This window comes from Watersipora subatra, chromosome 4 (genome assembly GCF_963576615.1).
Source record: "Watersipora subatra chromosome 4, tzWatSuba1.1, whole genome shotgun sequence".
Lineage (NCBI taxonomy): Eukaryota > Metazoa > Bryozoa > Gymnolaemata > Cheilostomatida > Watersiporidae > Watersipora > Watersipora subatra.
The window spans coordinates 42,043,064-42,115,152 of NC_088711.1; the positions used below are offsets into that span (position 1 = coordinate 42,043,064).

Here is a 72,089-nt window from a genome sequence, read left to right on the forward strand (position 1 = left end):
AAATGTGATGTAAGTATTTCTTCTCACCTTTTAATGACAAGTAATCACTGCTTGACTACAATATTTCATAGGCATAGTAAATAAGGTATGATGTATTTTATTCTATCTATTAAATTAAAGACTCGTTAAACTCCATTGTCATGCCTCCTTAGCAAAAATGACACAGAGATGCCCTGTGGTCCCAGACTAAGAGCGCAGGATGCAATAGACCGAGTCTTTGTTAACACTACCCGACGGATCCGTGTACCAAAACCCGAACTTGAGAGTCAAAACCCGAACCCGAAGGACCGGAATACCCGAAATCTCTATTACCCGATACTCGAGAGAAGATAAACCCGCGAGTTCAACGAGTATTACTACCCGTGCCCAGCACTAAATTAAGCACAGCGTAGCGCTCCCATCTACCGCAGGAGAAATTGAATTCATACAACTTCGTACACAGCATCGTGAATTGATCTTTTCTCTATACATAGGAAGTATGGATAGCTCAGTCCTTGCAAAGCATTAATGTTTTAGTTGCGTTTCCTCTTGATGAGGAGGATAGCAGGTGATGGGAAAATAGCCAGATAGAACTCACTGACAGTGGCTAAGGCTAAATGCTTGTCTCTCAATCTATAATAGAGTTTCCTTAGTAATAATGCGTAACACTAAAATGTTATCTGACAGCATTTTGAAACTATTCCGAGATTTTAAAACTGAGGACAAACTCACAAACTTCCAGGAAAAGCTATGATACACTAGGAAAATTTCTAAGCTAGTCTCTCTCTCTATGCAATCCCTCTCTTTAGAGTAAGATGTCTGCTTGCTAGTAACAGTACAATAACTCATTGGCTCATCGGAATTTTCAATGCAGTTGAAAGTTATGACAAAATTAAATATTTTTTTGTATACCAACTTTATAGAATCTCTTCAAACAAAAAATATTTAGTTGAGTCAAAGCTGGCAAATACAATGAAACATTGCATTACAGAAGTCACAAAAAACAGTCAAGTTCTGTGAACTATTAAAAGGTTAAATTGAGTCAAAGTGCTATACAAAGAGCTATCCAAAGAGCTATCCAAAGAGCTATCCAAAGACAGATCCAATGATGACAACAAAATAGACAACAATGACAATGACTGACAGCCAGGTGATGATGGGTCCAAGGATATTCATGACTCTGGCAACATTGTAGTGAGAGCGGCCATGATCATTGTCTCCTAAAATCATACAGATTGGTATAAAATTCATAATTTGTAAAGGTATGACAGGCAGAACTAAGACAGGTAAGTTTTTTGTGTATAGTAAACCATAATCAACATGGTGGAAAATATTCTTTCAATGTGGCTAGATGATTAGAGCATTTGAAGCTGGTTGCAAGTCTGTGGCTAGGTGCAAGTCTGACTTGCAGATTTAACATGTTACAAAGAGTTAGGAAACTTGGAGATGCATAGAATTTGTTGAACCACTTTCTGTTAAAGTTAAATATTTTATACTCTTCAGTAAATAGCTTGTTGAAAATAACAAAATGTCTAAGCCAACGCATGCGGCAATGACAACTGAATAATAACAATTGGGACACAGTTTTAAGCAGCACCCTGAAGTCTCGCAGTAATGGTTTCGGATTTAGTAAACCTTTGAGGGAATGGCTGTCGACGCTATTGCTAAGTGATCTTAGATCAAGCTTTGCTGCATTCGACCACAAAAACAATGAACAAGGATTTGCATTACACGCTTGACGAAGAGGGCAACATGTAAGCCTATTTGAAGTGCATGGTTTTTTAGCAGGTTGTACCATGTCGTAGACATAGCTCTCTTGGGGGTTGGGGGGAGAGAGAGAGCCCCCACCCCCCAATGCCCAGGCTAAGGTTATACCATGTTGTAAGCATCTGTTATTAGGGAACTAAGGCTAATACTCCAAGACATTTTCAAAAAAACCATGGAAGGGGCTTTTAAACGTCTACTCACTCCTGTTGTACAATTGTGGAACTCTAGCTGTTTAGTTGAGCTTCTAAAGAATCTCTGCAGTCTTTTCTTGGCTACCGCCCGACAAAAAACTTAGATTTCAAAAACTTATGCTGATGCTTCAAATAAAAATAGACTAATTTCTAATTGATTAGAATGGGATGCATGCATAAACGTGCAAAAAAACCTGCTGGTCTTGACGCTCCGTCACCAACTGCTCTTCTGATACTATTTGTAATTCTGAAGAGTTCTTATTTCATAATGGCAGCAGAGCCTATAATATCTCTAAACTGATTACATAAAAACAAAAACAGGGAAAAAAGTAGAATGGAGTTTAGCTAGATACAACCATTAATTTTCTCTGCTAAATCTTCTATAAAACTTTCCACGTAACTTGTATTATCTATATTTATAAATATCAATGTTTGTTTGTCTGTCCACCTGTACTTCCTTTTGTCCAGCTATAGCGGTAGAGTTTAAAGAATGAGAAATCCACTGTAAACTGGATTTGAACTCGCAACGTCCAGTTCTGCAGACATCTATTTATCCAATACACTACACTGTCTAACTTGCTATACCAAGGAATATATTTGGCACATACTTGGAATACATGCCAATCTGTCATGACTTCGCATCTAGGTTTATACATAAAGTCATGTCAGAAGAAAAATTTGTGAAGCCTTGCCAGAAGAAAATTTACGTCCATAAGTAAAAAAAACAATGCTTAAACTCATCTAGCCAACATGACTACTGCAGTCAGTATAGATCTGTAGTAGGCTTTGCCGGTACGGTATGAATTACGCAAAAATAGACACAGTAAACAGAAATAGCACAGTACACAGAAATAAACAAACACCTTGATTTAAAAGTTAGAATGTTTAATGCTGAATATGTTAATTGAAAGCAAATTTTTTGTACAAAAACGTTTTTTATTATTGTGCAACGCCGGGTATCCAGCTAGTTGCACCATGTAGCTCAAAGCATGCAGCCTAAAAGCGCTTTGTCAGGCTGGCAATTTTCTTAGAGCCAAGACTTACCTCTGTTATAAGCATCTTTAGCCATGCAGGAAAAGATGACTGCTACGAGCCCAAATACTGGGTTACAACAGAGCATGTTGAATATAGAGCAACCAAGACAGTCACTGCCCCTCACATTCTGCACTGAAAGATACAAAGAGCAGACGACTAAGTAAGCGCTGCTAAAGTACACATAATGCCCTCATATCTCACATGTACTATTGATTTGTACAGCAGTCGATTCACCTGATAATCTCTCACAGTATATGAAGCTGCCAGGATACTAGTATAATACAATAAAATATTAAAATATAATTTAATATATCGTAATATAATATAGTAAAATATAATACAATCTATATATAAATCTCAGTGTTTGTCTGTTTGTCTGTTTGTCATTTGTTGTTCGTGTGTCCAGTTATAGCAACAGTTTTAAGAAGGAAAAATCTGCTTCACACAGAATTTGGACTCAAAACCTCCACGACGGCAGACAGATGTTCTATCCACTAAGTCAAGCAACTACATTGCTATGCAATAAAATAATTGTGCACATATTCAATACACCGGTTAAAATATGCATCTTTGAAGCGCTTGGAAAAATACTATTGGTTACTACAAGCAGGCTTGAAGATCATAAGCATTGCAAGATCCCAAGCTTTCTTCACAGCTCTTATTATAGTAAACATTTAGGCAAGCTTAAGTTGCTAGCTTAAGTTACTAGAATTAGCCATTAGCTAAATTTGCCATTGGTCATTAAAGTGTAAGTGTGTGTATTTGTCTCAGTAAGCGAAATAAAATGTTCCCACGACCAAACACGAGCGAAGCGATTGTTTGGGAGCTTCATAATAAATGCATATGCGCACACAACTTCCGAAAAAATTATCCGTCAACAGCCGTTACCAAACCCTTGTACCGAAATCTCATCAAAATATTTAGCCAATTTTGTATAGAGTTGTTTAAGTATAATAATGATACAAAACACATATAAAACTATTTAAATATGTTACGAAGTCTTTGAAAAGTTGACGCAATATCCTAAAACTAAGACTGGCCAACGAAACGCCGATAAGGCAGTGCGACAGAGAGTAGAACCATTAAGTCGTACGCATTTCACAAAAAAACGTGCACATTTCACCAGTCTATGGCATTGTCCAATTGCTGAAGGTTTCTGTAATTAACGTAGAAGTACTGAAAAGTAATCGTTTCTTTTTTGCCGATTCTACAGGACTATGACATTTTGGACACTTATAATGAGTTCTTTGGTATTCTAACTGATGTCCAAAGCAGTGAAAGTAAAGGAAACGACGATGATATTTTTCTAACGATTCTTATAAGATTATTACAATATTTAATTGTAAGAATAATTATTCGATTTTATAAGATTATTATTATATGATTTAGTTATAAGAATAATCATTCGAATTTACAAGATCAAAGTGTATAGTGACCGACGGTGTGCAATATGTTACTGCTATTATTTTTCTAAAGATTTTGATGATGATACTGCGGCTGTGCCCAATATCGCGGTACTGCCAAGCCATTTTTAATATCTGCAAAATTAAGTAATAGGCCTACATTTTCTTATAGATATACATTTATTTCTATGACAACCAACTAAAATCTGTTTAGATTTTTAAATTCAGCATAATTTTTTAGATATAAATACAGAAATCTAGATAAATATCACAACTTCTTGATATTGGTGTCTATGACCAATGATATACAGCCCCCAGCCTGTGTATATTACACAACAGCTTACCATTTTACTTCTAATATTGCATTTCTCCTATCGCAGGGGAGAGATATAAACATATAATCTTTTCGTTTCATTATTGCTGTTTGTTGTACATAATAGCACCCAGTACATTACAGCTGCCATTGCAGCTACCATTGCAGTTCTCCTATTGCACTGCAGTGCCATTTGACTGCTAATATTGCATTTCTCAACCGGCAGTACCCTTTCTTTTTCCATTATCACTTTGGTCATGAGCTGTATGACAGGGAAATTTCTAGTTGTATATATGCTCATAAAAAACTGATGCTGACTAAAAAATACATAAATAAAATAAAAATGTAAAACCATAAAAACCACATTACTTTGCCATTGTCTTAATTAATCAGCTTAGTCAATGAAAACTACATAACCTTACATTACATTACTACATCATTGCTTATAAGCTGTTATTAATTACCCATGCAACTCTGGACATTTCTCTAATATATTGTAATATTATAATGTAATAATGCAGACGCATTAGATACTGTCAGCAAAAATATAACCAGTCTTAGATAAATACTCTAGAACTGCTGATGCAACACATAGATGAGCTCCTTGTACAAATGCGGTCATACCGCAGTCTATTAGAAGATTGATACCAGGCATAAAGCAAATATTCTCTGTCTATTTGAAAAGAGAAACAGGCAATAATAGGCATATTTCAATGTCTAAGTGAATAGATGCACACAGATAGCAGAACTTTTACTATCTATGTCTATGCGAGTAGAGAGTACATGTATGTGTACTAAGTATGTTTATAGGCCAAAATAAATCTCTATGGAAAAGAAAAAGGTTTGTGAACTTTGCAATTTGTCCACCAGGATGAACAATCATTCTCAGCTGGCCAGCAATTTTTAGCTAACTGCCAGCTAAATAACATTTAGCTTTCAGCCTCCCAAACAGTAAGAATTAAGGCTACGCAAAAACAAGTTTTATAGGCCATAAGGTTCTTCTATATCATATGAAAACACTGATAACCATGCTAAGGTAGTTTACTTTGAATGTACTGTGTAATTATATTCTCAGCATTGAACTCTCAGAGGTGTATTCATTATATATTTCCACTTGGTTACCTGATGACAAAGATTCCAATGACAAAAGTATTATGAAGCACTCACATCAGGTGACCATTCATATATTTAAACACCAACTATATTGTTTTAGGTTTTATCTTTATAACAATGAATCTCACTTTGACATTGTGTGTGTCTGTCTGTTAGTCCGCTGGGTGCGCGGTGTACGATGTGCGATATGCGGCGTGTGTGTGTGGTGTGTGGCGTGTGTGGTGTGTGTTACTGTGTGTGTTTGTTAGTTTGCATAAACTATGCGTGTCCACAGTTTTTGGCCAACTTTATTCAAACATCACACGCACAATAGCCTTGCTATTGCGCACAGGGACCTCATCATCACCTTCCATGGAGTGACATTTTTTTTTTGTCTATTTCTCTTGTCTTTTTATACTGTTAGAAACATTCTTCATGTTATTTTTTGTGGTTATGTTATAGATGAAAATAAACAAACAAACAAACAAACATGCTACATGCTTTCCACAAGCTCGCTAACAATATTTGGTTTTAAAACTCCGTCTGTTCCTGAGAACCGCCCTAAACACTTACCCTTAGGCTATCTGATTGATAATGAGCGAGATTTCCACATTGCAGGGCTTACTGCTCGCTATTGACATAACGACATAGATCAATAGATCAATAGATCAATAGCTAATTATATTACTATGACACTATAGATAAATAAAATATCTAGTAACTATTTGTATTTTATTCATTCTTCTGTCAGCTGCCCGACATCCAAAACAAACAAACTAATAATGGATTTGTTATTGATTGTAAGCGAGAGCAATCTTGTTCGGTGATTGGAGCAAACACTTGAGTTGAAACTGTTTAAGCAGGTGTTATAGCACCGGCATCAGCAGACTGAAATAAGATGATTTTGCTCTGGAAGGCTACAGAAACTTTACATAGACTGCATTATAAAAGCCTTTATTGATTTAACTGCTTCGTCGGCTGTTCCGTTTTCCGACAAGCTATAGTGAGTTGCGTCCAAAGTTATTGATCACAGCTTTTTTACTTCAAAATCAATTGATCCGCTTTTCTTTAAATGTAAAATCATCAGTTAAAAATAAACATACACTAAATGTTAGTAAATTTCATCAAAAGGTTTCGTTATGTTTTTAGCATTTCAGATTGTTTTTTATGTTTGAGATGAACTTATTGCCAGAATGTTTCAAGATTAAAATCGATAGAACTTGATTACAATTAAAACGCTCAGATCAATTGAATGTGTGTTTATGTTTATAATTGCAAAGAAACCAACAGAATAGTGATGGGTAACACTTCAACTTCAGCACAATACCTGATATCAGCTACTGCAACAATAACAACTAATGTGCCATTAATTTTTGCACCTAGTTTATTTTGAGCGTTTTAATCGCTGAACATTATAGTTATAACTATAATTATAAAGTTTTTATCTTAGTTGTAGTTACTCTGGTGTTAAGACTAGCGTCTTAACACCAATGTCTAAGTGTTGGTGTTACTTGCAGTTACTTTGGTGTTGCAGCGTTGCAGTGTTGCAGTGTTGGTGTTGCAGTTACTTTGGTGTTAAGACTAGCGTCTTAACACCAAAGTAACTGCAACTAAAATAAAAACATAGATCACCAACATAGTCAGAATTTTCAAGGCACAAATCCAAATCAGACTTGTATTGTGAGTGAAAGTTTTTGTGTGCATTTGAAGAAGTTTCTTTGGGATTTGTGAAGTTCGGAAACATTTTTTAAACTGTATCAATTATATTGTTTTATATTATATTGTACTAGTGTTTATTGTATTATGTTATAATAAATTATATATAAAATTTATTGCTAAAAAATATACACTAGTATAATATAGTAAAATATAATATCATCTAATGTCATATAATATAATTCAATCTTTACTATAATAAGAGCCATATATGTCTGTCCGTTTCACTGAAGCCATGCTAGGAGTCTTAGGAACAAAGATTACGCCACACGGGAAGCAAACCCAGATATTCAGATAAGGCAATCATCAAACTCATCTAAATGTGTTTCACTCAACCACCTTCCCACGTCTGAGAATAATTATGCATGTAGTTATTACACATGACAATCTCTCACAGTGCACAGCATCTAAGCATAATTGTATACATAGTTATTACACATGACAATCTCTCACAGTGCACAGCATCTAAACATAATTGTATACATAGTTATTACACATGACAATCTCTCACAGTGCACAGCATCTAAGCATAATTGTGTACATAGTTATTACACATGACAATCTCTCATGGCACACATCATCTAAGCATAATTGTATACATAGTTATCACACATGACAATCTCTCACAGTGCACAGCATCTAAGCATAATTATGTACATAGTTATTACACATGACAATCTTTTACAGTGCACATCATCTAAGCATAATTGTGTACATAGTTATTACACATGACAATCTCTCATGGTGCACAGGACTACCGGCATACTAGTATTATATGGTATTACAGAATGTCATACAATAAAGTGCTATACAGTATATTAATGCAAATTTCAAGTGTCTCAAACACCTTCTGTTGTTTGCTGATACTGAAGTCAATATTGAAATAGAATCTGATGGATGCCGATACATTTTATGGATGCTTTTTATAAAATCAGAAGTTAACAAATTTTAACAAAGATAATTTTGTTTTGTTCGTAAAGCATGCGCTTTTATTATCTAGTAAAATGAAATCCGATCTTTGAGGCGCAATATAGTGGTTAGTACCCCATTTTTTTATCATTCGAAACCTAGGGGCTTCAAACTCCACAAACTGAAAGTATTATTTTGAATGCTGCAATCTGGATGTCAAGGACCTCATGCTAAAATTGTTAGCTACGATTATCTAAGTCTACATGAAGGAAATTTAGAGTTTACAAAGCAGTAGCTCTTTAAAACATTAGCTGATGAAATGGAGGGACACGCTAACCTCCCGTGAACTTTAACAATGTATGGCTTTAGATTCAGAAAAGAGAATGTTTGTGTAGTTATTAGGGTTCAGAAAAATGAATACATAAACTAACGAATACTTGATACTAGTTGTCATATCTCCACACATAAATTGTTGGACAAGTAATTTCATTTGCTTGTGGCAGCATGATCATCAGGAATGTGACAAGTGTAATGTACAATTGTACAATTATACAAATGTATGATTGGTCAAATGTACAATTGTAAAAATGTACAATTTGTAAAAATGTACAATTTGTAAAAATGTACAATTGTACAAATGTATATTGTACAATTGTACAAATGTACAATTGTACAATTGTAAAGATGTACAATTGTACAAATGTGCAATTATACAAATGTACAAATGTACAAATGCATGAAACGTCTCCATGTTAATAATTACTATAACAATACCAATGGTTGGGTATGTTTAGTAGCTACCAAACTTGATGTGTTCTCCAACAAACGGAGATTCTATGTAATTAAAAATCTATAAAAAAATGTTTTTTCTACAATCATTTATACTGTCATATTCTATTTCTTTATACTATGTTAAAAATATTGTCACAGAATAGCTAGAAAAGCTTCTGAAATAAAAATAGAAAGGTATCTCTAGAACTGTTCAGACACGTGTAAAAGTCCCGTACTTACCAATTACGACTGGTGCTGCAGGTTGACCAACAATCACCGTGTTATTCACCACCTGCTGCTGAGGTTGCCAGGCAGGCTGCGCAGGCTGCTGATATCCATGGTACACCTGTTGTACCTGGCTTGGTTGCCCATAGCCGTGTTGCATTGGCTGTGCTGCAGTTGGATGCTGTGGAGCAGGTGCAGGGTGAGGATTGGTTGATTGTTGGTATAGCCCTGTCTTGTCTTGCTGTCCATCATACGCTGGAGGGGGCGGGTTCATCTCATGATTTTCGGCTATAAGCACAAGTAGGAGAAAGACTGCATATTAGACAGCATATATGTTTATAGTAGAAACTAAGATACATCTTCGGTGACTATCATGCGTATAATACACAATAGGCAGTTCATACATGTATGTATTTGTCTAGTGCTTCCTAGTGTGTATTACCGTAAAGGCTCTATATGAGCTTCATGAAACTGTGTTTCCAGCCCTTTCCTTCTAGTGGTGTTCCATTAGAGGTGGCGTTCAAATAAAGGGTGGCGCTTTATTTTTCACCTAGCTCGTCAGAATTTTAGCTTTTTAAGGGTGAAGAGAGGCTAAATATGCTGCCTATATTTTGTGCTTGCCTTCAGGAAGAGCGACATTAATGATGCTGTCTTCAGTATTTTTGTTAAACATTTTTCATATCCATGTGCGCCAAAATAGCAGACCGAGTTAACCAAGGATCTACTTTGAGTGAAACATATTAGACGGATACAGTTGTTTAATTATTTTGATGTATGATTATATAGATATATATTTACAGTATATATATAATATCATATACATATATATGAATATATAATATATTTATAAGGATATATAAATATATACTTCTATATACATACATACATACGTACGTACGTATGTACATACGTACGTACGTACGTACATACGTACGTACATACGTACGTACGTATGTACATACGTACGTACATACGTACGTACGTACGTACATACGTACGTACATACGTACGTACATACGTACGTACATACATACATACGTACGTACATACATACATACGTACATACATACATACGTATGTACATACATACATACGTACGTACATACATACGTACGTACATACATACGTACGTACATACATACGTACGTACATACATACGTACATACATACGTACATACATCTGTACATACATACATACGTACGTACATACGTACATACATACATACATACATACGTACATACATACATACCTACGTACATACATACAGACGTACATACGTACGTACGTACATACATACATACGTACGTACATACATATGTACACACATACATACGTACATACATACATACGTACATACATACATACATACATACGTACGTACATACATACATACGTACGTACATACATACGTACATACATACATACATACGTACGTACATACGTACGTACATGCGTACGTACGTACATACATACATACGTACATACATACATACGTACATACATACGTACATACATACATACGTACATACATACATATGTACATACATACATACGTACATACGTACATACATACATGCGTACATACGTACATACGTATGTACGTACATACGTACATACGTACATACATATATATACATACATATATATATATATATACATATATATATATATATTTATATATATATATATATATAATATATTCATACACATATATATACACATATATGTGTGTATATATTTCTATATGCATGTATATATAAATACTGGCTTAATACCAATCTCATTCAGAATGATGGTCGCTTAGTGCACAAATTAGTGCATTATCTCAGTGGTTGATACTGCCGGGACAGATTTAGCGCAGTCGTTGCACTGCACTAGTGTAGTACCCTAGGACACTTATATTTCGCTAGTATTTAGTTTCGTGAGTAGCACACAGAGTAAAATTTCGCTGCAACTTAATTTCGCAGCTCTGATGAGTGCGAAAATATAGTGATGTGAAAATAAATACAGTGGAACAAACAAATTAGATTCCTCAGGTCCGGTCCTCTAGTAAAAAAAGTTGTTATATTTGCGACTAGTTTGTATTTGTAACCCGCAGGTATAAATGTATGGCAGAAATCGATAATTCAACGTGATCGCTTGCTGCCATTTGTTTCTTGGACTATCAATGACGTCTCGGTCCTTTCCGTCGTGACCGATATGGTACCAATATTAGATCTCAAGTATTTATAGCAAGCGATGGCCATGGCACGTTTTGAGTTCACAATATTTCAAATTTTAAAAAAATCAAATACAGTACATGTCTCATAAAAAAGAAAATAGATAACAACCAACATCACAACCAGAACTGTATAACATGGTTGGACCTGGTGAGGGTTGTCATCGTTTTTGGTTGGCAGTAAAATTTGTTGTATATGCGTGTGTCTGCCTCGTGCCCATTCGTATTGCAGGACCTTAGGTTACGTATGCCAGCCCGGCATTGAGAGGTCACGCTACAAGTTCGTGGACCTATAGGAGTCGGCCATGTAGACGACTACAGCGATATATATATATAGGACAAAGAGCAGACGAGGCTTTTCCCTTGTGGATTTCTTGGTGAGTGCACGTATTTAACATGGCGCAGTCGGCAGGATCGCCGATGCGTGGTTGTTAAAAGTGATTTGTGTTGTGATCATTGTGTTCAGTGTTTTACAGGTTCTATACCTCGTGGTAAGTGTTTCGTGTGTGGTTTCTGTGTTTACCGTGTTGTGGTGTTTAGTGAAATATTGTGTTTACGGTGCAGTGGTGCTTAGTTAGTGGTGATAAACTTGGTGGTGCTTTTAACACTGGTGTAGTGTTCGTGTCGTGTTACGCGTCAATTATGGCGTTTAATTTTAATGAGTTTCCTTCGTTAAAATTGGATAGTGGTGACGCTCACGGTTCTTGGAAAAGATGGTTTGACAGTTTTAAAATTGTCGGAGAAATGGTTAGCATGAGATTGGGTAAAGATCAAGACGGCAACTATAAATATAGTGGCCGTACGAAACTTCTTGCGTTATTACACGCAATAGGTAGTGATGGTAGAGATGCTCTAAGCTCTGTTGGTTTTGATATGTTTGGTGAAAACTCTACCTACGATGAGGCAATGGCTCATTTAGTTACTATTTATGGTACTGATGAAACGGTTTACGTTAAAACGATGAAATTTGTTACTATTTCACAAACGGCTTGTGAAAAAGAAAGCGATTATTTACTACGAGTTGAAAAACTCAGTAGAAATGTTAATTTTGGTGGTAATGATGATGTAAGGAAAGAATTTGCTCTTGCAATAGCTGTTAATGGCTTGCGAGAAGGTTCTTTACGTAGGCAACTAATGCAACAAACGGAGTTGAATTGGAAAATTCTAACGGATACTTTGAGGGCCAGAAAACTCGCGCGAGAATCTGACGCCATATTGGAAGACGCTAGATGTAAAACTAGCGAACTTAGTGTTTCGGAAATTTCGACAAAGGCTCCTAGAAATAAATATAAAGTAAGAGGAGCCAGTCGTTATTCAAGTTCTGACTCAAGTGCTTGCGAAAATGGTGAAATTAATAGAATTTCACAAAGGCAACGTAAAAGCCATTACGATGAAAGGTCTAAGAATAAATACTCTAGAAAATGGAGTAGAAATTCCGGTTACGAATCTCCTAGATATAATCGTAGGAGCAGGTATAGAGACTCTAGCAGGTCTTCAAGAGACTCTAGCGTTGATAGGTATAACCGCAACTGGCGTGTTAAGTCTAAAGATGGACAGTCACCTAAGAGTGATGATGAATGTTACAATTGCGGAAGTGGAGATCATAGGCTACGTAGTTGCCCTGCAGCTAGATGTTTTGTATGCAATAGGAAAGGTCATACTAGTATTGACTGTAAGAAAGATGGCGCCGATATTACTCGGAAAAGTGAATATAGACACCGCTACAACAGAAGTAGTAGCAGAGAAAGTGATCGGAGTAGGGGCAAAAGCCCTAATAATAGGGATAGAGATAGTACACGTTCTTACTCCCCAAGTAGAAGTGTAAGGTTTTCATCTGCAGGTCCTAAATGACTAGATAATAAAATAGTTAGGACCTTGAAGGTAAACGGTAGTGAAGTTGATTTCACATTTGATACAGGTGCTGATGTTTCTACTTTAACTGTTAAGACATCAAGTAAACTCGGTTTGAATTTGAAAGAGCCAGATCGACACCTTAGTGGTGCTGATGGCTCAAGCCTAAAAGTTCTTGGATTCAGTAGAGTAAATATAGAAAGCTCGTATCGTACTACTGATGCTCCTGTATATGTGTTGAAAGGTTCTAGTTGCAACCTTTTAGGAATGACAGAACTTAAAAATCTTAATTTACTCGCTGTCATTAATGGTATGTGTACGGATAATTTTGATCCTATTCAGAAATTTCCTAAAGTGTTTGAAGGCTTGGGTACTATGCCTGGTATGTTTTCCATCACCTTGAGAGGTGAGGCGGAACCCGTCAGGTTGTATTCCCCAAGATCAATTGCAGCCGGGTTAAGATCTCAGGCTAAGAAAGAGCTTGATAAAATGCTCACTGATAAGGTTATAGAAAAAGTAGAAATACCTACGGATTGGTGTTCGGGTCTAACAATAGCTCCGAAATCTGGCGGTAAAATAAGAATGTGTGTGGATTTAACCAATTTAAATAAAGGAGTTAAAAGGGAAATTTACCCTTTACCTAAGATCTCAGATATGTTATGCAAACTGTCTAAAGGCACTATGTTTTCTAAACTTGATGCCAACTCTGGTTTTTGGCAGGTGAAATTGGACCCTAAAAGTAAATTACTGACCACGTTTGTAACACCGTGGGGACGATTTTGCTTTAGGCGAATGCCTTTTGGAATTTCCTCAGCTCCAGAATACTTTCAAAGAGCAATGGAAAAAATATTGGATGGTTTGAAAGGCGTTATCTGTTTAATGGATGACATTTTAGTGTATGGTTCAGACCCATCACAACATTGGGCGAGACTTCACAAAGTTTTAGAAAGAATAGAAAGCTCAGGGATGACCTTGAGAAAGGAAAAATGTGAATTTGGTTTAACGGAAGTAAAATTTCTCGGACATGTAGTTAGTGGCAGTACTATCAAGCCAGATCCTGGTAAGATAGAAGCTATAGTTAACATGTTACCTCCTTCAAACAAAACCGAAGCGAGGCGTTTTACCGGTATGGTTAATTACCTAATGAAGTTTAGCAGAAAACTAGCTGAACTTTGTACTCCTATTTATAAAGTTTCAGGCTCTAAGTCTGAATGGTATTGGGGGCCTGACCAACAACAGGCTTTTGAAGACGTAAAAAAAGAAATGTCTAAAAAACCAGTTTTATGTACGTTTGATCTAAGAGCTAAACATCGGGTATCTGCGGATGCCAGTAAAAATGCTCTTGGAGCCGTTTTACTGCAACTAGCTGGCGAAAATAAATGGCAACCAGTTGAGTATGCATCACGGAAAATGTCAGAAACGGAAACTCGATATGCTATGGTTGAAAAAGAAGCCTTAGCAATTACATGGGCTTGTGAAAAGTTTGACTACTACTTAGTAGGACGGAAATTTGAAATAGAGTCAAATCACAAACCTTTGATCTCGATTCTAGGTGAAAAAGATCTCTCCTGCTTGCCAGCGAGAGTACAACGTTTTAAGTTAAGGTTAATGCGGTATGATTACAATATTTTTCATACAGCAGGTAAGGATATGTATTTAGCTGATTCTTTGAGTCGTCCTAACAGCAATACATATAGTGAGACGAAGTCCAAGAGTGACTCGATAGAAGCTTATGTGCACAACATAGTCTCTTCTAGCACACATACAGATGTGAGGGAGGAGGCCGTGGTCAGCGCTATGGCTAATGACGAGTGTGGTAGTCTGTGTATGGAATATTTGATAAACGGATGGCCAGATAAACATGACTGTTTACAAGGTGAAATGTCTAAGCTATATACAGCCAGAAATAGCTTATGCGTATACGGAGGCATGTTGTTGTATAATTCTAGGATATATATACCTAAATCTTTAAGACCTCAATACCTAGAATTATGCCATGAGGGACACCAAGGCGTCACTAAATGTCGTAGGAGAGCCCAACGCCATTTTTGGTGGCCGGGTTGTTCTGGTGATATTGAAGACTTCATAAGTAAATGTAATGTTTGTATTATGCATTCGCAAATAAAACATCAGCCTATGCATGAGTCAACGTTGCCTTCTAGACCATGGGAGGTTATCGGTTCAGATTTGTTTGTTCTAGAGAACAGTGTGTTTATGGTGGCAGTTGACTATTACTCCAAGTGGATAGAGGCGTTACCCGTGGCCTCACAAACACCCGGAGCAATAATTACTGTTATGAGAGAATTATTTTCTCGGTTTGGCATACCTAACATAGTTAGATCAGATAACGGAAGGTGCTTTGATAGCAAGGAATTTAGGGGGTTCGCTGAGGATCAAGGGTTTAGTTTAATTACTAGCAGTCCTAGATACCCTTGTTCTAATGGTATGGCAGAAAGCGCTGTAAAAATTGTTAAGTCTTTATGGAAAAAAACTACTGACAAATATGCAGCATTAATGGCTTATCGTACTACCCCATTACCATCGGGGTTCACACCTAGTGAACTTATGTTTGGCAGGGCAGTAAGGTCTAAATTGGGCATACCGTATGAAAGTGACATTGATTATAGTCAGTTCGAGGAATTGGAGAATTCTCGCATGAAGAATTTAAAACGTAAATGGGACAAGAAATATAGAGTTTCTTTGTTAAGTAAACTGAGCCCAGGTCAGACAGTTTTCGTTAGGGCACCTACAGACTCAGGGTCGAGAGGTGTTGTACTGAGAGAGGATAACTCTCCAGATAGTTATTGGGTGCGGGTCGGACAAAGTGAGATCCGTAGAAATAGGAAACACCTCTTTGTACTCCACCCTGAAGGGGAGAGTATGGAAAGTGATGATTTGGAAGACCTACCAACTCTAGTTAAGGAGTCAGTAGGACAAAGTATGAATGTGACATCCCCCCCTGATATGTGGGAGGATGACACTACAGCTGGCTCAACCAGCCAGAATGTGAGTGATGGTGTTGTGGTTACGAGAAGTGGTAGACGAGTGAGATGCAGTCGTAATCCCGACTACGTTTATTAACACTCAACCTGTACATTATGGTTTCAGATACTTTGCCCAATTACATACATAGACTGATGTCTGTTGCCTCTGGTGGAGGAGGACCCGGAGACGGGGATCGGCCTGGCGACAGGAAAGGAGCGGACAGACACCCCGCTAAGACTACCGGCCAAGCTGGTAAGGAGGCCACACAAAAGCCTAAAGGGAAGGCCAGACAGATCTGCGGCAAAGAGGGCAAGCTGTTCTGTTGGTTCTGCGGATGTAAGAGGGACCACTATGCAATAGATTGCCCTAGCAACTATTGCAGGAAGTGTGGAGAGAAGGGCCATTGGGCAAAGGAGTGCACGGAGTCAGTGTGCAGCTACTGTGGGGAAGTCGGGCACCTAATGACTAAGTGCACGGCTGGAGGAGCCTCTTTCACCAGGAAAGGAAGGAAGCTTCCGGAGGAGAGTAGAGCTAGTACCAGCTCTGAGGATATGGCTCCCAAGCCTAAGATGCCCACCCGCAGCATTAGCTACGCGGCCGCAGCAGGTGGTAAGGTAGTTAGGCGACCGGTGGTCGATAAGGTCCAGTCATTTTTGGCTGATATTCAGTTTGACTTTTTGTCACAGGACGAGGTTGTTGCCAGGAAAGCTGACATCACCAGAAGGAGGAAGGAGGCCCTAGCTGCCTACCAAAGGACTCTTGCCCAGCTTCAAGAGGAGGAGGACGACCTGGTTCGCCAGCTTGATGCTGATCGCCAGATGTCCGAGGCTCTGGATAGCTTGAAAAAGCTTACCCAGAAGGTTTCAGGTACCGCTGCCAGGGTTGGTAAGAGTGGTGGAGGTGCTAAGGGCAACGAGGCATTTGCAAGTGGCAACACGGGCAAAAGCCAAGATGCACCGGGTAGCACAGTGGTTGACAAGGTTGGCGCTGGTGACAAGGTCGGTGGGGCCAATGAGACCGATGAACCGAGTATCAGATCGCAGAGATCCTGGGCCGGTGAGGTTGAGGCTGCAGAGGACACTGAGCAGAAGAAACAGGAGATGCCTGTGACTGCCAGTGAGGGTGAACTGGTCGAAACGCCAGTTCACAGGGACTCTCACATTAGTGAGAGTACGGAGGCTTTGCCTACAGAGGCACTGTCTATGGAGCCAAGCTTCGGCGAGGCTGAGTTTGTAGGTAATCGAGACTCCAGTGAGAAAGAGTCTGACATGGATGGCGATGGCGATGGTGAAGGGACGGTGTCCATGGATGTCGCTGAGACCGGAGGATAACTCCTGAACTGTGAGTACCGGGTTTTAGGTAATGATGAGTTTCTGTGAGGTCACCAATGAAGACCCTATAGGCGCCGATAACCTCGGTGAAGATTCCTGAACCAGGAAAACCGGTGTATGTGTAAGGAAGGGTTCCGATACCTCTCAATGGAACATGCGCAAATCAAAGGTACGTTCCTTTTATCTGCAACGCATCTTTCTTAAATGTGTTCAGGTTTTTGTGCTGGTTGGTTGTGTACGGCATTGCGCCTGTCTAACCAACTTGAAAAGAAAGGGCATGTTGTATATGCGTGTGTCTGCCTCGTGCCCATTCGTATTGCAGGACCTTAGGTTACGTATGCCAGCCCGGCATTGAGAGGTCACGCTACAAGTTCGTGGACCTATAGGAGTCGGCCATGTAGACGACTACAGCGATATATATATATAGGACAAAGAGCAGACGAGGCTTTTCCCTTGTGGATTTCTTGGTGAGTGCACGTATTTAACAAAATTCATCACTACAATAAGTATTATTTAATTGTATGACTTCACCTACCAGACTTTCATCCTCATCAGTTACAAATTCGGTGACTAAACTGATATCATCATCTTCTTCGTTTGTCTTGGCTTTTCCAAAAAAACTTGTTATCTTAATTTGCTTTGTCATGCTGCTCATTCGGTGTATTAACGAATTTACTAGAAATTTCCCAATGAGCTCCATCACACACAAAATTATCTGCATTTCTAATATGACGATTTTGTTGTGGATATCAATGAACTACAGGTCCGGATTCCCTTGGACAGCTGGCCGGCTAAGACGCCCCAACATTTTAGGAATTTCATAGTCCAACGGCTATAGAAAGGTTTTTATCGCTGTAGAATATCACTTTATTCGAAGCCATAGATACAAACGTCAACTTTTAGTAGTTCTTAGGCGTCATTATTATCTTCATCAGCGGCAAAATATTCTTGTTAACGACTTTTATAAAGGTTTGCAAAATATCAAGTTTTAGCAAACATCTGCTTGCCCATATCCTACTTAATGAACTTGAAATAAAATCGGCAAAAATGATCTTTGTTAAAACGCTTAAAAAAAGATGTCTTCTTTCTGAGCTTTTTAACTGCATACAAGTTTTGCCTGTTTTAATTTTAAAACGTTTTGTCAGTCACATCAGCTAAAACAAAGCAAATCTCAAAAAATAGAAAAATGTTGATACTTGCCAATAAAATTTTTTAAAACTTCACGTGAGAGGCCCGGCTGAGGCCCTGCATAAGAAAAACCTGTTGGGAGCTTACAGCACCCCCCCCCTTCTCCACACCCCAGATGTTCATAACTAGTCGTCTAACATTAGCCCTCCCAACTTGCAACCAGTGAATACAGGCCTGCGTAGAACATAGCTATTTAATTTCGAATTTCCGCTAGTTCGTTATGATAGTTTAGTTTCGCGCATGAATTTTTCGCGTGATGATGACTCCGCGAAAACGCGAAAGTTAGATGCCGCGAATACTTAAGTGTCCTAGGGTAGTTGGCATGTTGGCAGATAGGGACAGATATCGACAGGCGTCTGACTGGTGACCTCATGGTCACCATTCAGACTCTCTAGCAACTGTGCTATCGGTCCTAAATGTTTACATCAAGATACATTTTAGTGACTGCCATCTTGTATGCTCTCCATACTGTGTTTAAGTCTGTTCCCTTTCTCTCTCAGCAGGTCGATAGAACGCAATGGAAAGCATCAGCCATTTTGTCTTCTATTCAGCAGGGCTTTAATGAGCTGTCAGACAGTCACGCAATGTTGGAGAGTGGCGTGTCAGTCTACTTGTATTAGCTCAAGGTCAGTAGCATTGTATTAAAGACTTTCTGATTTTTCTGTTGTGAATTTAGTATTAATACTAAAGAAAAGACAACGTTCTCTCAAAGCAAGCTTTTGAATGAATGACTGTCAGTTGACCATCTGCAAAACTTTACAGACTCACTGTTTGATTGATGCTGGTTGCTAGGTAACAATAACTGACTATGTTTATCTAATTACTTTTGCTGGCTGTAGTTTAGGTTGTCTTGTCATAAAGACAATAATAATGAAGAAGACGATACACGCAATTTATGCAAAATTAAGACTTGAATTTCACCCAGTTTTTCTCAGATGACAACATTTCAGAGACTTTACCATTGGTTGGTGTTGACAATGTAATGACTTTCCATACAAAATACTGGTTTAAGGAAAGTCAAGGAGCATTTTATAAGCAGATTACTCCCATTTGTACCAATGTTCAAAAGACTGGCATCTATGAACAAAAAACTGCATTAGCCATTAATGATAAAAAGCACACTTCTATTGATCTGACCCTGATCTGACCCTGACCCTGACTCTGACCCTGACAGCATATATAAAATACTAGATGAATGCCTGACATTGCCCAGGTAATAAAAAAGTCTTTGCGCAGAAAACTTATTTTTATTTAACATATAAAACATTTACCATTCTAACTTTTAAATTTCACATCATGAAAAAAATGTTTTTTGTGCAGTTCAAATGAATTAAGAGACAAAATAAACAATAAGTACATGGAAGTGTGTGTATATAAAAAGTTGCTGCTGCAGCAAAAGCTCAATGTATTTAAAGTTTCGATGTGCAATATTGGTACCTCTCGATACTGGTACAAACGTAAAAATGAGATATCGGATTTTCTTTATCTGATACTTTGTCTGACTGAGCGTAGAGAGAATGTAGAGGCAACTCCTACATAAAATAATACGATTGCCTCACTCAATTGCATACTCCAATAATACATTTAGCTGTTAAAGATTTTCTAAAATCGGAAATATGAGTGTAACGGCACATTCAAAATTGAAATGGCACATTTGAAAATTACGCATTAAAAAAAGGGTAATGACAAAAAAGTTGAGATAAGTTGTTATGAACTTCAGCTGGACTTTAGTACATTCTTAAATTTACTAATAAATCTTTAAATCTACTGACACATTTCTGAACTTACTGACAAATTTTTAAATTCACTAAAGCATTTCTAAATCCACTAATAACGCATGTCTAAATCTGCTTACACATTTCTAAATCAGCTAACTTTTCTAAATAAAGATAGTTTTCATTATTCATAGAAACAAAATAATTATAGAGATAACTTAATCCGTCTATGCATTCAAAATGTTTTTGTCTGATCTCAGTCTCAAGCAAGCGTGTTTGAGCAATCCCTCAGAGATCAAGTATGATGTCTGCTTAGCTTATTGCAAACAAGGTATGGGGGTGATATTAGGCACATTGTTGTCTAGCCAATGCTTTGTGATATTGGCTGAGCATGTCTCAGTCCAGTGGCAAAAGAACCTCAACAACTGGAAACACACCCAGTTGCGGAGAGCAAATTAAGGTTGGATGTCATTTTTGTCACCGCTAGAGGCCTTTTGTGGGGATTGAACCCCTAAACTGCTGTGTACAGGTCAACGCACTAGACCAGTATGCCAGGTGCAACCATAAAAAAAACGTTAAACATATGTTTTTCTTCCATACAACTTGATTGGGGTAGCAGCCAGTTAAAGCAGCAGATGTATAAATTTGTGTCCTGTTATTGTAATTTCTTGAACAACCAGCCATAGCTCGGTGTTTTAAAGCTATTAACTATAGCACAAAAGGTTGAAGTTTGATTTTAAGTAAGGTCGCTAGTGGTAAAAGGAAAGTTACTAGCAACAATCTTGAAATTTTTGGTATCCTGAACAAACAATATCAAGATGTGCAGAGGCCGAACTATGTTGCTGATACTGAACTACATGTATGTTGATGGTACTGAATTACATGTATGTTGTTGGTACTGAACTATATGCATGTTGCTGATACTGAACTACATGTATGTTGCTGGTACTGAACTATATGTATGTTGCTGATACTGAACTAAATGTATGTTGCTGATACTGAACTACATGTATGTTGCTGGTACAGAGTTACATGTATGTTGCTGATGCTGAACTACATGTATGTTGCTGATACTGAACTACATGTATGTTGCTGATACTGAACTACATGCATGCTGCTGATACTGAACTACATGTATGTTGCTGATACTGAACTACATGCATGCTGCTGATACTGAACTACATTTATGTTGCTGGTACAGAGTTACATGTATGTTGCTGATGCTGAACTACATGTATGTTGCTGATACTGAACTACATGTATGTTGCTGATACTGAACTACATGTATGTTACTGATACTGAACTCGATATTGGAATAGATTCTGGTAGATTTTCATACATTTTATAGATGTTTTTCTTGAAATGAGAAATTACCAAATTTTAACAAAGATAATGTTGTTTTGTTGGTAAAGCATAGTGTTTCTCATATATTTAAATGAAGTCAGGTCTTTGAAGTGCAAAATAGTAGTAGGTACCCCATTTTTTTATCATTTGAAGCTTAGGGGCTTTGAATTCCACAAACCGAAAGTATTATTTCAAATGCTGCAATCTGGATGTCAAAGATATCATACTAAAATTATTAGCTATAATTATCTAAATCTACATCGAAGTTTTACAAAGCAGCAGTTCATTAAAACATTAGTTGATATATGGGCGGGACAGCTAACCTCCCGCGAACTCTAACAATGAACGTGAATTTTGCTGCTAAACAAGATTGTCAGTCTCAAAAAGCCCAGATTGGCTACCATGCATCATATACTCCTAGAGGTAATAAATCCAGATCAACTTTAGCGGCCAACTAGAAAAACCTTAAACAGACTTGCGTGTCTTAATCACCCCTTTAAAACCAACCATTGAGAGGCTAACATACTTTCTAGCTTACCAATTCAGTGACAAATCTTTCAAAACTAAAATCTTATATATGCATTCAAAAACTAGTTTGAAAACCTCAACATACCGCATTTGTCTCAACATTACAAAAACTTTAGCTGAGAGAAATAGCTTTTGGTCCTAACTTTTTCTCTCTACGGCACTGTTGATAAACATGCTAGAAGTAGGAATGACTAACTCTCTGCCAGTACTCACCCATGCTGCCCTTAAGGAAGGGAGTCAATAGTATTCGAAACAGGAGCAAAGCAAGAACTAGGCTTCTATTCATATGCTGTATGAGCTAACACTTAATAATCATGTCTTCATGTGTAAACTTTAGATTTCATAGTTTGTTTTAATATCTGTCTTGGCTCATATATCAAATGATGAGATAAAGAACAGACGCACTTGTCATAAGAGTTTCCATGCTGTTTATTGATTGAAATACTAACTTTATTGAGCGATCTGCGAATGTAATTATAAGGACAGACTCAGCCAAGCCTTCTAAGATTGTTAAAAACCACAGCTAAGTTCATGTATTGAGCTTTATTCAAAAACTACAAAAACTAGATGGTTGAGAAATCACATTTTCAAACATATTTAAAACCTGAACGTTTTAAAACTGTCAAACTACACTAACATCTTCATTTTAGTGTAGGCAACAACAGGTAGAAGCCTAGATATATTTGTGGGACCTCTCATTCCACTAGAGCTTGTGAAATTTGACCTTAAAAAACTTGTATAAAATGTATTCCAGCTCACCACACTGCACCGACCATGTCGGAAAATCTTTGAACATTTTCCCTTATCCCTGACTTGCTCATTTTTGCATTTGTGTTACAGGTTTCAAAATCTTGTGTAAACTATGCCCAGAATATTTGGATTTATCCTTTCACACAGATAAGACAAATATCATTTATTATTCTATGACACCAACATACTACATCCACCATTATATGTTTTAGTTTATGAACTTTCTGTTACTACAACCTAAAATTCTCTATCGCAACTTTCAACAATACTATTAGATTACCAACTTTAAAACTCCTTTGTTCAATTCACTCAATATTTCCTGATATCTGTCCTTCCATTTTTTTGGCACCTAACAAAAAGCGTCATTTTGTTGATGACTACTAACACCAATATAAAGTTTTACACACATTAAATGCATCTTACAAATAGTTAACTTTATGTGTAATAATTACAAAATAAAGGCTCTACAAATTTATATAAAAAATAAGCTGTCCTCTGCTGTTTTAAATACTTAGTATTGTACAAAAATCAGTTTGAAATGCAAAACTGTTGTTATGTTTGAGGATTGGCTAGTTGCATCTGAATAAATAATTAAATCCTATAATGTTCCTTGGCATGTACTGTTATCACATGTAATCTTCGTGTAACAGAAGTCAGCTGTTTAAAGATTTCTCCACCTTCGCTATGATTCTATGGCTGAAATCTCTGGTCTGATACTGAACTGAAGGGTTGATGTCAAAGCTAGTGCTGACAGCTTCATTAAGTGTGAAATATTAATACTTAGTCAACAATATGATTAGAAAATTCCGTAAAATGATAGCTTAGTTATTCTCTTTTGATCAATAGAGACTCCTCTTTTTCTGTTTACTCTGGTCTACTTCACAACCTTCTAACAATATTACCTTTCACCTGAAGTACATTAGAAACTCCTTTGAAAGGTGACTTTCACAACACTATTTCTAAAAGAGCTTATAATGGCTGATCACCTTTGAGCTTATGGAAAACATTCTGTGATTTCCATTTGACCATTTTATTTGTAGACTGTGTTCCATGCGGAAGATAACCTAAGACTACAAGTTCCTTTTTGCTGGATCGGTATAGCTATACACTCTTTTGAAGAGAAGGTGCAACTCCTGTTGAGAAGAGGCAATAAAGGAAAATCCGTGACTCGAATCAAGGAAGGCTGGTACTATTCTGCTTGTTTACCAGCTTATATATTGAGACAAACATTTGTTCATCACAGTGTACAGTATATAACCATCTATATATATATCAACCAAAGTGTTTGTTGGTATGCTGTATGTCCAGTTATTGGGATAAAATACACACGCTTGCAGCGCTTACTAGCGTTAGGAACAGAAAAAAAGTTTCTTACTGGAATTGATCTTTCAAACACTGGTTTTACACCCGGCCATACTATAAAATAATTGTGGGCATAACTATTACACCTGCCAATTGTTCATATCGCACTAGACTGCCAGTTTACTAAAAAAAGTACATGTCCAAACTTCTCCAAAATGCTATAAATATATGTATATATAGCATAAACTTAATTAAACTTATAGTACATACAGAAATAAACAAATCATTTCATTTTAAAGCTAGAATGGTAAATGTTGTATTTGTTGATTAAAATTGAATTTCTGTGCAAAAAACTTTTTTATTATTTGTTCAACATGGTGCATTCACCTAGTTTTGTTACAAGCATTAAAATTGTGTCAGTGCTGACTTAATGCAGACCCACCTGGGAGTGGGTAGGTACACGCATGTCCTTGACAATTGTAGCGACAAATTTTTACTTTAGTCCTGCAATCCTCTTTAGCTACTCTGTTGCAACTTTTTAGCCGTATTTAGGGCCATAGAATAAGTCAGTAGAAACTGAAAATTAAAAACAGCCTTTTTTAGGTTTGGATTCCTGCTTGTCAAAGAAGACAACCCATTTGACAGCTTTAAAACACTTGACACACAATCAGATCATATTATTCACTAGTACCCTGAACAGTCTAGTGTGCTGTGAATGATCATCAAAAGTGCCAATAAAGCTCAGAAAAGAACTATGCGCACAATTATTCCATTGGTTGATTGGCTGCAGGTGTCTGAATGTCGGTCTGCAAAGCTGAATGTTGTGAGTTCGAATCCCGTACAATTCAATCTTTTTCCCAACCTCCAACAGTAGCTTCAGACGGAGGGACACAACTCTTGTTATAGTAAAGACTAGTCACCTAGCAATCCGTATGCTCCAAGAGATCCCCAAAATTACTTATAAAGCACATAGAGTAAATATATGCACAATAACTCCAAACTTTGTAGAAGGTGAGTGGTTGTTGCAGATAGTAACACACTGGGTAGCAAAGCTGATGTCGGGGTTCAAATCCTGTAGCAAACAATCTTTTTCTAAACTTCAGCAGTAGCGTCTGACAGAAACACATACAGATATGGCTTTTATTATAATATTATTATTGACTTTTATATATTTTTATTATATATATTATATTTATTACAGTATATTACGGTATTATTATGCAGAAAAGAGGTCTTTGTAGACGTTATATTAACTTCTTTATATTAAACATGATTTGGACACAACTTGTATTCACGGTTCACTGATGAATGGTCTATTATATGGGAACAACTGCACTTTGGTTACCTTACCTTTTACTGTTTAAAAAGATGATGTACATCATTCAACTCCTACTGAACCTTAGAGTTATCCTTCCTTTACGGATTCCACTCCAAAATCAAATGTAAGGTTTTGCTAAAACCTTATAGATGAAGATAAAAACAAAAAGTATTAAAAGGTATTGATTTATGTATCCATTCTCCTGAGCCCTAATGATTGCACCATGCTGCGCGCCATGTCTCTAGTTTACATAATCCTATTAAACATGTTAGAGACTAAATTCTATGAGTTAAGAAAGGCGTCTACCATATTAAACAAGTTGCAAAAGTTTCTATTGCAAATATTTTTGTGTTATTTGTGACATGCCGTAATACCGACAGTCTGTCATGCCCTTATTTGTATTTTAGTTCTTTTGTTGTTTTTTGAACCTGCCTTTTTGTTTGAATATGCGACTTAACAGCTTTGTATGTTTGTAGCAATTGCATTATTCTTTTGTTTCATTGTTTTAGTTGTATTGAAATTTTGATCTTTAGCAGTCAGTTTTTCTACATGTACATTCACGAGAATAGGAGTTGTCTGCCAAATATAGTAGAGCTTTGGTATGGGAGTCTATAGAGTTAGCACCATTTTGGTTTAGATAAGAAATATGTCATTTCATTATTTTTATTTTAATACTATCAAAGAATCTTTGCTCGTTTTCTGTATTTGATGCCTCACTCTTTTTATACCAGATATGATGACATTGTCACATCTTATCTATGCAATACATCAAGGGATTTTTTTTAGTTGTGACTTTGATAGGCATTCACAAAAATCCCTCTTTAAGCTTTGGTTTGACTGAACAGAGCTGACAGTGTGTTAGCTTTATCCCTTTCTATCGTCCTTTCTATTTATTTTTTATCATACTATCCTAAGGAGTTTTTCCATCTCTGTATTTGGAGTACACCATCTATTAATAGCGCTATACCACACATACAGCATCCGATGTGCTTACAAAAACAGTTGTTTGAACTTACCTGTACTTTCTGCATGATGTCAAATCCCAGATGTATAGAATTGGTTGCAGCACTTATTTATCATTAATGTCTAATATGGTTTTTTCATAGATGTGAATTTTTCAAACATTTAAAAGAATGGGAGTTGTCGGCTATTTATGTTAAATCTTGTATAATATTCTACAGAGCTGTCACCCCTATGGCTATGTGAGCGTCAGAATTTGCCAAAGTTAATGTTTTTAGCATACTCGTTTTTAACTTTTTAAATTTCTTTAGGTGTAGTATCATTTTAGTTGTGTTTTCAAAAAGCAGGATTGCCCATGCAATGGTATCAGTAACTCAAAGATGGCCCACACACGTTTATAGAGTGTTAGCAAGCATAGTAAATGTTATTTTGTGCTTTCAACTTTATTGTTGGTGTCTAAACCGTAATTAACTTAATCCGCTATTATTATGATCGCCATAAATTAAAATTGCAACTAAAATTTTTTAAATTATTCAAAAAAATTATAACGGTACTTTTTTCAATAATAATTCGTGGCATTTTTACGCAAGCTTCAACCAAAAAATTATTATTTCAAAAGCTATCAAAGTGGTTTACTGTGTGAAGAATAAACAAGCTCACATTCAATGTGTTTTGTCTAAAAAGATTCAGAGCAAATGCATATTCCTTGCATTTCAGCAGTAGTAAATACGAACAAATTTATAGATGAAGGTAATCAAATCTCTGTGAGCTGCTGGATTAGGAGGGAGGAAGGCTAAGGAATAGATAGCTAGGTGCTCAGGCTACTTAAAGCTTGTTGGTGATTGCTGGTGACTCAGTATTGGTCTCAACTGACGTAATGAATATTCTTAAAAAATGTAAACTATTCGTAAAAACTTATACAGTAGTACCAAAAGCCTTCAGGAACATCCTCAATATAAATCTGAAACACTGCAGCAAGCAGGTTGTACTCGTGCTCTAGTGATACACGTATAAACAGCTTTTTCTGCTCTTCAGCATGTCTTCACATATCTTTATATTGGCCTTTTTTTAACTAAACTGTTATATTATATTGTATTATATTATTTTGTGTTAAATTATATTGTATTATATTATTTTGTGTTATATTATATTATATTATTTTGTGTTATATTATATTATATTGTATTATATTATATTGTATTATATTATATTGTATTATATTATATTGTATTGTATTATATCATATTTTATTGCATTATATTGTAGTATATTATACTGTATTATATTATATTGTAGTATATTATATTGTAGTGTATTATATTGCAGTATATTGTATTATATTATAGTATATTATATTGTATTATATTATATTGTAGTGTATTATATTGTATTATATTGTAGTATATTATATTGTATTATATTATATTGTAGTATATTGTATTTTATTATATTATATTGTAGTATATTATATTGTAATATATTATAATGTATTATATTATATTGTATTATATTATATTGTATTATATTATACTGTATTATATTATATTATATTGTAGTAAATTATATTGTAGTATATTATATTGTAGTATATTATATTATACTATATTATATTGTATTATATTATACTGTGGTATATTATATTGTAGTATATTATATTGCAATATATTATATTATAATATATTATATTGTATTATATTGTATTGTATTATATCAGTACAACTTTCTGTACGAGGTCTGGCTGACTTTTGTATATCATTTACTGCCAAAGTATTATCATGACATTACCATTAGAGCACCGCTTTTCCGCTATAGTCACAGGCCCTAGCAAAACTGGCAGTCGACATTTATAGCCAAACTTTAAAAATGTCGACAATACATGATCACTCCTATACCAGATAAATATTATTATTGTTATAGCAAGCGTTATACGAATCAGAATGTTTTGCAGGAGTTGAATTTCACCATTTTAGATGGCACCATAAATAATTTAGTAATTTATGATGACCTTTTGACTGAATGTAGCGGAAAAATGAAAATGATGTTCACAAAGTACAGTCACCATGAAGATAACAGTCGCTATCCTTATTACTCAAAATATTTTTCATAAGAGCAAACACCTAAGGACTATGTCACTAAACTCGTCATATTTAGTGCAGTTTAAATATCTAAGAGATGTAAACCAAATCATGTGTCTTTCTACACAAATGTATGGGAAAAAGTCTAGTTCCTTAGTCGAATCCTTTAATGGTGCTACATCAGTACCATTTGGTTACCTTTTCTTAGATTTAAAGCAAGAAACTCCTGACCTACTGAGTGTTAGAACGAATATATTTTCTGATGAAAAAACATATTAACACTAGCAGAGATGAAGCTATGTCATTACTACGATATGCGGTGAACGAGCAAGAGCATGAGTCTCAAGCTTGGAAGGTTCGCTCCAACCTTGTGTTTAGCGAGCTGTGATAAACATACAACAAAGTCTATTATGGAACAGAGATCATCGCAACTCATTGAGTGTTTGTCAGATATTTGTCACAATTTTTTGCAAGGAAGTATTAAGCTTACACCTCCAGAGAGAAAACGATTAGTAAAATACAAAAAACATATAAGAAAGATCGCTGACAAGTCAACTGTTAAAAAAACAAAAAAAGCTTCGATTCAAAAAGGTGGTTTTTTGAGTTCACTTTTAGCCCTCCTGCTAGGGTCTGTGATGGTGTCGTTATTAAGCGGCATCTTCGGAAAACGAAAGCAATGAGTGTAAAAAGAAAAAATTTCATTTATTAGACGCGTCCCAAATTAAACATTCAACAGATGGTCATAAGGAGAGAACAAAGCCCTTGTTGTTTAAAGAAGTTGAGAGCTCAGACAAAAATATGATGGAAATAATTAATGATGCATTGCTCTCTACTGATGAAAAAGTTCAGAGGTACAACAATTTGCTGATACAATATCAATCCGTATCAAGTCAAAGTTTTCAACCTCCTAAACAGCTCGCAGTCTCAAAAGCGAATAATGTCGATAAAAGCCAAGAGGATATTTACAATCCAATAGAAATAATACCCCAACCGTATAAAACAGGGCTGAAAATTTGGGGCCTACATTGAAAAAAAAAATCTGAAAGTTTTCGATAATGGCAACGTGAGCATCAAAGGCGAACCAATTCCAAACGGTAACATTTCAGATATGGCAAACAAGGCGGTAAATCCAAAACCGCTAAAGCAAGACATACCGGGATGGGACAGATTTTATCAACTCCTGACTGAAATCAATATTCCTAAATCGCTGTTCATGAGTGAGAACAAACATAATTACCATCAAATCCAGTTGCATCTGAAGATGAAAGTATAAAATCTCCTTACCATCAGCGAGATACGCAGAGGAAAGCGTGGTTTGCCAACTTGGAGTCACATGATCGCAAAAAATATGCAAAAAAACAAAAATGGAAGTCAAATTGATACAGCAAATGTATACTTTAACCCAAAATACAAAGCAGGATTTACTAGAAGAGCAAAGCTACAAGCTGCTTTAAAAAGCAAAGTATCATCAGCAAACATTGATACATGGCTGCAACAAAACTGATTCCTACACTCTACATAAACCAGCTAGGAACTAGTTCAAAAAAAGAAGCTATATCGTTACGGGTGTAAATCATTTAATATAACTGGATCTAGCGATTTTTTTCTCAGTTTGCAAAGTACAATGACAAATAAAAATACATATTACTTATCATTGATGTCTTTAGCAGAAAGGCCCATGGTATTCCATTAAAGTTGAAGTCGGTTTTAAAAGTTAGCAAAGCAATTGAGAAATTTTTCCAAAGTCAAAACGAAGACGTATTATATTGTCAAACAGATAAAGGTACAGAGTTTCTAGACACACACAAAATGTATTCAAGAAATATAATATATATAGTATATTAGAATATAATAAAGAATATAATATTCATCATTATACACATACACCAACCAAGAAATCAAAGCTAGCTATGTCGAGAGGTTGATGCGTACGCTAAAGGAAAAGATATATCGGTATTTCACTCATAGCAATAGCTACTGGTATATCGATGTGTTACAAGATTTGATCGAGTCATACAACTCTACAGTTCACATCGCTCACAATAGGGCTCCTAATAAAATAAATTACGCTAACCTAAAATGGTATGGCATAGTATGTATAATCCTGATAAACCAATAACAGAAATCCAACCAAAGTTTAAATTTCAACTGGTTGATTAAGGGAGAATATCTAAATACGCCACTACTTTTGCTAAATCATACTTACTAAATTGGACTGAAGAAATCTTTACCATCTCCAAAAGACAAAGCACCACTCCACCGGTATATTCTCTTAGCGATGACTACAACAATGAACTTCTTGGACCATGGTATGAGCCAGAGCTGGAAAAAGTAAGAGTTAAAGACAACACATACGAGATAGAATCAATTGTGGGTCAGCGAAAAGTAAATGGAAAAAACAGTACCTCATCAAATGGTTAGAATATGATTCTAGCTTCAACTCATACATAGGCAAATCAGATCTGATTAAAGACTACAAGAATTAATGCTCTCAAGTCAGTCGCTCATTGTTCGCAAGATGAGGGTTGTATTACTGAGTCACGCTTCTCTAAAACATTTTCCAAGCAATACGATAGCGAGGTATACAGTTAAATTACCTCAAACTATTGATCTAGCAAATGGACGATGGGAAGTTGGACTAGACGAGATATCATTTTACAAGTCGTGGCATAATGTTAAATATGCCTATGTAATCATTTTATTATATGGGACTCATCACAGAGTAGGTAACTATTCCCGATGGATATTATGACTCAGCACCAGATTTAATCAAACAACTAAATGACAGTTTAACAGAGAATGTCAAAGAAGAAGTAGTTTTATTCGAATACTGTTGGATAACTCCATCTGAATGATTGACTAAAGGTCAAGATTACAGTTTAGGTTATGTCAAGGCCAAGACCGGTTTTATGCCAACCGTAAATGCCAACGATGCTCTACAAGAATCCCGAAGAATAACTAACGGACCATATACAGTTAGACAGTGCCGGCACTTCTTGTTCTGAATCTGACACGGTAAGTCACATTTCAACAAATACAACTACATAACAAGAAAATGTAGCGGGTTGATAAAAGCTGTGGCTGGAAGAAATATAGGAATAACTTGCTCAAAAAGTCTGGCTGATCTGACTGGGATGGAAAAAACTTTTGTGAGTTTTGAAACATCTATTACAGACAATCCAGTTTTAATGAGAAAGGGAAATGATCACTACATGGTTATAAAAGGAATGAGTGTTGTTCGGCTTCATACAATATTTGAACTGTTATTTTGTTGCGATATAGCACCTGAAACCATTGTCGGGATGTTGAAACACGTCTTTTGCAATCAGTCATTGTAGAAGGTCACTGGAAAATGCAATCTACGAATTTTAACCAGATCAAATACATTGCTGTTTTTAAAAAGAGTGTGAGCACTCTATCTATCTATATATACACTGATTATGGAATGCGTGTACCATTCAAAGACGTACGTGTCATTGTTACACTAGATATAAGAAGAGTATTACCTATCTATGAATAATTACAGAAGGCATCTCGCAACATTCGATTGCAATCACGCTGAACAATCGTGCAAACATTTTTACAGTCAAACTGGCTCAGGCTCAATACCTATAGTTAGTAGATCTAAAACGCAAGTTGGGTCTGGTCTCGGAGGAGTCTTAAGTGGATTGCTAAAAGCCGCGCAACCGATAATAAAAAATGCAGAGGGTATAATATAGACCATTTATTAATAGAACGATTTGAGTAAGCAGCCATTGTCTATTAGTATGATAGCAGAGACTCTACCCGAGTGTACATTAAAATCAGAAATAAGTCGTGCACATAAGTCAAAGATAATTAGCATAAATATATAGTGTCAGACTGAAAGATAGTTTTAAGACATCTTTCAGTCTCTAAAGAAATTGGATTTTTGGTACATCGGATACACGGAAGTAACCTTCATGTCCTGGTGGCATATATATTTATTATGTTGTAGTATATTATATTGTATTATATAGTATTATATTATATTGTATTGTATTATATAGTATTATATTATATTGTATTGTATTATATAGTATTATATTATAATGTATTATAATATATTGTAGTATATTATATTGTATTATATTATATTGTAGTAGATTATAATATGATTACTATATATGCCTTCATGCTGGCAAATCCGTTAACTTCGCTTCAATAATGTGCACCTTCCATTCATATTATCTTTTACTTTTCTTGATAATTTTCACAAATTTGAGTACAACTTCAAATTCACCAACTTTCTGATCAAGCTCATCGAGTGGAATCAATTATGGTTTACCATTATCACATAGGTTTAAACACTTTTGCTTTTCACTGTTCTGGATTGTAATTGGAAATACGCTCATGCATAAGGCCTCATTTTTTCCAAAAACTGATAATGTTTTGTTCTTTCCAAGCAAGCTCTCGACACCTTTTCGCATATTTTCTAGAACTATTCATTTGTTAATTAGTATAGAAGTCGAATATATTGACTGAAAGGTTCGCAGTCTGCCTGTATATACACCAGATTTGATATAGATTCTAGTGTCATTCTGGTACGACAGTGCGAAAGTGGTCGGATCTACTTTGCAAACTGCCAATTTGCTTGCAGAGTAGGCACCGTTTGAATCAATATATACACCTTTCACTATATCTTTTACATCTTCCGAGCTTTTATCTTCAGATGAACTTTTGTTAGAAACTTTTGCTTCCTAATTCTCATCTTCATTTCTAAGTCTGAAACAATTCAATTCAATGCTTAAGTTTGTTTTCAGACACAATAATGGCATACAAATAATATCGTTTCTTTTCAGATACAATAATGGCATACCAATAATATAGTTTCTTTTCAGATACGATAATAGCATACAAATAATATAGTTTCTTTTCAGATACCATAATGGCATACAAATAATATAGTTTCTTTTCAGATACCATAATGGCATACAAATAATATAGTTTCTTTTCAGATACGATAATGGCATACGAATAATATAGTTTCTTTTCAGACACGATAATGGCATACAAATAATATAGTTTCTTTTCAGATACCATAATGGCATACGAATAATATAGTTTCTTTTCAGATACGATAATGGCATACAAAAATATAGTTGTTAGTGTTTCATGTCGTGTTGCCTATAGTATCATACATAACTTTAAGCGAGTAGTAATATTGTGTACAACTGCATGTACATAGTATCAGACATATCTTTGTGTGGTTCATATTGTGTGCAATATGCTGCAGCTGGTATAGTCGTAAACTTTGCACGTGTTATTGTGCGCAAATTTTCTCACCGAGTTTGATGTGTAATTTTGTTTTACACCTGAAATCGTGAGTAATAGTGGGTTTCAAGTTTGGAATAAATAATTTAAACTCACTCGCTTAGCTGTCCGGATGACTCTTCTATTTTTTAGACACAGGTCTTGTTTTTTAGGTTGAACTATCTGATGAGGTAGCTTCTTTCCTAAAAAGACATTCCAATTGGTTCAATCAATGATATACATCCCCTAGAAGGGGGGGGGGCTGTATATCATTGATTCAATAACTAATGATAAGCAAACTTATTCTATCCAAGAATATTTGTATTCAACCTAAATTTGGTATGCGATCAATTTCAACAACTGTTACTCGTGTTTACATGTTAATAAATAGAAAACATTTGATGATAATAAGAAACTCACTCGTTATCTTTAGGCTTTCTTCTTTGCCGATGGAGTTTCCTCCCCTCTATTTTGCTTCCTTTAAAAGTAAGAAATTTTTTACTTTCTACTTGATAGCTTGGAATACATAAAATTTACTAACTTGCCTTCTAGTTTATCCTACAATATAAAATGTTCCAAATGTATATTTTTATTTGAATCATACTTACATTCTTTCTTTATTCAAATCCTTACGAAACATTTTTCACTTCTCCGTGAGCTGTTTTTGCAAGTTATCAATTGCCGCTCTTGATAGCTCTCCTTCTATGGTTCGAGGTGCAAGACTAAAGCATCACGTTTTATTCTAGCTTTTATACAAAACATAGTTGGCATTGCTGCTATCGATTATGCAATGACAATCTAATCTCTAACCTAAACTCTTGAGATGATATCTTCATCTTGTTTTTTGCGTAATTTATCCTGTTTTGCAAGGTAAGAACGTAAATGCTACGAAGCTTTTGTGAGTAAATACGCCTGCTGTTCTTGCATAGACTCACCCGCTAATTGACAGCATTCATCTTGTTGTACAACACAATATCTACGTTACTTTGTGGGCAGCCATATTCATTTTCCACAAACACCTTCATGGTCATAGCAGATGATGTATGTATTGTTACATACCGTGTAGAACTTATTTACACAAAAGCGTAATTTGCATATCAGCACAATTTAGCTTGTAATAGGATACAACTTGATTACTCTCATAACAATCATTGAAAATCTATTCAGAAAATAATACGGTATCGCTATACCTTAAACGGAAGCTTCATCATGTCAAAAATATCTTGCATTTAAAATTTGTTTTTTTCTTTAATTTTTACAAAAAGATACTATTATATTATTACCAAGATCATATTGTACAAAAAAACTATTATATGAAAGGTTAACTCTTGAATTGTTGACTGTCCACCTTGTTTCATTAAACGCTGTGAGATTGCAATCTGTCTCAATTGCAGGCAAAGCGATTCTATGGTGAATATTCACCAAATTGCAATACCAATGGCAAGACAAATGCACAAGAGAAACAGACTAGCTATGTATTTGGTTGCATAAAACAGTGTAGCTTGGTCAGTAAGTTTTAGCTCAGGCTTCAATCTCACTGAGGATGGGGTTCGACGTGTATCAATAGGTACACTCAATATCGTTGAGGCGCCTGAAGGAACTTGAGGACTTATACATACAGTCTCGTGGTTGGATGTAGGAGACATGGATGACTTTTTGACGTAAGCTGTAAACATTACAGGAGCGAATACTGTATTCAAATGACAGACATATAAACATTCCTTATAATTAATAGTATTGTATAATTTTTAAGGCTGTCATACCGCCTCTGCGACTGTAAAATTACGGAGGCAGCTTATTGTACGTTGTTCCATAACTATTGGTTTCATAAGTTTTTTGCAATACCATACCAAGAATTGGACCATAATCGTGCTATCTGAATTGATCACTCTAGAAAAATTTACAGCCACTTTTTAACTTTTTTTGAGGGACAGTATGGATAAATGCACAGAAAGATTTTACAAGAGGAAAGGTCATGAGCGTAGACTAACAATTGATGATCAAGCAGGCATAAAAAAATTTGCCTGTAATTCAGTGTAGATTGGGTCTGGGATCTTGTGATTACGAGCACTGAGCTTTAAGAGTGTGTGAAAGTGCAGTGCGATAATCACTGATACTTGTGGAAATGTATTGAATAGAGAGCAATCATGAGCGTCAATCATAATTGTAGTCAAGGTTTTCTCACAGAATTATCTAAGCGCAGATCAGAATTATCTAAGCGCAGATCAGAATTATCTAAGCGCAGATCAAAATTATCTAAGCACAGATCAGCGTAACTAATGAGATGTAGAAATATTGCACACCCAGCCTCGCGTTAGCAAAAACTGCACACTGAAAGAAAGTGCATAAGTGAAAATTATCTAAGTGTAGAAGCTCAGGTGTCCTTTAGCGGAATAATGCCGAAGCCGAGGCCGGGCCGTAGTCTACACATACAAAACAACAAAGGTTCACGTAGTTATGAGCAAAAAAGTATCCACCCAAATATCTCACCAATCCGATGAGCAGCACACACAAAAACTAAACCAATCGACAAAGCCACCCATCATGTCAAAATATTCCAAGTTTCAAGTCATATCTTGCACAACTCACCTTATGGTTTCTCAAAACTTGTCCCAAAGTCCCTATTAATTTGAGACTGTCCGATTGCTGTTTTAGAAATTGTTGCAGCTAGCCTAACCTAACGTCCTGATTCAACATCTCAGTAACTATCGTGGCATTGCTAAAAGAGGGAATCAAAAAATTCCGGAGCATTCAGCAATGCCTGATAGTTACTGAGATGTTGAATTAGAAGAACATTAGGCTAGGCTAGCGGCGACCATTTCTAAAAGAGCAATCGGACAGTCTCAAATTAATAGGGACTTTGGGACAAGTTTTGAGAAACCATAAGGTGAGTTGTGTAAGACATAACTTGAAACTTGGAATATTTTGACATGATGGGTGGCTCTGTCGATTGGTTTAGTTTTTGTGTGTGCTGCTCATCGAATTGGTAAGCTATTTGGGTGGATACTTTTGTTTTTGCTCATAACTACGTGGACCTTTGTTGTTGTTTTGTGTCTGTAGACTTACGGCCCGGCCTCGGCTTCGGCAATATTCCGCTAAAGGACTCCTGAGTGTAGAAGCATCCTGTGCACACTGAAAGAAAGTGTACATAAGTGAAAATTATCTAAGCGTAGAGGCGGTAACATAACTACTTTTGTAGTATATTATATTGTATTATAGTATATTTTATTATATTATATTGTATTATAGTATATTGTATTATATTATATTGTAGTGTATTATATTGTATTATATCATATTGTATTATATTATATTGTATTATATCATATTGTATTATAGTATATTGTATTATATTATATTGTATTATAGTATATTGTATTATATTATATTGTAGTGTATTATATTGTATTATACTATATTGTATTATATTATATTGTATTATATTATATTGCATTATAGTATATTGTATTATATTATATTGTAGTGTATTATATTGTATTATATTATATTGTAGTATATTATATTGTATTATATTATATTGTTTTGTATTGTAGTATATTATATTGTAGTATATTAGAATATATTATTTTGTATTATATTATATTGTAGTGTATTATATTGTAGTATATTATATTGTATTATATTATATTGTTGTATATTATATTATATTGCAACATATCATATTGTATTATTTTATACTGTATTATATTTTAATATATTATATGGTAGTATATTGTATTATAGTATTTGATATTGTAGTATATTATATTATTATAAGCATATGCAATTAATAAACTGCTTATAGCATAAAAATATGAAGTTACTTTTACTGTTGGGGCTGTTAAAGCTGTTACAGCCTTTATATTATTAGCCTTTATGTAAAACTAGATAGTTCTTTGTGCTACAGCAAAAACAAGTTATGGTATTACAAAAAACTTTAAACTTTTAATTTCAAGCATTTAGTTTAGAGTTTTGAAAAGCGTGTTTCTTTCACTAGTCTAAAAAGAATTTATTGTAAAGTATGACTATAATTGCTTACCACTATAAAGATTGCTCTTATGCAAAGAACAAAAGTAGTCATCATCCTTTTTATTTGTGGGCACAATTAGCTGTGTCTCTCACAAATCTAAAGAGCGGTGCGGTAAAGGCCCCTCCCCCCTCGTTACCACATCTTTAATTGATCAAGTTCACTATGGCACTTACCCAATTAAACTCAAGTCCTAATCAATATCCTAGAGCAGTCTTTTGTGGAAATTGCGTCTATTCTTTGTCATTATTGAAGACTGTGATTGCTGAGGCACAACTGACCTTAGTACCAGTTTTTTGTAAGATAAACAAATCGTAGACATTTACGGCGTAACTGCTAATTCATAGATAATACAGAACACCAACAAAACTGCGTGTCTTTATTTGTTCACTGTTGATATTCAGAGAGACACCTCGCCACCTTAAAGACACTATGGGTAAGTACTATCAGGTTGATGCCATCTTGCATTTCCAGAGTGTAAATTAATAACATTATGAGTGATATTATGACTGAGAGAGTTTCTTAGTAAGTCATTAATAGACTAAAATGGTAAAACTTGCCCAGCTGTAATTGGATTTAAAGAGTTGTCAAGAAATTCAAGGTCCAAAATTGGGCTAAACTCCCCCAGTAATTGTCTAACTGTTTAATGTTTAATAGAAATTAACTAAAGTTTGGTATATTTTTATTAAAAACTTTGAAATATACTTCCGTTCATTAAATGATCATACTGTGCGTTTTTAGACTGGGAACCATATTATACTTACTAGTAAAGTTTAGTTTGTCTGTGCCTGCCGAGCTGAAGTCAGGCTTCTACTTGACTACAAGTAATTACTACTAATAAATTTCAATCTCAGCTGTTCTCTTCTCAGTGCATGGGTTAGCTTTGTATTACGTATTTGTTCACCTGAGCTAAATGTTAAAAGCCGTATTTCAACGTTAATCCAACAATAACTCAGTAGGTAATCAATCTTCTGTGATAACAATATCACGATAACACTATTAGAACCGCATCGGTGTTTACATCATTTATTTGTCTCCGGCATAGCATTCACGTCATACATCGAATAAATGGTAAATAAATAAAAATAACGGAATTGATAAAATGCTGGTCCCGCAGCAACCGTTATGAAGGAAAATATAGATTATGCTATCCGCGACAGCCAATCACTATTGCCGAAGATTTGCACATTGGAGAAACAGTCGTGGATGCTTGACGAGATCCCAGGGCTGATACTCTAAAAGAAACACCCACCTGAATAGGCCCAGACTTGAATATTGTACCCCCAATCACGTTGTTGGTCAATTTGATTTTGGATATTGTACCCCCAATCACCTGGTTGGTCAATTTGAAATACACCCCCTAAACACTGGGAGCTCCCTAGAAGGCGCCCACGTTCCACGCCCCGCTAAACATCCAATATGATTCATGCATTAATAAAGCAGAAAAAAGCTACAAACAAAATTCCTAACTTTATTTAAATACGTTTTTATTTCGAATTTTTTGTTTGTTTAGTGTTGCAAAAACAATCGTTTTTTTTCCCGAAAATGGTTTATTTTTTGTTGCTAACATAGACCAATATATTGTTGTTTACTATTGGAAAAAAATTAAACTAAAAAAGGCAATTAGCTAACCACAAATCAGTTTATAAAAACCGTTTGTGTGGCGACATAATAGTCTGCCCACTAGCCTCAGTATCGCAAAATGACAAATTGTCGCTATGCCTGCAAAAGGGTTAATAAAACTGATACCAAACATCAACCGTGAAATCATCATTTTCATTTACAAAGGAAAACGTAATGAATATCAATGAAAGAAATATCATATCATTCATTCTGAGTATATTGCTAAAGGGTTGCTAAGATGATGCAGTGTCGACTGTGTCTTTTCCCTTACGTTCCCGTTAGCAAGAATGCAGATTTTAATGCAATCAGCATTAAAATGAAGACTGGAATTTCGGTGCAATTACTTGGTATTACTTTGGCTGAATAAAACCTTAATGAGCATGGGCCCTTTTACTGGATTGGCTGTGGAAACTCCCCCTAAAGGAGCAAATTCACTGACAGTGCCCCATGGTCTGAAAACTCCCCCTAAAACGTGATTTTGGGCCGAACCTAATGGGTCTTTTAGGGGGAAGTATCAGCCCTGGGGACGAGATATCGAAAATTTTTGCAGCTGGAATGTTTTCCGACATCTGCGTTGCCTTGGTGATGCTATCAGTTTACGGTGAACATAGTCGATGAGTACTCGCCGAGAGGAGAACCCAGACGTACGGGGATACAGTGTGAACCAACTGTACTTTTTGCCTAACAAAGTTATCAAAGCAAAACACTTTAGTTAGAATAATCTTTACTATAATAAGAGCTGTGTCTATCTGTCCATCCGAGGGCAGGCTTAGAGAGGTAGAAAGAAAAATGCATCGTGCGGGATTGAGCTCAGCTATTCAGTTTCCTTGGACCGATGCGCTAACCACTGCTTTCCTCAATTACATTTTGGAATAATTGAGCACATAGCTATTACTCAAGATGATCTCTCATGACACACGGAATTGCCAGGGTGCTAGTTAGAATATAGGGAAGGTTAGCGGTGGCTCCCCTAATCACCTCAACTGGTTTTATAGGATCTACCATTTAACAAAGTTTTGAAAGTTACGGTACCTTTTCCATATTCTCATTTCTAATCTCAGCTTGAATTAAGCTAAAAATCTGAGACCAACACTTTAGGGGCATCCAACTCCCCTTTTCGAAATAATACCAAAGTTTATGTAACCTACACTCAGTCTACCCACAAGTCTCAAGTCTCACCGACCTACAAGTTCTGTGAAAATCTAGACAGGCAACCTATAGTAGCGATTGTCAGAGCTGTTTAAATAAAAATCATACTTTCCATAGGCTGAGTGCCAAATGATAATCAGCCCCGATTGCGCGTGATTTCAGACTATGGATCAACAGTCAATTACCCATGTAAAAGCCCTCTTAGACTGAGGGAATAACCCCAGTTCCGACTCAGAGCTGAGGGAGGTATGCTATTCAGAGATTAGCCAGAGCAATTAAAGGTGCCTTTGGTCTTGGCTAATTAATATTATTAATTAATTAATCATATTAAAAATTAAAATTGAAAATCTTTTATACGGTGCTGTTGACCTAAAACAATCAGAATAACCTAACTGATACACAACCCTGATTTGCATGCCTCAGAGTGGCTGGTTAAAGCGATTCTTGCTATCCGCTGGTTCTTGCTGTCACCTAAAGGTTGGTTCACTCTATATCACCCTATGTTGCCGTTAATCTTGCAATACTTCGGTGATCGTCTGTGATAACAATGTTCACATTATCACAAACCCATTCATGTTCACATCAGCGAATAGTTCATGAGCATAGAGTTCTCATTATAAAATTTTCTCACAGAAGCGATGGAATACTAATCCCATAGCAGCTGTCCTGAAAATAAATATTGATCAAGCGATCCGCGACGACCAATAACCATTGTTGAAACCGTGTACACAGGCTTTCGTGGATGTTCAGCAAATTAGCAAGAAATTTTGACAGCTGCAATGTTTCCTGATGCATTCGTTTTGCCTCAACAATGCCATTAATTTACGGTGTACATATTCGAAGACGAATGCCGAAGGACAACTTCGACATATGTTGATATAATGTGAACCAGCCTTAAAATGTATCCTTGTATTTATTGCTATAAATTTTGAATATATCTGCTACATTGTATATTTTATAGTATATATAATATTTCACACTAGCTCATATAGATGGAAGCTATGAGAAGAACCCACCTCCTCCAGCTTACAATCAGCAGGGGGATAATTCAGGCATGAATCTACAGCCAATGGATACGCACCCTAATGCTGCTCCACAGCAACCCAGCCATCATGGCTATGGGCAACCAAGCCCGGCGCAACCGACGAATGCTGGATATCAGCAACCTGCACAACCTGCTTGGCAACCTCAACAGCAACAGCAACAGCAACAATCAGTGGTAAACAATACCGTTGTTGTCGGGCAACCTGCCGCCCCTGTCGTAATTGGTGAGTATTTTATTTAAGCAGAATGCACAACATTTTTCCATCTTTGACCTGAAATACTTTGCTACTTCAAACACCATATTTATGTTTGATATTATAAAATAATACAAGAAATGTGCAACAGGGTTCGCAAACAGTAAGTGCTTCTTTCTACTGATCTTTGAAGTAAGAGCTGAACTGGAAAGCGACTTCCACTATTTATGAATCTTATCATCAGCAACCTGCCACCAACTTGGGTCCTACTTGGTGTACGTAAAGAAATATATGCAAATTTTTTTTTTAGATTGACTCTTTCTATAAATTTTTTGTTAGGGCTCTTCCTGTACTAGGGCTTGAGCCGGTGGTCTACCGCTTAGCAGTCCAGAGTTTTAACCATTTCACTATGGTTGCTCCTATTTGTCTACGCAATTCTTACGTTCAATCAAGGTATTTTCATCACTAAAATTATGCAATAATTAAAATTAATGCAAGGATAAGAAAATGGAACGAAATAAAATTGTTTAATTTTCAAACTATGCAGAGCCGGCAGTGCAGATAGGCCTACCTTAACATTTATGAACTCAAAGCAAAAGAATGTGAATTTTATTTACAGCAAAAGAACCTGAACTTTATTTACACCATAGACCGTTTTGTCAAAAAAAAGTGACAAAAATTGATTTAAATTGTCATAGAATGTGTGCGCTAACCTCAACTGAATGTAACATCTCCATAATCATGGCCCCTAAATCAAGTGAAATTGCTAAGAAAAGAGAAAAAAATTTGTCAATAGCAACCAATAATACCACAGGTTCTGTATAGTCATTGAATTAAAAAGTGGAGTTAGTTTTTTTCTATTTATGAAGGGCCAAAGGGCCAAGTTTTGGAAGGTCTTGGAGTGAATTATGCAGTTTACATTTGTTTTACTATTTGCATAACGCAAAATCTTTACAACGCAAATATTGTTGGAGCAGACTGTGTACATTGTCAGAGTGTCTACTGCATAGTTGATTGCGCTAATAACATAATGAGTTCCTACAATGTAGCAAAGCTGTGAAAAGCTGTTCAGTCATTCATGTCAGTTAGCTCACAAAAGAATAAACATGACACGAGTAGTTGTCAAGGGTGAAACTTGTTTATTTGTGTTTTGAATACGGCATGACTACCATTGTTCTATATTCATCAAAGACATGGTAACAAATGATGAATATTATTGATTTCTAAATACATGAATGAGGTCTCATTATCTTAAGTAATTCACTAAGGCTTGCATTGTGTGAACGTTTACGCATGATCAAACTATCGGCTGAAAATCTGGAATTCAAGTGCAATATACGGAATGAGACCAAATATGCGCGACTTCTCTGAGAATTTATATACCTATCCAATGTATCTACCTACAATTAGCACCTGCCTACTGCCTATTAGCACTTGTGTCCGTCTCACATAGACATAGATATGTGTTTGTTGCCCAACAACCTCACATGGACACACATGTAAATTTTATATGTCTCATATACATGGTTATTATATTTATTATTATCATCTCCACATGGAAAGCAGCAAGGCATCGGTCTAGCGAGCTATTTTAACTATCTTCAGATCTAGCCCTTAGAGAATTGTACTGCTGCCTCAGGTTTAGCTTTTACAGAATGTCAATTTTAGTCAACAGCCAATCTAGAATTCATGAAATGTCTGTTTTATTTAGCCTCAGATCTACTCAGACACTACTGAACAATTGAAATTAGTCGTAGTTTTCTCTCATTTCCTCCAAACTCCTTTTTATACACTTCTTACACGTTCATGTCCTTCCTCCTCTTTTTAGCTCCCACTTTTTAGCCTGGTCTCTGCTTTCAACACATCATATCTTACCTTCTGGTTTCTTCCTAGCCTCACCAAATCATATAGGAACTGATGCTCACATTTAATCTACATGGCATTTTGCCAAATTTTATTTTTTAGTATGCCCATATATTTAAATTTCACCTTATTGAGAGGCATTTAGGCAGATCGCCACTGTTTTAATTTTGATATGAACCAAGATTAACCACTTCACTATGCCACTGTAAACTGACCCAGCATAAAGACTATAAAAGTTGGGTAGTTGTATAAAACTCAAAAAAACTAACGTTGACTTCCTTTCGTAAATCTCTTATATATTTTTGTTAAGCCTTGTTCTGTCAGAAGACTTAAAAATTTTTGATATTGTCGTCAATGAGTGAGTGATTTAGGTAATTGTTTTATAAACTTCTGGAATTGGTCTTAATTCAGTCATTTTCGCTTCATGATTTTCCGATTTTATACATAGCTTCCAATCTAATCAAGTTCACTAACTTTATTGTGACTAAATACCTCCTACAACTAATTACAAGCACTGGGATTGCAAACAAGATTTATTGCTGCCATAGCAATAAACGTGATGCATTTAGCACTAGACATTTTAATTAATCTTCAAGCAACCTTAAAGCAAAGACATTTTGTGTCTTTGCTTTCTAGCTTCTTAACTTTCTATCTTCAAGCATTTGCTTTCACAGTTGTTTGCTCGTTGTATTTTTCAGTGCAGAATGTGAGGGGCAGTGATTGCCTTGGTTGCTCTATATTCAACATGCTTTGTTGTAACCCAATCTTTGGACTCATAGCAGTCATCTTCTCCTGCATGGCTAAAGATGCCTATGACAGAGGTAAGTTTTGGCACTACAAAAATTGCCAGCCGTACAAAGTGCTTATAGGCTGCATGCTTTGAGCTATATGGTGCAATAGAACAAATTAATTGGAAGGTTCCCTACCAGCATTATATCGAAAATTCAACGCGAGAAGTTAATTGTTATATCTGGCTAAAATCCATTCTACTCTTTTCACTGTTTTTATGTTAGAGACATCATTGGCTCCGGTGCCATTATGAAATAAGAATTGTTTAAAATTGCATGCATATATAATCCTATTCTTGCGATGCAGATATATGTTACATCAATAGTTAATTAGTCAATATTAACTATTGACCAATAGTTAACCTGTTAGTCAATATTTAATATTAACTATATAATTATATAGTCAATGTACAACTATATATATAATTAATATTGATATAGTTGGGTGCTAACTATATCAATAACAATAGCTTATATCATTGGTAATATTTTCATCTTAAAGCTGTTATTAAAATCTTATTTAAAAGCCATGGTGCTCTATTTTTCAATCCTTTTCCTATAAAGGCGCTCAAATGAAGGTGGCGTTCAAATACAAGTTTAACGGTATATTTAAAGCCATTCAATTTATGGCAATCTAACGCAGAGTTGCTTACACATGATAAGCCAAAAAGCACAAATGTGTACTATTGTTTGTTATGTGCAGACAACTTCTCTTTAGTTTTTTGCCGTAAGGTTTAGCTATTGATAAAATATTAAAATATGAAATGGCCCAAAAAGTGGCTATGATGTAAAATGCGATCTACCAATTGATTTAAATACAAATCAATAATTGCAAAGAATGTTTGTTAAAAATCTTAGTAGGTACTGCAAAGGCAAATCTTCAGAAACCCGTTTATAGCTTTTGTGATATGGTAGGGTGAAGACAGATGGAAACAATCATTATAAAGTGATTGACTATACAAGCTCATAGTTCACACCAAGAACAGCACTGAAACCAAAAGAGGCTGTATGTCAGTAAATCATAAAAAGCTATAAAATGGTCATCATTTTTTTATTAGAGAAACTTTTTTACTGTTAAGTTTTAAAATTCCCTTGAGAAGTTTATAATAATCATCAGTGAACAATAACAGGAAATAACACTAAATTCTTTTAGCCTGGCAGATTGCTTTGAATCTTTCTGATTAATTACTAGTATAAGTCGGAAATTAAGTTGAATCTGTCTGTCTTCTGACTTGCCAACAACTTCAAATGCTCAAACCATCTAGTCCAGGGGTTCCCAACCAGGGAGGAATTCCCCCTAGGGGGTATATTTGAATATAAAAGGGGGAAACAGAGAAGTGTCTAATTTGATAAATTTATGTCCTGCAGTGCCGTGTGAGTTTGGGTTTCATCATTTAACATTTTGGTTTTATCTATAACCCTAGTAGATAATAATGAGCTACTTGTCAGAACTCAGATACAGTGAAACTCGGATAACTCAAACTTCAAGGGACCGAGCAAAAGTGTTCGAGTTATTGGAGCGTTCAAGTTATCAGGACAGTCATAAGTGCACGTATTTATCAGTAGATACATGTACATATACAAACTATATATCAATCAAAAGCATAGATTGCTTGTTGCAAGTTAAAGGGTCTCTCGTGTGAAGTTTTAAATATTTTTAATCAGAAAGTATAGATATTTTTCTATCACTTGAGATTTGTTTGTTTTTTTAGGTGATGTGACTGCCAGGACGTTCTCAGATTAAAATTGACAAAATTGATCGTGGTTAAAACGCTCAGAAAAAATACATACGTATTTTTCTACCGAGCGTTTTAACCAAGATCAATTTTGCACTAAGTCAGTTATTACAAAACTGCTTTACTATTAAAAACCCATTATCAATTTTTGACTGATTTTACTTTAAATTTATCCTAATTTTACCTCGCTTTTCTTGCTTTCGGGAGGTTATCGCTAAGCGGATGTTTGGTAAAATTTGATTTTTGCAAACCTTTAGAAAAGTCGTTAATGAAAAAATGAAAATATTTTGCCGATAGTGGTAATAATGACGCCTAAGAACTACTAAAAGTCGATGTTTATCTCTATGGCTTGGAATAAAGTGATATTCTAAAGCGATAGTAACAACCGTCTCGATAGCCGTTTGGCAAAAAACTGCTCGAGTTAACGGAGTTTCGGGCGAGTTATCTAAAGCCATTTATCATCGCATGGGAACGGACCAAACAAAATTAATACGTTGAGTTAACCGTGTTTTCGAGTTATCCAAGTTTCACTGTATATGGGAACACATCCATCTAGATGTTTATTGGATAGTAAGTTAACCTAGTCATAAACCAATTCACCGCCACGCTGAAGGTCATGTATTGTTGTCATTTGTACGTGTGCTGTATAAAAATTAATAATATGTCGTTATATGTTTAGATATGTACAATAAAATGGGATTATAACTTGTATCGGATGTTTTTAGTCATGTGAGTTAAAAGTGCGAGGGGAATCAAATTTATGAAAAGGCATAAGGGGGGAACTGAATGAAAAAGGCTGGGGATCCCTGATCTAGTGATTGTAAAAGAATATTTTTCTACCAAATTGAATTTGTCATGGTTTGCTATAGACAGAAGTCTTACCTGTCTTAGTTCTGCATGTCATATCTTTACAAATGTTGAACTTTATACTAATCTGTATGATTTTAGGAGACAATGAACATGGCCGCTCTCACTACAATGTTGCCAGAATTATGAATATCCTTGGACCCATCACTACCTGGGCATTAGTCATTTTCCTTATAGTTTATTTTGTTGCTATCATTGGATCTGTCTTAGGATAGTTCTTTGACTTAACTTGATTTGCTAGTTCACAAATTTGTGTTTTTTTGTGACACCAGCGTGTGAAAAATTAATGTAATTTATTAGTTTCTTTGTCCCTCACTGTTTGCTGGTGTCAATGACACTGATAAAGCACATCTCACAGTTAAACTTACAACTCTGGCAAGCTGAACATAAGCAAGGCTGTGAAACTTAGATGGGTGTGAGATACGAAGTGGTTTGATCAACATTCTGTACTAAGCAAATATTGAGGAGTACTTGCCTGTACTTATGAAATGTATATTTTCAGCAAATAAAACTTCACAAAACAATAAAATTACGAGATATACATTACTAATGCACCAGCTTCTCAGCTAATAGATATGCAAAACAAACCTCCATTTATCTCATTGTTGTATTGCATATCTCATTGGTAGACAACTCCAACTCCTTATCAAATTACTGTAAGCCAATCTAGTTGGTGATCTGGTTTATAAAGCTTTAGATTTAGAAATTTTAGACTTGATATAAAATTTAACTGATGGAGAATCTAGTGACAAGAAATCAGCAGTGACTTGGGCTCCCCTAAGGCAGTGGTAGCGTGATTAACATTAGTTATTTATTGAGGGTCAAAGAAGCCAAGTGCGAGTAAGAAAATAATTATTTTTATTATTAATAGCTTAAAATGGAATCAATAGTTATAAAAAAAATAAATAAACAATAAACAACAGATAAAAACAGTAAGAATAAAATAAGGTCAGCGAATAGTTATAAAAAGATCAGCCACCCAATGAGCAGCTGTTTGTGTCCATAGCACTAACAACCCATTATAAAATAGGCAAAATTCGCCTATAAAATAAGCGAAATACTTTGCCATAAGCAAAGTATTTCAGGTCAAAGATGGAAAAATGTTGTGTATTCTGCTTAAATAAAATACTCACCAATTACGACAGGGGCGGCAGGTTGCCCGACAACAACGGTATTATTTACCACTGATTGTTGCTGTTGCTGTTGAGGTTGCCAAGCAGGTTGTGCAGGTTGCTGATATCCAGCATTCGCCGGTTGCGCCGGGCTTGGTTGCCCATAGCCATGATGGCTGGGTTGCTGTGGAGCAGCATTAGGGTGCGTATTCATTGGCTGTAGATTCATGCCTGAATTATCCCCCTGCTGATTGTAAGCTGGAGGAGGTGGGTTCTTCTCATAGCGTCCATCTATATGAGCTAGTGTAAAATATCATATATACTATATATATAAAATATACAATGTAGCAGATATATTCAAAATTTTATATCTGATAAAAATTTACACAAGTTTTAAAAAAAACTGATGAGTCTTTCATACATAAATACGCCTTCAATTATGACTTTTCCTGAAGATATTGTGTAATAAAGCAACTCCTTACCAATTAAATGAAATGAAACAACAAATCAACTTTTTTATTATTTTCTTAATATCCAAGTGCTTCCATCACACCATTTACAACGAGTTATTTCGTGCAGAATCAGTGATGAGCTGAATCTGGTCTCAGTATAGATTTGTAGGCTAAGAAGCCATTTCATCGTTTAACGCAGCAGTAAGCATGAGCTTTTGCATATAATCTAGCATTAAAATGTCTATATATATATATAGACATATATATGTATATATATATATATATATATATATATATATATATATATATATATATATATATATATATATATATATATATATATATATATATATATATAGACAGATTACAGATACATGACATAAGTTCAAATAAAAGCAATGTTATATTTGTTAAACCAAAATAGAGCTTGACCATAGCACTAGCAGTTAATGTTGTGATTAAATCGGCAGTGATTCGAAAATCTGAAAGCATGCAACATGGTAAGTTAAAACAAATTTCCTTGTGAGGTGATTCGAGTCAGTTTTCAATTGATTTGATCGAATGCAAGGAATTTGAAATTTGATTTGTGAAAACGTAACGCGATTTAGAATTTAAATTTGATAATCAAATTAAACAATCAATGAGCAAGTCACCATGCATTATTTTGGCGAATAAGGAAATTGTTATAAAATGGAAGTACATGTATTGTGATGGTGGAGCGCAGACCAGGATCGGCTGTCTATCTGGCTATTCAGGACCGCTGGTATAGCCGGGCTGAGTTCTGGCACAGCAGTTGACTGACATACTGGAGGTGAGCCACTATGGCATACCGAGAAGAGTAGACACAGGACCAATAAAATCGAGGGGAGAGCCTAGCCATGGAGCATACCTATAAAACGAGACAAGGGTGCAGGAGACAGAAATCGCTGGTAGTCTCTTTCATGTTGTTTTGTTGTTATGCACACACACTGATCACAGGTAATCATATATATATTTGAGAAATATATATATACATTTTATTGCTTTGCACTCGGTGTCTTTAATCTTGCCGAGCAGTAAAGAGAACCGGCAGTTTCCGCTATACGCTACTCCAGGGCCAGCTGCCAACCCATCAACCTTTCAAATTGTGATGATTTGATGAGATCTAAAATTTGACAGAGGGGCCTGACCAGAAGCACATAGATGGAGTACTCAGTCATACATAGACCGCCATTAACTCGTTTGTGTGTGACAGGATCTAGCTGTGTGTGACAGGATCCACTAGCTTTGTTTCTAATTTGATATATTAGAATTTGCCGTAAAACAGTAGTACCTCGCGAGATGTGACCAAGAGATTGACGAAACTTGGCGAGTGTTGAGACGACGCCATGCTGCTTTCAGCAGGCATACGTAGTTTCAGACATATGAACCATATGGGTACAGCAACAAAACCTAACTAAAAGCAGAAAGAATTTTGTTGCATAGTTTACTACATACATGTAAGATACGGAAAGGCGTTGGAAAATTACTCATAATCTAAAGCTACCACTCATTGATCCAGTTGACTACAGCACCTACAAACAAACAATACTTAAACTATAAGTTTAAACTATTTTAGCAGATAGGTGAAGAGAATGCAAGACTTTCAATTAAGCTACGTAACAACTATTTATTAAAGGATAAAGTAAGTGAGTTTGCTATATTCTCACCAAGAGATTCTCAAGATGTTTGAGATTCCTTGCAGCTTAACGAGCTTTTTGATACTTTTTAACAAACTAGCAAGCCTCATTCGGCAGTCAGTGTGGTATTTGCCTGAGTAAATCACAAAAGCAACACGAGTTGTTGATATGAGTAGTTGGCTTGCAATGGACCGCTCAGGCCTTTGTAGATGGTGCTCCATAGCTCCGAAAAACGTTGAGTTACCGGTTTTTTCCATTAGTAAGGCATATTAGGATGTGGTATGTGATTGTAATAAATTATGCAATTCATGATAGCTAGCTGTGGAAGGAATCAATTTAAGCATCATACAAATTAAAAAAAATTATTTTAATTCCAAATTGATCAACATAAGGTTTTACACTAGCTGATGCAAAAAAATGCCACAAATGTGCTGCAGAATGCGCTCGAATACTTTTTCGGTCATTTTCGCTACAACTGAGAGCACGCCCGAGTGGAGCGATTTATTAATATTGTTAGCTTATTATTACTGCTGAAAATAAAATAATTATTCTCAGTAATAATACTATTAAAAAATCCCCAACAATCCATAGATCTAAAATAATCAAATTTTCGTAGCTGTAATGCGTCTGACATGACTGGTCACTGCTAATGTAATAGCATCAATTAAGTGCACGTGACATTTTAATGCTTGTAACTGTGATCTAGCCAGACCACCAAAGGCAGTGAAAGCACGGTAATAAACAAGTACACTACAAATACAAACTGAATTTAGATTCTGGTCAAGGCATACAGTTGGTACCCTTCTCCCTTGGTCAGTCAGTCCCTGTTTTCCTGATAAGCTCTGACACTTGCTACCAGACCGGTACACAGGTAATTGCCTACAATACTTATCCTTACATGATGGCAGCAGTGGACCCACTTCTAGGTCTGAAAGCTGCTGAGCTCTTTGGATTGATCTGTCGTGTAGATAAGATGACTTGTGATGCCTCAATCTTGGATGGGTTCCCTGATGTGTTCAATAGTATTGGATGTCTAGAAGGAGAACATGATATATGCATTGACGAGAAAATGGAACCTGTTATACACCATCCTCGCCGTATACCTTCGAGCATGATGGATCGAGTGAAGAAGGAACCGGATAGCATGAAAGCTTCTAGAGTTATTTCAAATGTTGTTAAACCAACAAACTGGATCAGTAGCATAAAGAAGAAAGAAGGTTAGAGAAGAGAGATGGTTCATGCTTAGAGAAGAAAGATGGTTCTGTGAGAATCTGCCTGGATCCAAATGATCTAAACAGAACTGTAAAGCGTGAACACTCCAGAATACCAACGCTGAAGGACATCGCTTTCAGGTTTAATGGAATGCAGCACTACACCACTATGGACATGAAACATGAATACTGGCATGTGGCACTCACAAAAGAGAGTAGTCTGCTGACTAGTTTCAACACCCCATATGGCCGATACTGCTTTAACAGGCTTTCATTTGGGCTCCACTAAAGTGGTGAGGTATTTGAAAAAAAGTTGAACAGATATTTGGAGACTTGCCCGGTTTTTCAGTATATTTTGATGACATTAATGTCGCTGGAAAAACACAACAAGAGCCTGATAATAATCTCTGTAGGCTACTTGCAAAAGCTAAATCAGCCAATGTAAAGTTCAATCACAAGAAAATCCAATTCAATCAGTCTGAGGTGTGATATTTTGGCCATGTTGTATCGAAATATAGTTTACAACCCGATCCCGAGAAGGTGACTGCAAACAATGTCATGCTAGATCCTACTGATCAAGAAGGAATACAGAGGTTGATTGGTACCCTCAATTTTTTCAGAACTTGCACACCTAATATTTCAGTCCGCATAGAACCACCGAGGGTACTATTGAGAACTGATAGCCAATGAACATGGTCAACCAACAGGAAAGCTTCCGAATTGTTAAACACTTACTCACGTCTTAACCAGTCTTGCAGTACTTTGATTTAACTAAGGATGCTCATCTGCAGGTTGATGCCTCAAAAAGTGGTCCTGGAGCTTTGTTGCTACAGGAGGGTAAACCTGTAGCCTATGCATCGTGAAGCTCAATCGAGACAGTGCGATTACCCCCAGATCGACAAAGAACTGCTAGCTGTAGTGTTTGGTTGTGAATGCTTTCACAGCTACCTATATGGACGCAAGGTACAGTGCACAAACTGACCACAAACCTCTAGTTCCTATATTGAATAAGCCTCTTCACAAAGTGTCCCCTAGACTACAGAGCTTATTACTGAGGCTTCAGTAATACAACATATCTGAGCTGACCTATGTTCCAGGGAAGTATTTTTATATTGCTGACATGCTGTCGCAAGCTTATCTCCAAAAAATTACTAACGATCAAGCTGACCTTGAGAATGAGATTGTTATGGTTCACAGCTTGGAAGCCGATGGTGGTTCAATTGACACTATGAGGCATGCTTATGCTAAAGATGATGCGATGCTACTGTTAAGGACTGCCTTAGAGGATGGCTGGAACCGGCCAGTGCGAAGTGAGGCTCCGAAATTTCTACAGCCTTATTGGAACATAGGAGCTGATATATATGAACTAAATAGCTTTCTCTACTTTGAAAAACGCCTGATCGTTCCCAGCCCACTGAAAAAATCAATGCTAAAATCTCTTCATGCTGGCCACATGGGCGTTGAGAGGTGCTGAGAACGTGCTAGAAAGTAATTCTGGCCTGGAGTATCTGCTAATATAAAGAATAAGATTATGGGCTGTCACACATGTGCAAAGTTTTCTAGACGACAACAGAAAGAGCCACTCATGCCACATGAGGTACCTAGCCTTCCTTGGAACAAAGTTGCTATGGACATCATGAAGTATAAAAGGAAAGACTATCTCGTACTTGTTAACTGCTACTTTCACTTCCCTGAGCCGAGACTACTCAAGAGGAAGACTGCCGAGGATATGGTCCTGGTGTTAGTCTTTGTTTGCTTTACATGGTGTACCCATCTTAGCTGACAACATGCCTTTCAACAGCCAAATCATGCAAAGGTTTGCATTCAAATAATCTTTCACCATTGTGACCTCAAGTCCTCACTTTCTGAAGTCCAATGGGATGGCTGAGCATTATGTTCAGACAATAAAAGACTTTTTAAAGAAGTATGAAGAAGATAGGGAGGATGTAAATCACTACTACTCACTACTGAGATATTGAGAATCGCCAATGACAGGATCTTCACTCAGTTCGGCAAAAAAGCTGTTCAACAAATCAATAAGAAGCGACCTGCGAATCACAGCTGAGCTACTCAAACCCGTACTCATTGAACCAGCCAAAGCTTTGGCTGCTAACAAAGAGATGAAAAAAGCATAATATTATCGCCAACCATGGACCCTAAATGAAATGCAACCTGGTGCCTCTGCTCTCATAAAGACTGATGCTGAAAAGAAATGGTCTCTGGGTGTGATCATACATCATCATGACTCTTCCAGGTCTAATCTTGTAGATAATGGCCACTCCATAGTAAGAAGAAACCGTGTTCACTTGAAACCTGATCAAGCTCGCATGACTACTACAGTTCCTGCTAAAAATTCTGAGGCCCAGTATTCTCCCACAAATGACAGTGATGTTGCAGGCTCCAGCCAAACCACACCTAAAACACTGTCTCAACCCCAGACATCCCCGAGAAGTCTCACGCCTGTTTCTGAGCATCAACCCTGAGCTAATCATGGAGTCCTTCCATCCAGGTACAAGGACTTCCACATGAAATAGGCATTTAGCCCACTCCAAAGGAGTCTGCTTTGGCCACTCCTTACCCCTGTGAATAGTTGTTAGTTATTAATCATTTGTTATTTTATTAAAGCATATCAATTATATCAGTACTGTTTTAGCTTATTCAGGTTCTTCAATATCTTGGCTTTCAAATGAGCCATTGTTTGACATGGTGAGACAGACATTTGTTGGTGTTTATTGGATTTCCCCAGAGCTTTACCACAGAAACGTTTAATGATATAAGCTCGAAAATTATGACGCCACAATTTTCATATTCAGTGTTGTGTGCTCTTACCGCTTATTTTCATCGCTGACCGCTTATATTTATCAACCACGATAATGACGCTAGTCGCAGGCAAAGGTAGGACAACTCCAGAGAACCGATGAAGATGACAAAGGAGTCAGTGTCATTAGCTCTCCATGTACAGATTATTTCTGTGATAAATAGCTCAGATTCCAAGCACCATACTATGTTTTCCCGATGATATTATGCACTAGCCCTATTTTTAATTGTGATGTTGAGGGGCATGATTTAGGCTAATTAATTTCAAGCATTGCGTGATCTCGCTAGAGCGTAATAAACATATAGCCCTAGGGCCATGACACTGCAGGTCACAATTTAATCGATGTGATATGATTTTCTTTATCAACGACAGTATATTTGATGATGGTGAACTCTTTATTGATTAAAAACAATACATAAACAAAAACAGAAAAATGCCCCTTTTGCACGTCAAGATGAAAGGTTAATATTTGAGAGTGTATGAATACAATCTACAGTGTGATTGTTTTTGTACAGATTTTTACAGTGTTATAATGATCTAATATTGTAACGTTAATATAATAATATATACAGAATGATACTTAAAAATAAAGATTGTATGAGTATTAGATTGGCCATTTTTGAGGTTTATATTTCATGAGTGATTGTGCTGTGTCCTCTGGGATTTGATGTCTGCGGCTCTGGTTTCCATTCCATTACCAACAGACGGCCCAAGTCGCCACAAAACCGAACATCAAGCACCAGTTTTTAACTATAGGCTGTAGCGTTGCCACTTACTCCCAGTGAAGGTATAGCCTTGTTATAGCCTGGCCTTGGTTGTCATCTGGATTGAGTATTGTTACAACACCAGTCTTCTCGTGAGATTAAGGAACGAGATGACTGGATTCCCAGTTTTCTGTCGAGGAGTTAGTATGAGTTCTGATGACATCATAGTATGCACAGAAGTTCATGTAGTGATTCGCTGTTTCTTATTCACAGCATATTTATTGAAGCATAATCATATTTAGAAAGCAACATAAAAAACGATACAAATTCTTCAGATAATAATCCTACGGCCAAACATGAGCGAAGCGATTGTTTGGGAGATTTATGTTAAATGCATATGTGCACACAACTCACGAAAACTATTCATCAACGGTCGTCGCAAACCCTTGTACCGAAATCTCATCAACAAATTTAACCATTTTTCATTAGAGTCGTTTAAGTATAATAACGATACAAAACACATATAAACCTATTTAAATATGTTACCAAGTTTTTATTATTTGTAAAAAATTTCCTAAACCTTAACCATCTAATTGGATTATACATAAATAAACAGATTAATTCGGTCTAAAATCGTTAATAAAACTTGACAAGCCTTATTTTTATCAGAATTGAGACCGGCCAACGAAACATCCGGCGACATAGAATAGAACCATTAAGTCGTGCGCATTTCATGAAAAAAACGTGCGAATTTCACGAAAAAAACGTGCACATTTCACCAGTCTATAGCATTATCCAATTGCCGAATGTTTCTGTAATTAACGTGGAAGTACTGAAAAGAAATCGTTTCTTTTTTGCCGATTTCAAAGTAACTGACATTTTGGACACTTATGAGTACTTTGGTATTCCAACTGATGTCCAAAGCAGTGAAAGTAAAGGAAATGATGATATTTTTCTAACGATTCTTATAAGATTCTTACAATATTTAATTATAAGAATAATTATTTGATTTTATAAGATTTAATTATAAGAATGATCATTCGAATTTACAAGATCGAAGTATAAAGTGACCGATGGTGGGCAATATGTTATTGTTATTGTTTTTTCTAAACAATTTTATTAAATAGGTTTTCTAAAAATTTAGATAAATATCACAACTTCTTGATATTGGTTGCTATGACGTTTTGAAATGTAAGCAAAATTGTGCATTGGTTTTCTATTATTACTGTATTACTATATTAATAATATTGGTTATTCTAATAATATCAGTGTATTTTACTTCTAATATCGCATTTCTCCTATTGCAGGGGAGAGATATAAACATAAAATATATTCCTTACATTATTGCTGTTTGTTGTACATAATAACACCCAGTACATTACAGCTACCATTGCAGTTATCCTATTGCACTGCAGTGCCATTTGACTGCTAATATTGCAATTATCAACCATCAGTACCCTTTCTTTTTTCCAATATCACTTTGGTCGTGGGCTGTATGACAGGAGAATTTCTAGTACTATAAATGTTCAAAATGAACAAAAGAATGAAAAAAGCAAACTCTAACAATCACCCAAAATCTATTAACCAGAACATGTGTTTGTATTGGTCGAGCGTTAGCACGATCCACGGGCATTGTTGATTATCTAGAATCCTAGTTTATTATTATCAAGGTCTCTGGGTTTAAGAGCACCGATTGTCCCAGAAAAGTGCAGCCTCAATGGCAGCGAAAGGGATCGACGACCTAAGACTAAATGATTATTATGACATCACATTGTGGGAACCACAACCAAGTGTTTTTTATGGCAGGACATACTTTTGACACCCTGTTTTTCATAGTTCTATTATTCTCTGTAAGGGTGTCAGGGTGGCTTAGTGGTATCATCTTTGACCATCAACCATGGGGTTGGTGGTTCGAGCCCTGCTTAATGCCAATCTGACAAAAAGCTCTCAGCAAGCTTTCAACCCTAAATTGCTGGGTCTTTCGAATCTAGACCTGGACTTGGAGGCCCCGTGTGCCACACTGAAAACATGAGCACGCTAAAGATCCACCTCTGTCCTTCGCACATTGGACAAGTGAAATGGCTACCTGGCTCTGTCAGACTGGACATGTTGCAAAAATGTATCCCTTCAGGTTAATCTGACAGTTCCAGAAGAAGCCCTTGACAAGTGCTAGGACCACCCAAGGTAGCTTATAAAAACATAGCCCTGGCGGTGTGTTTCTCTACTAGAGAACACTACCAGGCAGTGTCACCGCATGACAGAAGCATGCCATTTAATTTCTATTATTCTCTGTGTATTGAATGTAGGCTCATTCGAAAGCCAAGACTCTAATGTACTAAAATATATGATACTAGTAATTTATAATTGATGTGCTTTAAGCTGCTTTAATGTTCCAATGCTACAGTTCAACTATTAATACTCATTCTGTCAATCATGCTTAAAGGTTGACTTGCGACAAAATTCATATTACCATTATTTGATATGAAAAGATTCACCATGTCTTACTCTGTTGTGTTGTAGGTGCAAAATATGTGGAAAAATGATTACAAGCTCTTAAAAACTCAAAAACGAACAGAAAATCGCCGCCACACGAGACCGTCGTAGTTTGGATTCCCTTTCCAAAACGGCTCAAATGTGTAGTTGTGAGAGATGGTTTCTGTTTACACTTTCTTGCAACCTTATTCGTCGAAATATTTTCACAAATATACTTCACGCATTCAATAAAAGTATGTCTATTGTTCTTACGCGTTTATTTTATTGTCATCGTAATGCTGTCACTTTTAGCAGTGATATCTTATAACTTACCATAAAAATTTGTTCAATTTTTTAGCTTTAGCTTGAAGGAGTACATATCATTGCCTGATAATCATGACGAGCCTGTTAGTCACATGTGATAATTGAAAAGTGCTGCAGAAATTATTTGCGAAGCATTGGGTCACATGATCAGATTACGACTTGCCGATTAGACCAGGCCGAAACAAAACTGTAAAGTAGCGAGCATCTATATTTGATACGGGGTATTCGGTAAAACCCGAAGTGTTTGTCATAAACTAGTACTACCATAAGTTAGATATTGAGCTTTGTATTGGCCTTTCAATTCACGTGAGAACATACGTGACAAGACGATAACCAAATTTCGTGGCTACGTCATCGAAATAAAGAAATTCCAATCTACGGCGGCTTTTCGTTTTTGAGCTTTTAAGAGCTTGTAATCACATTTCCAGATACTTGGCACTTACAACACAATAGAGTAAGACATGGTGAATATTTTGATACCAAATAACTGTAATGTGAATTTTGTTGCAAGTCTACCTTTAAGAAGGAAGATGTAATAGTATTAATTAAGTGCTCGTGACATTGTAATGCTCATAATTGTGATTTAGCCTGACAGCCAAAGACAGCTGCAGTGGAAGCGCCCGTAATAAACAAGTAGACCACAAACACAAACTGAATTCAGATTCTGATTACGCCTTGCAGTTGGTATCCTTTCCCCAGGCCGCCCAGTCCATGTCTTCCTGATAAGCTCCGACTATTGCTACAAGACCGGTACACAGATAATTAATTGCCTATGATACTTACTACTACAGCTAAGAAATTGTGATAAAAAAATTGTTTGCAAAGTGAAACTACACTCATTTATAAGTGTATATTATATTGGCTCAACGCATGCAGATAATTGTTTTTTTTTCATTTATGTAAAGATTACATCAGGGTAATTAATTAACTACTCACTACATAGTCGGTGAAATGGAATTCGCCTGGGTTAGGGGCAGACAATTCACACTTCATTAATTGGGTCCTTTTCCCAGTGATTATCTAATCTTATTGTCTTATGAGCCTACTTTAAATATTCAGTAGCAATAACCAAATAATAACACCACAGTTAGGATCAAGCCAACTTTAATTATTATTAAACACCATGTAAAGGTTATGGGATAAACTTCACCGCTCTTACCTTTTCTTCATTAGTACACATTAGAGTAAAAACAAGTGGAGCGCCTCAAATAATTTTAGTCTTTAATCAGCATTTGTATATCAAAATTGCTGCTTTATTATGCAACTAGGAGAAAAAACAATAGAATGTCATAATTTATAATGTACCTATTATACTGTTCTAGGTTATTGTTGGTTAATTAATTGTAAGTTAGCTGCGCTATGTACATGTGTTATCTGTAATTTGTTTGTTCATGTCTTGAACAATTTGGAGTTATCCTCACAAATGCAGTCTTGAATATTTACTTTGGTTCAAAACATTTTATCATAAATATTTGAGTTCTTCACATCGTGTCCAATATTCTACATTCTACAAACTGGTCCTCTTCACACAAAAGGTCTTCTTGTGTTTCGTAACCATTTCTGAACAGTTGATCTATTATGCTCAATACTCTGTTACACTACCTGTGCAACATCGTACTTAAATACTGATACTTCTTTTAGTTTATGTTTTCAGTACATTCTCTAGCTTAAAATTGTGAGACTGAAGTAAAGAAATAAACTTGAAGTCAAACACACATATGATCAAGTTCTGTCAACAACAACCAGTCATTTAACACTAACTTACACACACACCAGCAATAAAACATAGAAACTGAAGCAGCTCGCAATATCGGAGACAACTCTGCAGTACTTTAAAGTCAATCAACCAGTCACTGTACAGTGCGATGCCAGCACAGATGGACTAGACGCAGCCCTTATCCAGTTAGACAAGCCAGTAGCTTTCGCATCTCGCAGTCTCACTGACAGTGAGAAAAACTACGCTCCAATAGAACTGGAACTGCTGGCGATTGTATATGCGATGCAACACTTTGATCAATACGTCTTTGGGAATCCCGAGGTCAGCATCCACACAGACCATGAACCACTAAGTCCGATATGGAACAAGTCCTACTGAAAGCTCTCAAAAGACTCCAATCTATGCTGCTGGCTCTTCAAAGGTATCCAGCCAAACTCTTCTACGAACCACGATGTCAACAAGTGACTGCAAATATGCTCTCACGGGACCCTACAGGAAAACCTACTGAAAATCAAATACCCAAGGGCCAAATATTTCAGATTCAGCCATTTCTCTCGGATCTGGATATTTCAGACCCATGTCAAGACCTTCCTGTAAACACAGAAACCTATAAAATGATCAAAGCCACCACACAGAATGATGAAGAAATGTGCAGGCAGTCAGTGCACATATAACTACTGGGTGGCCTGATAAAGCTGGGGAGGTCAAAGATACGCTCAAACCATACTTCCATCTCAGGGATCAGCTGGCAGTCTTGGATGGCATAATATACAAAGGACCACAGCTAGTCATACCACATATATACAGACCCACAATACTACAGAAGCTGCGCACCAGCCATCAAGGGGCGGCGGCAACTCTGAGGAGAGCAAGATCCTGCGTCTACTGGCCATCCATGGCAGAAGAGATACGACAACACGTGGATAAGTGTGTCAGCTGTGTAATGGATGCTACGCAGCAAACAAAGGAAACTCTGCAAAACTATGACATACCGGCATATCCCTGAAAGAAAGTTGGTATGGACTTGCTTACTCACAAGGGCAAAGACTACGTGATCATCGAAGACTACTTCAGTGACTGTTTCGAATATGAGGTCCTACGGGAGACATCCACTCGAGAAGTAGTAAAGACATGCAAGAAGATATTTGCACGATATGGAATACCTAAAGTCATACAGTCAGATAATGGCCCACAGTTTACTGCAGCAGAGTTCGCACGATTTGGTGAAGAATGGGGGTTCCAACACACCACAAGCTCTCCAAGACACGCTCAATCAAATGGAAAAGCAGAAGCGGCGGTCAAAATAATGAAGAGACTAATGACAAGATCAGCTGACCCATACTTGGCACTGTTAGAATACAGAAACACCCCTACAGCAAGTATGTCATCCTCGCCTGCACAAAGGATGTTCAGTAGATCGACAAAGTCAATTCTCCCTACCAACAACAAGTTAGTCAGTCCATCATTTGAAACAGCCCTCCAAGAAAAGCACCCAAGAAACTAGTAACTCAGCGACACTATGACAAGGCCGCTAAGAACCTGACCATGCTGAGCATAGAAATGCCAGTTCTCAGCAAAAGTGTTAACAGTTTCAAGAACAAATGGAACAGAGGTAAAGTCCTCGAGGTTCTGTCCGACCGATCCTACTCAGTGCTCAATGAAGATACCGGCAATATCCTCAGACGTAATCGAATGGATTTACAACAGATGCTTTCCAGTGACCATAGAGAATTACATGACTCAGACCATAACACTGATGAAAACCAGCTTCCCGATACGATCAGCGATAATAACCAAACACGAAATCTCAATAATGACACTGTAGCAGCTTATCAGACCCCAATAAATACTGACAGGGATAACACTAATATGTCAACAGGAGATAATCTTCACAGATCTAGCAGGAGCACCTGGCTTCCTTCCAAATACGCTGATTTTGATATGAGGCGCTGACTGACAATCCGAATATACTAGTCTAACAAACGTTAATTCTCGTTCCATTACTTAAAATTCATAAACACTGTTATACATTGTTCATTTCGTGAAAGGAGATGCTCATGTCTTGAACAATTTGAAGTTATCCTCCCAAATGCGGTTTTGAATATTTACTTTGGTTCAAAACATTTTATCATAAATATTTGGGTTCTTCACATCGTGTCCAATATTTTACATTCTACAAACTGGTCCTCTTCACACAAAAGGTATTCTTGTGTTTCATAACCATTTCTGAACAGTTGATGTATCATGCTCAATACTCTGTTACTATGGCGCTTTACAGTGCGTCGCGTTGCGCGTTCACAACTCGAGTTGTACAACTCGAGTTGCACAACTCGAGTTGTGAGCACGCAAAGCGACTTTGTAAAAGTAAGGTGCAATATATTGGTATTACGGTAGCATAACTGTAGATCTGGTTATATTAACAATGGTACATCAATAGGCAACCGTTAGCTAATAGAAATTAAACTATGTATGTATGTAGGTACTGTAAAACTAGAGCTAATGGCGAATTATAGTGTGCCAAGTTTGCAACTCGAGTTGTACAACTCGAGTTGTGTAAATATAACTCGAGTTGTACAACTCGAGTTGCACAACTCGAGCTCATCAAAACCTAAGCCGAGTTCTTTCAACAGCAACTCGAGTTCAACAATTCGGCTTGAGAACATGGAACGCGAAGTACTTTTTTGGTGCATCATTAAACGCCGTTGAAATAATTTTTTGTTCATTTTCGGTGTTCATTCAGTTTATTGTCAGGTTTTAGAGAGATCACTCTTTTTTCATTTGAAAAAGAAGTGGCCCGGCTCCCACATAAATTGTTTTTTAGTTTGCTTTTTACATTCTACAATTGTTTTTGTCTCTTTATATTTATAGAAATAAATATGTGCAAATTTCACCAATATATATAATTTAAATATGTATATATATATTTAAATTATTATTATTAAATTTCTGTAAATGCTCTGTAAATGAGACACCCCAATTACTCATTTTGCTTTTTTTACAAACTTGTGTTAGTTTTGCGTAACACAACTCGCGTTCAACAAAAACCCAGGCCGAGTTGTACAACTCGGCAACTCGAATTGTACAACTCGAGTTGTGAACACGCAACGCGAGGCACTGTAAGGCGCCATATGTTACACTACCTGTGCAATATCGTACTTAAATACTGACACTCCATTTTGTTTATGTTTTCAGTACATTCTCTGGCTTAAAATTGTGAGGCTGAAGTAAAGAAATAAACTCGAAGTCAAACACACATATGATCAAGTTCTGTCAACAACAACCAGTCATATAACACTAACTTACACACACACCAACAATAAAACAAACATTGTTAGCTTGGTTTTTAGTTCACGAACTGCTCTCGGTAAAAAGTGGTTGTTCCACGAACAAACGAGTGAAGCGAATGTTTGAGAGTTTTTATGATAAATGCATGTGCACACAACTTACGAAAATTATTCATCAACCCTCGTAAACCCTTGTATCGAAATCTCATCAACAAATTTAACCATTTTTGTGTAGTCATTAAAGTATAATAACGATACAAAACACATACAAGTCTATTTGAATATGTTACTAAGTCTTTGAAAATTGTTGACATATTCCTAAACCTTACCCATCTGATCGGATTATACACCAATGGACAGATTAATTTGGCCGAAAATCGTTATTAAAACTGGCCAAGCCTTACTTTCATCAACATTAAGACCGGCAAACGAAACGCTGAGTAACAGAAAAGAGAACAATTAAGTCGTGCGCATTCCACGAAAAAATAACGTGCACATTTCACCAGTCTATAGCATTATCGAATTGGCGATTTTTTTTGCCGATTTCAAAGTAACTGACATTTGGGAAACTTTTGAGTACTTTGGTATTCTAACTGATGTCCAAAGCAGTGAAAGTAAAGGAAATGACGATGATATTTTTTCTAACGATTCTTATGAGATTATTGCAATATTTAATTATAAGTTTGGATATTCTTGTTGATACTTCTTGATATTGTTAGCTATGACGTTTTGAAATGTAAACAAAATTGAGCATTGGTTTTCTATTATTGCTGTATTACTATATTAATAATATTGGTTATTCTAATAATATCTGTGCATTTTACTTCTAATATTGCATTTCTCCTATTGCAGGGAGAGAGATATAAACATATAATCTTTTCATTTCATTATTGCTGTTTGTCATGACCAAACACTTTTATAAATAGATTTTCTAAAAATCTATATAAATATCACAACTTTTTGATATTGTTAGCTATGACGTTTAGAAATGTAAACAAAATTGTGCATTGGTTTTATATTATTACTATATTAATAATATTGGTTATTCTAATAATATTGTCAGTGCATTTTACTTCTAATTTTGGCCAATATTGCATTTCTCCTATTGCAGGGGAACAGATACATGTATAAACATATAATCTTTTCTTTCATTACTGCTGTCTGTTGTATATAATAACATCCACACCCAGTACATTACAGCTACCATAGCAGTTATCCTATTGCACTGCAGTGCCAATTGACTGCTAATATTGCATTTCTCAACCATCAGTACCTTTTCTTTTTCCCAATATCACTTTGGTCGTGGGCTGTATGACAGTGGAATTTCTAGTGATATACCGATGTTTTGCCTACATTTGCGATCTCCTCTTGTAGCTGCTCTAGTGTTTGTGTTTGGCATGCTGTCCGGCTTGAGTCCGTTTGACTATTGTCATTAACAATAGTTGACTATTGACTATTATCACAAAGAAAATTTGTTAATACAAATAAAAGTTACCGAGTCACAGTATAAAGTGTAAGTGCACGTCCCATCGACAAGAAAACGTTTACTGGCCTTTACTCGACTTCAAGCTCTTCAAGAGCATAATCCTATCCTAATAACAACAAATCGGTCCTAGCTTTGGCGTCAGTTTATGAAGGCTAACCTTGACGCAAAAGAAGACTGCTGCGGGGACAGAATAACCAACCAATGGTTGTGGGTTTACGGACAGCAAGCTACAAATCAGTATCTCACTGACTCGCTAAATCGCGAAAATCGTTTTGTACAGATCGTTTTGTACGAAGCCTACTAAAACCTAGCCTGTCTTGACAAACGGTTGTTTTTTTGCGGAGTTGTCCCCCGTCGAGCGGACGAGCAACCTAACACGTTGTGTTGCTCGCCCGCTCGACGGGAGACAACTCCGCAAAAACAACAGTTTGTCAAGACAGGCTAACTAAAACCGCTACGCAACTAAATACTACGCAGCTCTTGGCTTCACCAGAGCTGTATAGTTTCACAGAGTCCCGCGACTAACAGAAGCGTATACAGAAGCGTGTATGGGAGCTCGCTCGATTCCAAACAAACAGGCCGCACCTACTATGTTTATATAAGTTATAATGGAGAGGTCGCAACATTAATCAACAAAAACTACTCCCATTAGCAGTCGCTTTAAAATTGATTGTTGTATCATGAACCATTTGAAAGAAAACAAAATTTCCTACAAAAAGCTGCTAATAACGTTTTTGTAAAAACGTAAAGTAAATGCAAAAAGAGCGGTATTGAGAGCGAGGTATGAATATTCCATTAGAGATCAGTATGTCGATCCGGTTTGTTTGAAATCCGACGTTTTATTTCTGGTTTTGGTCGCGAGACTTTTTAAAGCTATATGACTCTGCCAGTACATAGCTGTATAACTTCACAGAGTTTCGCTGCTAACGATGCGCATATCGGAGCTCGCACGGCTCCAAACAAATAAGCCGCGCCCACTATTGTTTTATATAAGTTATAATGGAGAGGCCGCAACACTAACCAACAAAAATTAATCCCATTGGCAGTCGCTATGAAATTGATTGTTGTATTATACACCATTTGAAAAAAGACAAAATTCTCTACAAGAAACTACCAGTGATTTTTTGTAATAAAGTAAAATAAATGCAAAAGAGTGAGATGTTGAGAGCGAGGTAAGAATATTCCATTAGAGATCAGTATGTCGATCGGGTTTGTTTGGAATCAACCGTTTTTGTTTCCGGCTCTTGGTCACGGGACTCTGTGAAACTATACGACACTGGGCTTCACGTAAACGTAAACGCTATATCGAGCCATACCACGCGACATTGGTAATAAAAAAAGAATTAGACTCCCAGTCTAATGTTTACGATATTTTTAAGCAGCAGAAGCGCCACGAAAACAAACCATCGCCAAATGCCTGCCGTTTATGGTAAATACCCAAGTCGCGTATCTCGATTTAAACGATTGGTGTCTTTACCGCTCACAAAATTTGACATTTCATTGCAATATAATAGTGCTTAAATAATTTGGGCTTTGTTTCTAATAGTAATGTAAGTAATCGCATGATACATATAAGTAATCGTTTTGTCTTTTAATATGATCTGTGAATTATTACTATTATTATTATTAATAATTTAATATGTTGCTATAATGTTGAAACTTAATTAAACAATTGCTAGCTAAGCTTGTTCTCAGTATTCCCTCTACGGTTGCTCCAATATAAATTGTTTTTGAAAAAGTGGATTCGCAATGCGTCGTGGGCGAAAATCTCTATCTCAATATATAACATCAATGTTCAATCAACTAAGAAACTGAAATCAAGAAACTCATGGTAGCCTACTTGACCTTGCTGAGCAGTTACTTTGCCTATTTGAGATTTTGGTACCCACTAATTCGTCATATTCCCAAATCATTATGGAGTGATTTAATATTTGAATTGTGCACATCAGGCGAGTAATTTGATATGTCAGAGATCATTTGTCATGAACAGATGATTTTATTTTAATCAAATTTTGTAACTGATCTGATTGGATTTGAAATAAAAAAGTTATTTGACACAGCTTTGGTAATAAGGTTCCTATATAGCAGTAAAATTTCTCATGCCTATCAGAGAAGTTTTGAATTAGAAAATAAATGTTCATATAGCAGAGCAACAGTTTCTCTACCAGCATAAAGGTTTTTTCTCACATAACAGATAAAATATTGCAATGCGCAGCTAAAGGTGCTCTTCTTTAAATTAAGATGTCTACTAATTACAAACATTCGCAAGAACTTTTAGCAAAAATTTAATAAGAGATAAACACTTTTACAAATTTTAGTAGAATTCAAACAAATCGAATGATATCAAACAGAACCATTGAAATTGTACATTATTATGCTCCTTATAAGGATATCTCACCTTATAGAGATTACATTATGCAAGTCCCACTGTTTTAAGTTTGAAGTGAACCAAGATTACTTGCTCCCCTGAGTTAGCAGCCGTGAACTGATTGAATATAGAAACTATAGGGAAAGTTGGGTAGTTGTCTAAAACTCAAAGAAACCTATTTGGATTTGCTTTTCTCGAATGGATATGTTCCATGCATATGCTTATCCATATGTTTATGTTGGGCTTTGTTCCGTCAAAAGGTCCAAACATTTTTTATTTTCATCAATGAGAGAGTGAGCTAGGTATTTGTTTCATAAATCGACTTACTCGTGGAGTTGGTGTCAATTCAGTCAATTTCGCTTCAGTACTTTCCAATTTTGTAAAATGTTTCTTAATTTAATTTAGTGCACTCACGTTATAGCGACTAAATACCTTGTAGAATAATAGCATTCATTACTGTGATTGAAAAATTGTTTTTGCTGCCGCTCCAATAAGCGTACTGCATGATGGCAGCTCTAAAAAAGTACATTTTAGTTAGTTTTGTTTGTGCAACCTTTAAAACAAACACAACTTATGTACCTTCCTAGCCTCCGGCATTCACTTTCATAGTTGTCTTCGCTTTGTATTTTTCAGTGCACAATGCAAGAGGTAGTGATTGTCTTCGTTGCTCTATATTCAACATGCTCTGTTGTAACCTAATCTTTGGATTTGTAGCAGTCATCTTCTCTTGCATGGCCAGAAAGGCCTATGACGGGGGTAAGTCTTGGCTCTAAGAAAATTGCCAGCCTGAAAATTGCCAATAGGCTGTGTGGTTGGAGTTATATGGTGCAATGACACAAATTAATTCGAAAGTTTTATAGAAGACTAGCTGCATTACCCGTGTTCGGGAACAGATTTACGTAAAGCAATAGTTTTATTGAGAGTTGTCTTTCATACCGTAAACAACTCCAAATATGCAATCTACTGAAATTTTTGTGCTGATCTGACTGCATACACATATGCAGTTGTACATGTCAATAATGTTGGAGAGCCCATTGGAGATATGCAATGTGTTTTACAGCTAGTCTACAATGCATCAGTCTTGAACTACTCAAATCGGCATTGTCCTAATTTTGTACACAGAACTGATAATGAAATTGACATTGCTAGGCAAACTGACGCTCTTCAAACTGGCAGTATGGAAAAGTTTTACATATTTTAAGAAATTCTAGAAAATATTTTGCTGTTGCACTGCTTAGCTATCGCCAGCTTTTATTGAATTGAGACTTCTGCATGCTTGAAACACTAATCATGACTCACCAGTTCTTCGTCTATAGCCTGTGTTTTGACATGGTATATACAAACTGTGCAGCAGTAATGCGGTTGTTGATAAAATTTATTATCAATAAAATCTACTATATAAACTACATATATGGCCTCTCGCCTTTTCAACGTAAGGCGTTACATCTGGAGCATTTTTGGACATTCGTCCCATAAAAAAAATTCAACCCTATACTGTGTTGCATGACTGTAGTCAAGCGCGAAGTTGTCTGTCCATACACGGCGCCTGGTAGCAGCTGCTGTAGTTAGTGCATCTCGCTGTTGTCGCCCTTTCATCCGCTCCGAAAATTCAGCTCGATGAGCAGCTGTTGTAGCTAGTGCATCATGTTCTTGTCGCCGCTGCATCTGCTCGGAGGTTTCTGCACGTCTGGCCGATGTAGCGGCTGCTCTGAGCCGTTTGAGTTACTGCTGGGGTCGGTTTAGTAGTCTCTGCACTTCTAGCAGCTGCAGCATCTATTCTGGCCTGCTCTCGATATACCCGTGTTTGTTCGACGGTTTCTGCTCTTCTAGCAGCTGCAGCAGCAGTTCCGTTTCGTTGTGGGCGTAGCTGCGTTTGCTCTGCAGTTTCTGCTCGTCTTGCTGCTGCTTCGCACATTCGATCTCTCTCTACGGGAATCAATCTGTTTTTGCGTTTGGGCAGTAGGCTTTTTGGAAGGCATTGTACTGCTTCAAGCATTTCTAACATTGAATGAGATGGTGTGCTTTTTGTAATATACGCTGCTCGCTTTCTTCTCACCGCTGCCTACCGCCAGGCTCGGAGTGCCCGTGCAAGTTCTGTAGTTTCTGTAGTTCTCGTAGCTGGAAAAAGAAGTAAAAGTAACTCAGCTGCGGAAGGAAATGAACATGTTTATTATCACAAACAGTGGCAAATCCAACGTTTTCAACCCTTTCACTGAAGTAGGCTCCCTCATGCGTTTTCTATGGTCGACCGCCATAGACACATTTTTGCGACTTTCCCAGCAATTGCTAGTAACTGAATTTTACTATTCGTTGATAACATAACCAACGGTCTTTAAGACTTTTATAGTAGTGACAGTGTTGTCCAAAGATTTCTCTATAAAATTAGCCTAAAATTTAATTTTAAATCTTCGTTCGAGAATTTCTAACTTAAAAACGGAGATTTTTTGTGCGAGTTCATTAAATGCGTCCGAGTTAAAAAAAACAAATAACTACTTATGTTGATGACACATGACAGATAATAAAAATGCACAAAATATAGATACAACGATTTTTTGTATAGCAGTGCTTGTTAACATGTTGGCAAAATGAAATATATAACCAAAACAAACAGTATAGATGGAGTTTGAAATTGAAAAAATATCGTATACATATTAAGCAATATCGGCAAAATGGCTGGCAGTAGGCCGATAGCTAAATTTATACACGGACGCAAGTGAAAGGTTTATGTAGTGGAAGTGTGGCAATTCATAGACAATACAACATTGATTAAGAAATACCTACCTTTTTTATGTAGAAATGTAGTAGGTGAGAACTGCGTTTTCCCGTGACCGCAAGAAATCAACGTTCGTGTGACCTTCTCGGTACACGTTGGCAGTAAATATTAATCGCATGTAAATTACTATTCATTAATTTATTTAATGATTAGTACATTTGTATAGCTGTATATGCTGCCGAACTCAGAACGGTGCTTTTTCACACGGCTGCAATTTTACGGTTCCGAACGCACCAATGTCGTTAGGCGCCGTAAAGAGGCGCGCTAACCAGATATGACGTGCTCTGTGTAAAACTATGAATAGGTTATGTATAGAGGCGTGTAGTAACCGAAGACTCCCAGTAATGCGCCCTAGATACCTAGTAGCGGCTAATAGTCCGAAAAGTACGGTACTCTATAAAGCGGACAGACAGATAGACAGATAGATAGACAGACAGACAACGATTGCCGTTTATATAGTAGATTCAACAGGAAAAATTAATGATTATAGTTAGCTAATATTCATTTATAGCTAATACTTTATTCTACTCTTTTCACTAGTTTCGTTTTAGAAAACTAAAACTAAAGAAAACCGTTGTCTAAACTCTGCTCTACCATTCTACCATTTTCTTTTCTGGTCAATCAGTCAAGAGATATATTAGGCTCTGTTGCCATCATAAAAGGAATTATTTAATGATACAGTGAAGCCTATACTTATGAAAGACTCTACATATGAAATTTTCAAGTTCTGAAACATCTTTTGGTAGAAATTTTGCTTCGACTTAGAAAAGATGTTTCTAGATATAGAAGGTTGAAAGGCCTTTCGTAGTTTGGCCAGTTTGTTTGTTTTGTATCTTAGCCCAGTTGCTTCTCATAAGTGGACCGTACAACTCGTCTCACTCGCTTTCACATGCCAGCGAAGATCAGTCAATGACAATGGTTTTGTTTTCGTTCATTGTATATTTGGAGTTATTTATCTCATACTGAGGAGAACAAGTTTCATTTCTAGCAATTCAAGTTATGTGTTTTCTGTATGACAAGACGGTTTTTTAGTTTGTGCTGATGTAGATAAATATCTCTTCGTAAATTCTTAAAACATTTATTCTGAGCAAAACAACCAAGGCAGCAATACTGTACAACTCGCATATTTTCTGACTGTTGTTCTCCCACTCCCCGCTGTCGTAGCATAGCTTCGAGCAGACAGCCAATGCCAAAGGTGAACAAACAAACCATTCCTAGAGTTTTTTGTTATTTCTCAGTTATTTTGTGTAATTCCTTTATTTTGTGTAATTTCCTTGTGTAATTATTTATTTATTTTGTATTAGTGTAATTCTAACATGTATTTTTTACAGGTTTATGAACCATTTTTGATAATTATAACTTACAGATATGTTATGTCCGACTTTTGTGGGACTTGGAAGGGGTTACAGAGTTTATATGGTAAAATACATTTTTACTCATGAAATCTTTTACTTCCGGAACGGCTTCTATAACCAATTAATATCATAAGTAGAGGTTGTACTGTATATAAACCTACACATTTATCACTAAAATCCTTTGCATCAATAGTGTACTGCTCAAATATTTGGAACATGTATTTAAAAGTTATAACAACCTAAAATGGAGTTGCATGCACATGATGAACCATACTAGAAAGCCTTTTTATGGAGATCATTGTTTGTTATGAGCAGACACTCTTTTTTTCAGTTTCTTTTACCATGAGTTTTTCGTACAATAATGCATGGAGGTGTGACCTTAATGCGTTCTGGGACCAAGCTCATATGTCAATTTACTTGTATCTCAAATCAATTTTCCTATATAAAATAACTAAATACGGAGTAATCTATTTTCAACCTCTGAAAAAAACACTTAAAATCAGTGGAATTATTACAATAGAAATTACAAAAATATTACAATGGAAAAGCATGTTTTTAATTGTTCTAATTTACCACCTTTGCTTACAGCGCAACAAATACTTATCTAGTTTTTAAGATCTGCAATAAAATGTAACCTTATTATTTCCGGTACGATATGGAGTTCATACCTCGAGACAGATGGTAACAGCTAACAGCAGTGTGAGAGAGACTTGACAGCAGAACGCTTGATATGCTACACTTTTGTGACATTTTAAATTTAACTTGAATGACTTTAGGTTACTTTAGGGCACACTTAAAAACAACTATTAGTCTTACACCTAACTAA

General features: G+C 36.2%; 2 protein-coding genes across 2 annotated transcripts; one reads left to right on the forward strand and one right to left on the reverse strand.

The window, feature by feature from the left end:
- Positions 1-1,065: 1,065 nt before the first annotated feature.
- Positions 1,066-48,926, reverse strand: LOC137394261 (uncharacterized). The gene is made up of 3 exons (XM_068080983.1): positions 48,663-48,926; positions 2,982-3,104; positions 1,066-1,199 (listed from the first exon to the last, which is right to left on the reverse strand). The coding sequence occupies exons 1-3, from the start codon at positions 48,868-48,870 to the stop codon at positions 1,066-1,068; spliced, it is 465 nt and encodes a 154-aa protein (XP_067937084.1). The 5' UTR covers positions 48,871-48,926.
- Positions 38,529-48,020, forward strand: LOC137393086 (neurogenic protein big brain-like). Its single transcript, XM_068079493.1, has 4 exons — positions 38,529-38,701; positions 42,021-42,305; positions 44,837-44,959; positions 47,611-48,020. The coding sequence occupies exons 1-4, from the start codon at positions 38,698-38,700 to the stop codon at positions 47,742-47,744; spliced, it is 546 nt and encodes a 181-aa protein (XP_067935594.1). The 5' UTR covers positions 38,529-38,697; the 3' UTR covers positions 47,745-48,020.
- Positions 48,927-72,089: the final 23,163 nt, after the last annotated feature.

What these genes read in the sequence shown, in the direction of transcription:
- LOC137393086 (XM_068079493.1), top strand. An exon ending in TGCCGCCCCTGTCGTAATTG is followed by an intron (nt 42,306 to 44,836) that starts GTGAGTATTTTA and finishes TGTATTTTTCAG; the next exon opens with TGCAGAATGTGAGGGGCAGT. An exon ending in TAAAGATGCCTATGACAGAG is followed by an intron (nt 44,960 to 47,610) that starts GTAAGTTTTGGC and finishes GTATGATTTTAG; the next exon opens with GAGACAATGAACATGGCCGC.
- LOC137394261 (XM_068080983.1), bottom strand. Translation starts at nt 48,870, where the DNA reads ATGAATCTACAGCCAATGAATACGCACCCTAATGCTGCTCCACAGCAA. An exon ending in TGCCGCCCCTGTCGTAATTG is followed by an intron (nt 3,105 to 48,662) that starts GTGAGTATTTTA and finishes TGTATCTTTCAG; the next exon opens with TGCAGAATGTGAGGGGCAGT. An exon ending in TAAAGATGCTTATAACAGAG is followed by an intron (nt 1,200 to 2,981) that starts GTAAGTCTTGGC and finishes GTATGATTTTAG; the next exon opens with GAGACAATGATCATGGCCGC.